Source organism: Mauremys reevesii, linkage group 1 (assembly GCF_016161935.1).
Source record: "Mauremys reevesii isolate NIE-2019 linkage group 1, ASM1616193v1, whole genome shotgun sequence".
NCBI lineage: Eukaryota > Metazoa > Chordata > Testudines > Geoemydidae > Mauremys > Mauremys reevesii.
In genome coordinates, this window is record NC_052623.1 from 189138332 (window position 1) to 189196389 (window position 58058).

The 58058-nt window shown below is 46.1% G+C and overlaps 2 protein-coding genes across 3 annotated transcripts; one reads left to right on the forward strand and one right to left on the reverse strand.

Moving 5' to 3' along the window:
- Positions 1-1167: 1167 nt before the first annotated feature.
- TIMMDC1 (translocase of inner mitochondrial membrane domain containing 1) lies at positions 1168-20635 on the forward strand. The gene is made up of 8 exons (XM_039544544.1): positions 1168-1223; positions 4250-4627; positions 6096-6261; positions 8257-8345; positions 10043-10110; positions 11180-11258; positions 12147-12257; positions 17420-20635. The coding sequence occupies exons 1-8, from the start codon at positions 1168-1170 to the stop codon at positions 17574-17576; spliced, it is 1104 nt and encodes a 367-aa protein (XP_039400478.1). The 3' UTR covers positions 17577-20635.
- An 872-nt stretch (positions 20636-21507) lies between these two features.
- Positions 21508-51941, reverse strand: CD80 (CD80 molecule). 2 transcript variants are annotated; one of them, XM_039520614.1, is made up of 7 exons: positions 51824-51941; positions 50519-50625; positions 36636-36983; positions 32694-32972; positions 30609-30734; positions 26479-26623; positions 21508-23946 (listed from the first exon to the last, which is right to left on the reverse strand). In XM_039520614.1, the coding sequence occupies exons 2-6, from the start codon at positions 50613-50615 to the stop codon at positions 26496-26498; spliced, it is 978 nt and encodes a 325-aa protein (XP_039376548.1). In that variant the 5' UTR covers positions 50616-50625; positions 51824-51941; the 3' UTR covers positions 21508-23946; positions 26479-26495. The 2 variants fall into 2 exon arrangements, with proteins under 2 accessions (XP_039376548.1, XP_039376549.1); XM_039520615.1 differs by having other exon boundaries at positions 50519-50628; positions 51824-51928.
- Positions 51942-58058: the final 6117 nt, after the last annotated feature.

A 58058-nucleotide genomic window follows, 5' to 3' on the forward strand; every position in this document is an offset into this window, starting at 1 on the left:
ATGTAGCAATATATACATTCCTTACCATTTGTTCTCTTTGGGGAGATGTTTTTTTGAGGAATTGGATAGCTCATGGGAATGGGATTGAGAAGTGGAGCCTTTTGCATCTAAAGCTATATCTGTACTTAAGGGAGCATGTAGAGTACAGGCGCTACACGTGTTGCTACATGCTACAGTGAAAGACAGGCTGTGTCCACCTTTGTCACTGTGGTGTGTAGCTACATGTGACTGGAAAAGGCTCAGAGAGCAGGAAGGCAGCAGGGCATTGCCCTTGTAAAAATAGTGTAGACGTGGAAGTCACTCTTTGGGTGTGTAGAGAACCATGTTGGGTATATCCCTGGGGGTTCAGGCATGGAGGGCATTCTGCTCACCTAAGCCATGTCTCCCCATCTGCACTGCTATTTATGCCCATGCTAGCTGGGCGTACAGTGTCAGTACTCTACACATCACCATAAGTGTCGATATACCTTAAAGTTACTAGTTCAAATCTTGTCCAAAATTGGTAGAGATTAAAAATTGTTACCACCTGAAAGCTATTCAGTGGCCCACGTGAAATAATTTAGGGAACTAAGTTCATTTCCTTGTAGGCAGGTGGTCACATCGCTAAACCAGGTGCAACTAATTGGCCCCCTTGCTGCCTGTCTCAGCAGAGAAGCCAAAGATTGCATTGGCAGGAGGCTGAAGTCCCATCTCCATCCTAGGGGTGGTTTCTCCCTCCAGAGTAACATTTGTAACACATTCTTGGGGCAGTGTGTTATACTCACAGAATAGGGCAGTTTTATCATTTGTAGTGCAGCTGTGGTTTAGGAGCCCTCATTAAGGACCGGGATCTTACTGTGATAGGCGGTGTACAAATGCAATACAAAGACAGTGCCTGCCCCAGAGAGTTTACAATCTAAGACAAGAGACAACAGGTGAATACAGACAGAGACTGGGGAGCCCAAGGAAACAGTGAGCCAGTACTGGTAAGTGTGCTAGGCAGAGGTCTCAGCACACCAGCTGGCTATCTCTTGTCAAGTTTGTTGTGGGCATCGTGGCAAAGGGGAGCTTTAAGGAGAGATTTGAAGGAGAACAAGGATATAGCCTGGCAGGTGTTTATGGGGAGCTCCTCCCAAGCTTGAGGGGCAGCCTGGGAGAGAATATGAAAGTGCTTTTAAAAAATGTAACATGGGTGATGAAGGCAATGCAGAGGCAGAGAGCCAACTCAACGGCATATATGATAGGTAAGGTGAGGATAGGCTAGGAAGGGCTCTGAAAGTGAAGGTATGTAGTTTGTGCTCGATGAGATGGAGAAGGATGAGCCAATGGAGCGATAGAAAGGGATGATGTAGTCAGAGCAATGAGCCAGGCAACTTATCATTTCCAGCAGCATTTTGAATGGGTATAAGCAGAAAGAGCTCAGCCTCAGAGCATCAGCACTAATTTTCCAGTCAGAATTTAAAAAGAAGAAAAAAGATATGAACACTAAAGTACACAAGGACCAGCTCGGGATTGTAGATTGTGAGGTCTGGGGGGAGGTACTACTCCCTCTTTTATTTCTTCAGTTCTGGGTACAGCATGGTTAAGGTTTCCCTGAACTATACTTTTGCATTTCAAAAAGGAATATAGCCTTGGTTTCATTTCTAGTACTTTTTTTTAAAAATATCCTTTTATCCTACTGAACGAGACAGAGAACTGTAATGTAAGGAACTGTAAGCAGAGGCACCGGCGTGAATGACCTAAGCATCAGGATTGAAACACAACTTCCTCCAACCATACATGCAAATAGGGTGAGCAGATGTCCCGATTTTATAGGGACTGTCCTGATTTTTGGGTCTTTTTCTTATATAGGCACCTATTACACACACACACCCACCTCCACCCAATTCCAAATTTTCAATTTGCTGTCAGATCACCCTACATTCAAATCACAATAGGGCTGAACCTGCCGTATCTCTTTTGGAAGTAGATAAATGGAGCTCTTTGCCCTTTACTGGGGAAGGGAGGACAGTGAAATCTTAGGCCTGGTCTACACTAGGGTGGGGGGTCGAACTAAGGTACGCGACTTCAGCTATGCGAATAGCGTAGCTGAAGTCGAACTACCTTAGTTCGAACTTCTTACCTGTCCAGACGCTGCGGGATCAAAGTCCGCGGCTCCCCCGTCGACTCCGCCACCGCTGTTCGCGGTGGTAGAGTTCCGGAGTCGACGGGAGCGCGTTCGGAGTTCAAACTAGACGCGATAGTTCGAACTCCAAGAAGTCGAATGCTACCCGTCGACCCGGCCGTAAGTATGGACGTACCCTTACAAACCAAGATCCTTTTTGTACTTTTGTGTGGACATGAAAGATTCCCTAGTAATTATTGATAAAGTGAGGGTTGAAATATCCCATTTCTGGGATGTTGTACTGTGTGCTGGCTGCCATGTTCCACTTTGGAGGTGCTTGTATTTCAGTGGTGCCTACATGTGTGATAGAAGTGGGCCAGTATTGCCAAACTTTCTTCATAAACATTACTTCAAATAAAAGCTACAACTTTGCTCCAATGTTCTTGGTGACCCTTTTTATTAGTTTTCCACAAATATTTGTACATGTAATTTTTTTTTCTTACATGAATGTTGACAAAGTTTAAGTCCTAGGAAAACTTGTGCATGTGTTTCCATGGTCGTCATGAAATATTTTTGTTTTTCTTCCTCACTTATAAAATGCTCAAGCAATCAAAAAGCAGAAACAAGACTGTACAAGTTAGGTGAGCAATCGGACACCATAAATTGCAGAAGTGAACAGTTCACAATTAGCCTATAGGCTGAAATACGGTTGCATAAAGTGTTAAATACTTTTTAATAATGAACAAATGAGTAGCAATCAGTCTGTTTTGGGATAATTTGAAAACAGGAAAAAAAAAGATTGCAATTCATCAAATTATTTCCTATGAGTAGATTGCCCCTCTACTGTATATTGCATGGTCTATTACTTTGGAAAGCACACTGAGAAACAAATTGGTGTTTATTTTTGTGGGTTCTATTAAGCTGGAATCTAGGTTTTCAGGATTTTGAGTTGGAACCCTTTGGGGCTTCTCGGATTTGAATAATCTAGTGCAGTTATCAGTCTTACCAACCACAATCATTCAGGTCCCTACACTTAATGTGATTGGCTTAAAAATAACAAATGGGTGGGGGTATTTTTATTTGCTTCTGGTTTCTGAGCCCACAGGATCCTCTTGGATCATGTTCAAGCTTTTCTCCACACCCATGAGGTCTACAAACGTACCTTTTTTTTTTTAAATGAAAGCTGTGCCTCACAAAAATCACCTGAGTCCAGGAACTAGGGTTTTGTGGGGGTGGGGTGGGGAACACAACTAAGAAGTTTGTGATAAAATGGTGAGTGTTGGTGACATTATTCCTGAGATGTGTACTCCAAAATATGTATGTTCAGTGGATCTTGGGCAGCTGGGCTGCCTTGTTTTCTACTTTCTCCTGGTTGAAAGCTGCTGCTTCTGCTTAGCACTAGGCATTCATCTTCCAAGCTGGAGAGAGAGAGAGAGAGAGTGAAAGTCTGCTGGGGGAAAGCATTTTCCTTGGTCAGCAGTAGGTATGCATCTTCCAAGCCATTGGCGGTTAGGGAGAGAGAGAAAGAGAGTCTTTGTGTGCGTGAAGCTCTTTCCTTGGTTAATGTGTTGGTGTTAGGCTGATGGCTCTTAGGCCATGTCTACACTACAGTCTATAGTGGATGCAAGTTATGTGGCTGTACAGCTGCTGCTGTTGGTATATTGCAGAGGTAGGCACACGAGCTGATTTTCAGTGGCACTCACACTGCCCGGGTTCTGGCCATCGGTCTGCAGGGCTCTGCATTTTAATTTAATTTTAAATGAAGCTTCTTAAACATTTTAAAAACCTTTTTCACTTTATATAAAACAATAGTTTAGTTCTATATTATAGACTTATAGAAAGAGACCTCCTAAAAAGGTTAAAATGTATTACTGGCACGCGAAACCTTAAATTAGAGTGACTAATTGAATACTCCTGAAAGATTGCCGACCCCTGGTATAGTGTTTGGGCGCCTGTACACCTGGCTGCTTGCGCGCTATGGGGCGGTGGCGCTGGAGCAGTTTGTAGAGGGGCGGCGCTGAGAGCCATTGAACCCAACTGTCAGCCCTGGTGTGTGAGGGGAACCACCTCCAGGCAGCCCCCCCCCGCAAGTTCCCGCGCCTGTGCCCAGGGGCCGGGATCCCCGCGTGCCCCGCTCTGGGCGCTGCCGCTGGGGCTCTGGCGCAGCGCACGCGACCGGGCAGACGCGGCCGGGGGGGGGGCAGCGCTGCCGCCCGGCCCTGGCGGGCGATGGGCGGGGCGGGGCGATGGGCGGGGCGGGGCCAGGCCGCCGCTTGCGCTGCGCCTCCCGGGCGGCAGGGGGCGGAGCGGGGCCGGGCCGAGGCCGCTCTTGCCGCCGGGGGTAACCAGGCGTCCGGGCCCGGGCCGCGCTCCCTGCTGCGGGGCCGGAGGCCGGAGGCTGGAGCCCGCCCGCGGTTCCGCGGCAGCAGCCGGGCATGGCGGCCCCGGGAGCGGCCCGGGGCTGGGCTCGGCGCCCCGGCACGTCGGCACCGCGGAGCCCCCGGACGCGGGCTGGGAGCGGCTGCGGGAGCTCTGGCACCGCGAGTGAGTAACGCCGGGCCGGGCCTGCAAGGGCCGGGGCCGGGGCCGGGGCCGGGGCAGCCCGTCCCCTCCGCCCGTGTGTGTGTGTGCGGCGCCCCCCCCCCCCCGCGCACATTGCTGTGGTTGTCTGTGTGTGTGTGTGTGTCTGTGTGTGTGTGTCCCTCCTCCACACCCACACACGCGCGCGCTCTGCTGTGGTTGTCTGTCCCCTCTCCCCCACCGTGGTTATCTGTGTCCCCCAACACACACACCTTGCTGTGATTGTGTCTGTCTGTCTATCCCCCCCCCCCCCACAGATGGACACTCTGCTGTGGTTATCTATCCAGTCTGCCATCCATTCCCTCTCACCCAGCCGTGTGTGTGTGTGTGTCTCTCTCTCACACACATACACACCCATCTATCTGCCCATCTCACACACACACATGCTGCTGTGGTTACCTGGCCTCCTCATCCCAGTGCTCATCCTGCACAGCCATTCACACCTTTGCCTGGTGCAACACCCGTTGGTGAATCATTCACAACCACATGGATGTGCACCCAGTCTGACCTGCTCACTCAGAAATTCATGCCTAGTACATAAAGTAACACACTTATAAGGGAAAATAGCACTGTTTTCATCAGGCGGGGAAACAACACGAGCAACCTGCTAATACTGATCATGTTCCTCTCTGGGGTGAGCATGGTCTATGCTAACCCCTAGCCCTGGAAAATCATGAGATTGATTTAAATATCATTTAATTTGCTGTCTGGATTCAGAGATTTTCGGGGTGCATTTGAATCATGTTTTTGATCTTTTCTCCACAACCTGGAGGGCTAGAAATTTACCTTTTAAAAACAAAAGCTGAGATTCTCCTGTGATCATCTGACTCCAGGAACTGGGGCTTTCAGAATAACACCCAATATCACAAAACTCACAATAAAATCATGATAACTGGCAACACTACCTTTGTGATATTCTGTATTGCCCTTTCATTCTAGGAGTGAGAAAGCACAGTCTCCAGAGTTCACTCAATCCGTAGCCTTTTTGCTGAGACTTCCCTTGAGTGACATTTGTTAGGGGTGTGGGTTTTTAAATACCCTGAGACCCACCAATTCATTTCACATAGATCTCCAAACAGCCATTAGATGCAATGGATTTTTGAACACTACTGATCTTGACTACAACAGAACCTGTGAATAAAAGGTGAAAGACTCTGTGTCCCATTCGCTTTAGCTGTCCAGTTCTGCCCAAGAAGGATTTAAAAAAAAATATAATGTTTATAATTTATAAATATTAAATTAAAATATAATTTATAATATAAATAAAATATAATATTGATGGCAGATTATGAGTTCAATCTGTAAATGCAATAATTTGAAGAGTAGTGTCTGAAATGATCCCATGCGTGATACGTTTTAGCTGGATTGACTCTTTTAGGTTAGCAGTGCTCCCAAATGCTAAATCTCCAGTAACATTGTTTCTTTGTGCCAGTGAACTACAGCAGTACCCAGAAGAAACTCTCAACATTATCAAAGCTACGTTTTCAGGGGCTGTCATTGGCTGGATGTATGGAGGTTTGCCAGCTTTTCAGCATGCGAAGACACAATATATTGAGCGGAGCCAAGCAGAGATTTTTCAGAACCGTCTGGATGCTGTGGTATGGACCAAAATCATGCATATTGGAACCAAAACTGCTCCTTTTTTGTAGAGCCTGTTTTCTGCAGCAAAGAGCCTGAAATAGAGGGGCTCGCTGCCTGTCCTGGCCCCACGCCGCTCCCGGAAGCGGCTGGCGGCCTCAGGAGGGTCAAAGGGCTCCATGCACTGCCCTGGCCTGCAGTCACCGCCCCCCCCCCCCCAAGTTTCCATTGACTGTGGTTCCCTGTTCCCGGCGAATGGGAGCTGCGGGGACGGTGTCTGCAGGTCAGAGCAGCACACAGAGCCCTCTGCCACCCCCTCCTCCCCTAGGGGCCGGATGGACGTGGTACCAGCTGCTTCCGGGAGTGGTGCAGGGCCAGGGCAGGCAGGGAGCCTGCCTCAGTCCTGCAGCGCCACGGAGGTGGCAATTCCATGGGACGAATCCAAAGCCCTGAGGGGCTGGATTTGGCCCGTGGGCCGTAGTTTGCCCAGCCCTGCTGTACATGTTGGCTGTTAGTCAGGCCAACTTTTTCAGGTGACAGATTGACTTGCTGTGCTAGACCAAAATGTTAAAACTTGAAAGAAAAACATCCTTACTTAAATATGAATTTTTAGATTGGCACGGCTTGTGGTTGCAAATTTAACAAATTGGGCTGCTGCGTCACTTACTGGGTGCTGACGTTGTAAAGTTATAGTATTGTACGGTACTTCTCATTTGGCGCTCTAGCGTACAACAGAGAATTCAGTTCCCATTGGCAAGATATTTTTAATACAGGTAAGTGTGCAAAATGTGAGTGTAATTACCTACGTAATTTTCATGCACAGTTACTGTGATTGTATTTGAAAACTACCAAACTCTTTGATTTATATTCATAAATATATAGTTTGTGTAACCATCTGTGGTAATGATGTACCTCAATTAAGTGCTGAATTATGCTCACATTCTGCGTGCTTATGTACTCAAAGTTATATTTGAGCTATTAAATTAGGCAAATTCTATTATTTCAAAAAATGGCTTACAAAAATGTTGTCTAATTTCCAGTGTGTTTTAATGGCAACCAGGTTCTCTCATAATCTGCATCATGAGGCTGTCAGATTGGTAACTTCTCCTTTGCTTGTCAGCATTTTTTGTTTTATTTAACACTTGAATAATTGTAATTGTATTCTGTCATTACATCCAGCTACAAAAAAGAATATTTTATATTTCACTGGATCATGCCTTTAAAGGGACTCTTTTATTTTTTTTTAAATCTTACCTATGTTAGTAATTTGGAAGTTAAAATAGAAATGACTTTAAACATACTTTTAATCATTTATAGTATTTGTTTAGTTCTGGCATTTTGCTCAGCTGCCACAAAAAAACTAGCGCACCCAGTTTCTCTCTGTGTTTCTAGTCTGTTACAGGCAATTATACGTTTGCACCCGTGCTACAGCATGTGGGTTGCAAGCGCTGCAAAAGAGGGTGTTGGATTTAAGCAATCTTAATTGGAATGTTTTAAAATTTCATGAGATTTCTATTAATATTACATCTTGTAAAACCTTGTTTATATACAAAGCTTAAATGTTAGGCCTAAACTACGCTGCTTGAAGGTCCTTCTTAATGTTTAAGCCAAATGGTTATCATTTAGTTATTTAATGCTATTAATCCATAGTTAAAATCAGTTAGAAACTAGTTTCAAGTTTCTGTCCCACTAGGTTTCTGCACTGCCAGTGTCATAAAAGACATTACTTTTCTGCAAGATGGCTGCCTTCAGCTCTAGGATTGGAAATACCAATTGGAATTAAACATTTAAATTAATTCTCAGGTTTCCTGTTGAATGGCTGAGAGAAATGGGGGCTGTTTCCCCTTAAGATGGAACCAGTGTATCAATTCCATCAGTTTGAGTTCTATCAAGACGGGTAATCCTAATAGAATAGCCAGTGTCTCAAGTATCATCGTCTGAAAGTACCGCAAGTCTGTGTGCAGTGAAATGACAGTGAGTTTAAGACCTGTAACAGTCTCTCATTCTCCCCATAGCAATCTGCACATCGTGCTGCACTCAGGGGATTCATCCGTTACGGCTGGCGCTGGAGCTGGAGAATTGCTACTTTTGTGGCAATATTTAAGTAAGTTTTCCATATCTGTGGTTGTGGGGAAATATCAGGATAAGAACCTGCAGAGATCTGTTTAGGTGAAAATAACAGCTATAAGTGTTAAAGGGACTCTGTCAGGTTGAAAATCATACTTTAAAAAAGCTTTTTAAAACAAATGTAATTTATTTTTCACCATTAACACTCTGCTTTCTTTTGACTTCTCACTGAGCGTGGAAGATGAAAACAGAATGGTTGGTTTCACTTTTGGGGCTAAATCCAGAAAGGGGAATGTGGGCTCAGGATTGCGATGCCTAAATTTAGATGTTCTGCCACCTATTAGAATCCACAACTTCAAGTAAGGCCCAATGCATGGGGAGAGATAGGTGCCTAAAAGGGATATCTACAAAAGCCAGCAAGCTTAGTGGATTGTTGCCTAAGTTAACCAATAGGAAATGCTGAGGAGAGAGGTGTGGCCCAAGTCCCACTCCTCTCCGACTTTGGACTGGAGGAAGAGGTTTTTCTCCACTCGGGGTTCACAGCTGTGGTGCTTCAGCCAGGTCAATGCTTTTTCCTCAAAAAATGGATGAGGAGGAGGAGGTGTCACCTCCTTTAGCCCTGAAGCCTCATGGTTAGAGCAGTCACCTGGGGAGGTGGGAGATCTGCAGTAGGTTCCTGCTCTTCTCAGGCAGAGGGGGGATTTGAACCTTGTTTCTGATGTAGCTGTTCCATTTTTCATGAAATACTGAAGTAGTCATTGGAGCAGGAACTTGAACTTGACTCTCCCCCATCCCAGGTGAGTGCCCTAATCACTGGCCCATAGAGTCATTCTTCAGTCCATTGAATATTGAATACAAAGTGGAACAGTTTCATCAGGAAAGATTGAAAGACCCACCTCACCGGTGTTTGCAGTTCCTCACAGTTTAGTACCATTTTCAGATTTAATTGATGTACTGTTTACTCCTTCTTCTGGAACTTTAATTGTGTTAACTATACTGGACCTAACACACATTCCTGTGGTTTCCCCACAGCTGTCTTCAGACATCTTCTGCACAGCTTGAGACATTGCCCTTTTTCATTACCCCCTTGGATTTTTATTCTATAGCCAGTTTTCAGACTACATGACAGTATCCATGTGCAAACCATTTTATAGTCATTTTGGGAGTAAGTTTTTGAGATAATCAAATGCCTTCCTAAAATCCAAATACAGAATTTCTGCTTCATTCCTCCTTCCCACTAACCTTAAGCTTGACCAGCAATTACCCTCCTCCCACTCTTTTCCCCCCCCCCCCCCAAAAAAAAGAAACCAACAACTCCCAGTTGATGGTTTTATCCTCACTCAGTAGTTAGAGACATAGGCTGCACTTTAGGAGTTGACCAGCCATGCTTGTGGCTCCCACAAAATGTTCACGGTACACTGTCATGATTGATAGGTTCACTTTTGGGTCTAACCTGCTTGCAGACTTCATATGGTTTTAAATTTATGCTTGGAAATGATGGTTTAAAAAAATTACATAAAAAACCTTGGCGTTCTAGTGCTCCCCCACATCCTGTAAGGGGATTGAGGTCAGTGCATTAGTGGCTACCATGTGTGTCCCAGACAGATCGGCTATAGGGAGGATGGGGTGGGCTGACCACTTAGCTCCCTGATTTGGGTTCCATAGGGCTGTATTGTCGAGTGTGCTTTTTGTTCAGGTCTGCCTTCTGACTCTTTCTGTGCCCCACGCTTGCAGCACAGTGAGCACTGGTCTGTCCGTGTACCGCAATAAAACCACCTTCAGTCACTTCGCTGCCGCAGGAGGTGAGATTACTTTATTTCTATATTCTGTTCTGTTTGAGTGAGGAGATACTGTCTTTGATTTGAGTCAGTGGGAGTCAGCGCTCCTGGCTTGGATTTCCTCTGCTGCCACTGACTAACTTTATTTATATAATTAACCACAGTGTGCCTGTTTCCCATTCCTAATACAGGGTTGATAAAACTTTCCTAACCCACCAGGGAGTTGCAAGGCTTAGTTAATGTTTGAAAGTTTGTTGCCCTTCTTGAGTGAAAGGTGCTTGGGTAGTATAAGTGTGGCAGAACAGTGTATAATATCTCATCTCAAAAATGAGAAATGAGCATTAGAAATCCATCAATGAGGGGGTATGCATATTCCTTCCTTCTCTTCATAACAGCTTAATGCTGCTGCTTACAAATGTTTCCAAGGGAAAGATCATTTTTAAGTTTGCTCTAGATACAAAACAGGGTCTCCTTCTGTATGTTATCTTTATATAAGCATATATTGTGGTTCCAGTTGGTTATATTTTTCCTCACTTCCTGTTTTAAATTGTTAAGTAGTATTACTGGTTGTTATTGAACAACTGCTGTGCTCTGTCAGAGGTAGCTCTGTTTCAGTAGTGGGTGGGCTCGTAGTCCTCCCCAAGCATTTAGTTCTTACAGCTCTTTTGGAAGAAATTTTGTGCTGTGTTTAGTGTTAGAGAAGTTACAGATTTAAAAAAAATACGTATTGGGTTGCCACTCTCATCTTCCCTTCCAAATTGAATTGGAAATATGGCAACCGAGGCCAAAACGTGACTGTTGGGAGTGAAGCAGCTTTACTGAGTCATGTGACACCATATTGTGACATTCCCCCCAAAGCGGTGAACTTAAGGTACAGACAATCACACATGTTCAGGCCCCTCAGAGATTGGCAGAGCCACTGCTGGCTCAGTATTTGGTTTCTGTTCTCTTGAGACTGGCTTTTGGCATTCAGGGGGTGGGAGGTAGAAGTGGCAGAGCAGTTCCCTCGGAGAGGGAGAGGGGGAGGGGGAGGGAGGGGCTGGGTGGTGCTAGGACTCCTTAGAGGTTCATGTCTGTGGCTTGTGTGTTTTAGCCGTTACAGGAGGCCTGTTCAGAATGCATTTGGGCCTGAGCAAAATGGCAGCTGGCAGTGTCCTTGGAGCAGCATTCGGGTAAGCTGCACACATACCAAATCAATAACCAGGGTCAGAATTATATTCTTTAGCTACTGTATGTTGGATAATAACCTCCCAAGTCAAGCCTTGAATCTTAGGAGGGGCTGCAGCAGACTTCCCAGACCCTCAGCAGCCAGCTGGATTTTCTGCATCCCTTTTTTGGACCATGATGATTTCTGTCTCCAAAAGTCCTCATCCAGTTTTTCCGTACTTTATATTTCATTGTTCTTCCAGTGATGGCTGGATACATGGAGATTTCCCTTTCTCCTTAGAGGTGATCAGTGCTTGCACCTTAAATGGCCATAGAAGATGCTGATTACCATTAAAACAGAAAAGTAACAATAGTGTTATGATCCTCTCTCCTCCTGCCCCTTCTCCCCATGTTTAATGTCTCTACTAACCAGCTATTCAGTTGGCTTCTCAGGACAATTTGCCAAAAGTAAAGAGGATGTAGCATTTTCTTGAGGAGCTGTGTTGTATACTGGTGACAGCAGGAGACTAGCAGCAAGAACTCCTGGATTTTCTTCCCAGCTTCACCACTGACTGCCCGTATGCCCTTGGGCAAATCACTTAGCTTCTCTGTGACTGTTTTCCCAGCGGTAAAATTTTAATAATACTGACCTACCTTGTCTGATAAGAAGCTTAATAAGTGCTTACGAAGCACATCAGACGGTTGTAGCAGGGGTATTATGTTTCCGGAATAGCTGTATGGGGAGTTGAGTTTCATGCAGTGATTGTCACACCTAGTGAAAAGGAGGGTCTGAATATTGGAGGTGGTTATGCATCACTGACCTCCCTCCCCCACACTCATTCCTTATTGCCAGTAAACTATCACTATTAATGTCTTCTGATGGCTTATCTGTAACTTCCTCCTCCACCTCTTAGCATCCCTGCAGGAGGGCTGTTGATGGCAGTGCAGAAGCTCGCTGGTGAGAGCATACAGGAGAAAAGACTACGTGAAAGAAGATTGCTGCATGAACAGAAGTTAGCAGAGTGGTAAGAAAAAATGTTGCGCTATCTAAATTAGTGAATCTGTATCACTGATCAGAGATGGCTGTAGTTCCGACTTTTTCATCTGGCAAACCAATTTGTAAGAGAGAGCATTGGATGGTACATTTCTGCTTCCAGCCCCAGTTCCTCACTATTTGATTCTCAGGTCGTTTCAGGGATCAATCTAAGAACCACTGATCTAGCCTCAGATTACACCGTTTATTGTCCAGTGAAAGTCAATGCTGCAATTTGCTTATTTTGTAGTACAATAATTTGAATTTATAGCTTGCCTCCCCTCAAAACTCTCCCAACATCTTCACTTCTCGTGTGGCTGGGAAAGTAAACAGCAGATTTTAATATATTTTAAAGAATGTTTGGACTTTACTGAGTCTTTTATTACAATATGCAGGCTGGGGTCGGGGGGAGTCAAACACGGTCACAATTCTTCTCGTGTAGCTTTACATTTCCCTTTATTGGAAAAGGGATGCCTGAAGTCTTTGGGAAGGAAGACCTCCCCTAAAACTATTATCTTTTGAAAACTGAACAGTGTATATATTTATTATATTTTAAAAAAATCTCTAAAGATGGAAGAGAGCTATTAGTTCTTTGAGTGATTGCTCATGTATATTCCACAATAGATGTGTGTGCTCACCATGTGCACTGGTGTCAGAAGTTTTTCCCCTAGCAGTGCCCGTAGGGGAGCACCACAAGCAACCCCTGGAGTGGTGCCTCCGTAGTGCAGTATAAGGGGTGCTGCACGCTCCCCCCACCCTCAGTTCCTTCTTGCCAGACAACTCCGACAGAGGGGAAGGAGGGATGTGGAATAGACATGAGCAACACATCTCGAAGAACACCAGTTACGGAAAAGGTAACTGTCTTTTCTTCTTCGAGTGATTGCTCATGTGTATTCCACAATAGGTGATTCCAAGCTATATCTATTGGAGGTGGGTAGGAGTTCACAAATTCTCGGGACGGAGCACAGCCCTGCTGAACCCGGCATCATCTCTGGTTTAGGAGACGATTGCATAATGCGAGGTGAATGTGTGAACTGAAGACCATGTGGCAGCCCTGCAAATGTCCTGAATGGGGACATGGGCTAAAAAGTCAGCCGGCGAGGCTTGATCCCTAGTCAAGTGCACCTTCACAATTGGTGGTAGAGAGATTCCCGCCAAGTCATAACAGGTACAGATGCACGAGATGATCCAGTTGGAGAGCTGCTGAGTGGAGATCGGCCAACCTTTCATGCATTCGGCTGAGGCGATGAACAGCTGCAAAGATTTCATGAACAGCTTAGTCCACTCCAGGTAAAAAGCCAGAGCCCGTCTCACATCAGCGTGTGGAGGCAACGCTCCTCGCTGGATGCATGGGGCTTGGGGCAGAGGACCGGCAGGAAAATGTCCAGACCCATGTGGTAGGCATTCCTCCTGAAGGTGGTCTCTGAAGGACGTGGGAGGAGCTGGACCTTATCCTTATGGAACACCGTGTATGGGGGCTCAGAGGTCAGGGCCCTGAGTTCTGAGACCTGCCTAGCCGACATGATCGCCACCAGGAAGGCCACCTTCCACGAGAGATGTGACCAGGAGCACTTAGCTAGCGGCTCAAACCAGGGACCCATCAGCCAGGCCAGCACCAAGTTCAGGTCCCACTGCAGGACCGGGGGCCTAACGTACAGGAAGAGACGATCCAATCCCTTAAGGAATCAGCCAGGCATGGCATGGGAGAATACCATGTGCCCCTGCACTGGCAGGTGGAAAGCCGATATGGGCCGCCAAGTGCACTCTGACAGATGAAGGCGCCGGGCCCTGGGCTCTAAGGTGAAGGAGGTAGTCCAAAATGAACTGGATCAGGGAAGCCATGGAGGAGACGCCTAGTTCAGCCACCCATCGGGAAAACTGAGGCCACTTTGCCAAGTAGGCTCGGTGTGTGGAGGGCTGCCTGCTTTCCAAGAGGACATGCTGAACCCCTTCCGAGCATGTCCTTTCCTCCTGGCCTAAAATTGTGATCATCTGGTCAGACCTCCTGTATAGCCCAGGCTTCCCCAAAATAATTCCTAGAGCTTTTAGAAAAATATCCAATCTTGATTTAAAAACAATCAGTGATGAAGAGTCCATCACAACCCTTGGTAAATTGTTCCAATTTTTAATTACTCTAATCATTAAAAATTTACACCTTATTTCTAGTCTGAATTTGTCTAGCTTCAACTTCCAGCCATTGGATCATGTTATATCTTTCTCTGCTAGATTGAAGAGCCCATCATTAAATATTTGTTTGCCATGTAGGTACTTATAGACTGTAATCAAGTCACCTCTCAACCTTTTCTTTGTTAGACTCCAGCAGCTCAATCTTCTTATTTTATCACTAAAACATCAGTTTGTAGAATAAGCAGATTACAAGCCCCAATGATAAATCCTTCATATGCAGTTTTTCACATGGATAGAGTAATTGAGACCACATCCATCTTTTATTGCAGAAGTACTATCAGATTTTCATATCTATCAATTCATTCACTTACCATTTTTTTCCAAAACCTCACTCTTCACCTGCTGAATCTAAATTACATCCTTTAGATGTGAGAATATTGCTGTTACATTACATATAAAGAACTAACTCGTCATAACACTTCAAGACTTGTTATTGCTTACGGTAACAAACCAAAAGGGATGGCTATTTTTTTTTTCAAAATGTGTAGAGGATTGTATTAGAACTGTTCATGATATTAAGAAGAGGAGCCCTCTATCAAAATCAGAACTCACTCCACCAGACCACAAGTTCATGATTTCAAGATCAAGATGGATCAGACATGATCATCTAGTCTGACCTCCTCACCGCAAGATGCAGGCCACACCACCACCCCTCCTGAAAACCCCTGCCCCCATGAGGCCCCAACCCTCCAGGGGCAGGAAAAAACCTTCCTTCTGGAGGAAAGCTCCCAGGCCCAAAAGCGGTCAGCCCCCCCCTGGCATGGCTCTGAACCTCTCAGCCAAACCCCAAAGAAGGTTTATAACCTACATTAAACCATTTACTATATTTTTGACCTATTTACCACCTATTTCAGTGTGACTTCCTATATTATATCATCCCATAAATCCATCTTAATCTATCATAACATTCATCCTTAAACTTCTCTAGCACTTCCTCCTAAGTCTTTTTCGGTAGGTTCTGTTTTCCTCGAAAGGCTGTTCCAGTATTGAAACTTCCGTCTTATTTCAAGCCTGAATTTCCTGACTGACAGTTTATATCCGATTGTTCTCGTTGTCACATTAGCACTGAGCTGAAATAATTCTTCTCCTCCCTAGTATTTTCTCCTCTGATATATTTATATCTCTCTATATCCCTCTTATTCTTAATCTCTCTTTTCTTTAAAACAAGGTTCTCTCCTTTCAGTCTCCCTTCCTTCTCTCCTCCTTCCATTCTTGGCGGATCCTTCTAGTGGCCCTTTCAGTTCCCCTTCTTTCATCCTTCTCTATTTCTATTCTTCAAAAGAACATGGTGAAAAAACAAAACTACAACAATACTCAAATGGATATCTCCTAGCCTTACCCTATATAAATACTCCCAGAAATACCACCCTAAATGCAACCCAAGCCTAATTTAGCTTTTATGCAACACATTTTATTTCTCACATCAGTCATCCCTCATCATCAATCCCTCCTCCTACCTCCTCCTCCTCCTCCTCCTCCCTCTCCCTACATCCCAACTGGCGTCCCCAGCTTATAACTAAAGTTCTTGTTAGACATCCCTAAAACTTCTCACTATTCTTCTCACCTGTGAATACCATCCTTTTTTACAAGGTCATCTAAAAGAGGTCAGAGAATATCCCTGATCCTCTTCGATCCTCCCAACCCCCCCCCCAACTTAAACTTTATCAGCTATCTCAGCCCACTTACTCTCTCTTGGTTCCCAGGTCAGCATAAAATATAATAAAAAAATCGGACCCAAAACCGACTAACTCACTCCCCTCTCCACCCCCTCCCCCCCCAACCTGGACAGTTCCTACAATACTACCCTCTTCAGTCTCTCCTTTCCTCTCCCTATCTTTTTCTTTTTTTTCATTTTCATTTCCCTTTTTTTTTTTTATAATTCTTCATTCATGCATTCATCAACGCCTTACTGATATCAGAGATAATATTAGATTTCCTTTTCCACCTTTAAAAAAAATCTCTACTTTCTCAAAAGAGAGAATCAAGTTGGTTTTGTACGATCTACTTTATAAAAATCCATGCTGTAATCTATCCCAGTTGCCATCGGCCTCATGCTCCGGAACCACTCTCTCTTTTAAGATTTTTTCCATGACTTTGCATACTACAGATGTTAGACTAAGTTGCATCAATAGCATGCCCAAGTCAAGTTCCAGCACTGGAAGTATGTAGAGCTCCTACTCTGTTTTCAGCTCATACACTTACAAAACATTATTCTTTACTCACTACTTCAAGATCTGATGCCAACTTTGGAAGAGCAGTTTTGCAATCTCTTTTCAGATAACTCCTAGAGCTCACCATCTAGAAAGATGACTGCTAGCTAATCACCACAAGTGGGATCAACTGAAAGAAGAAAGATGGTTACTTACCTTATAAGAAACTATTGTTGAGATGTTCTGCACATCTGGACCCCATGACCTGTCCTCTGTTCCTGCAGCTCAGAAGCTTATAAATAAGGATTCTAGGCAGCAAAGGAAGTTAGTGGTAGTTGATGTCACTCTGCCCTTTATCTGCTTTGGGGAGGATGGGGGATTGAGGGCGTGCATGGCGCAGGTGTGACCCTGGTAGGGAAAATATTCCACACGCCTGTGCTGGGGCCCAGTGGACGTCATCAGTGGGATTCATGTGTGTGGAACATCTTGAAGAATGACGGTTACTGTCATTATTGTAAGGTAAGTAACCATTCCTTGTTCTTTTTTAATTCGAGCATTCATTTGACTGGCAGCTTGGGGAAGGAGTGTGTTCAAAGGGATAAGCCTGGTTCTTGTCAATGACACTGTTTGTGTGACTCATAAAAACTTACAAATAGTGACAAAACTAGACAGAGACTAAAGATTTGGGCTTTCAGGTTACTGGTGTTTGTTTTACCAATGAGCAGGAGGAGATAACTAGACACTAGGGCTGCAAATTATATGCTTAGAGGGAGAGTACAGAAACTGAAATTATTTTATCTTCCCTCTCCCCTTTTAGGAAAGCTAGGCTTAATGTTACTGAAGCTGACTTGAAAGAAATTGTCGGTAACACTCAGGAAGGAACCATGGAGAGAGATATCGAGAAGATCCAAGAGTTGTTAAATCTTCCCAAGAACCCTCTGCCATCGGAAGATGAGAACTCGTCTGAGCTCTGACTTCAGTCAAGGCATCTTGGAACACTGGCCTGAATCTATTTCTGTATCCATTGTTTTCGGCAGCAACAGTTTGACAACAATGTTGTGGATATGTATCATGGCGGAGGGAGGGTTCAGGATCTTCAACTGGAGTAATGACCAGTGAGCTGTGTTTTGTGTGGGGGCAGCAACAGAACTCTTAGTGACTACTTCACACTTGAATGCCCTGGGCCACATCTTAATGCAATATACACAGAGAAAGGGGGGTTCATTAGTGCTGCAAGAGTGCATATCCTTATGCCACTGTAGTGAGTGGCATGATGGCAGAGTCTAGGAGCTGCCACTCTCCCAAAGAAGCCTGTAATGACATTTTTATCCTTATTTGAAAACAGAATTCAGTTTTGGTGAAACTGGCTGCACTGATAGCGCTGGAGTCCTGCTTATCCATTGGCCAGGTGCAGTATGGGCAATGTCCATGCTAGTTCCCGCCACTCTATTTCTTCAGCGTACCTCAACCCAGCTCCACTAGGAACAGTGCTACAGGTTGGAAGAGTTTGGTAACTGTGGCCTACTCAGGCTTTAGGCGTTTTGCAGAAATAAATGGTTCTCAGTTTTCCAAATGAGGCTTGTGACAGTGTCAGGATCACAAAGAAAGTGCCTGACAAGGACATACCTTGGGTTCCTCTAAAGTAGGGTGTCCTTCCTTGAGGGGGAGGGGGGGCTACAACAAGGATGACTGAATGTTGGCAGGAGAGCTTAGCGTTACAAACACGTTTTAACCAAAAATTGTGATTGTCGTAAATTACAAATTACAGGATCCTCTTGGAGGAAGACTATTGGAAACGCTATTTAATAGACATGACCGCTCACATTGTCTAGACTGTTTTGTCTGCTAGAATCTCTCCTTATTCTGGTCATACAGTATTGTAATTGAGCACACCAGCAAGCCTGCTCCCAGGGGCGAGGAAAGTTAAGTCTCATGGCCCCATTCGGGCCCTTGAGGCTGACAACCCTTATTCTCATAGCAAGAGCAAACAACTTTGTCATGAAAATTTAGGGCTGGCTTTGAATTATAACAGTCTGTGGTTGAAATGGCTCTGTATCCCTTCACCACTTCATGCTGGGCTGAAGCCAGTTTTTAGCAATGCTTGTAGTTTACTCCCTGTAACAGTGAGGTCATAGATGCACGACCCTGCTCCATGTTTTGGAAGAAAGCTCCCAACAAGGTAAATACAGGAACCTGTTGACAAGCCATAACAGGAGCAGGGGCTAAGTATATAGCTTCCCTCCCCAAGGTTCAGCCAGGTACATGTCATTACATTCTGCCTAAATGTGTTGTTCCTCCACTTCCAGGTTGCTGCTAACATCTGCACAGCTCAGTCAGCAGAGCATGTCCCACCCACCCAAACCCGGTTCCTCACACACTTGTTTAAATAAGGCACTGGTTTTCAGAAATGAGCATATTCTCTATTAACTATACTCTCATTTTTCCATAGAAGGAAAAAAAATGCATTGTTGGGGTGGACTTGTCTTGTTCCTTCACATACTACAAGGGGAGGAATGTGTACAGCCATGGCTATTCTTCATTGCTGGCCTCACTCTTCCTCCACACCTATGTACAGGTCATCAACAATGCTGCCGTGACCCCCTCTGCCCCCAACAAATGTGTGTGTTCGCCACTCTAGTTATGCTGAGTTGTTTTTCAGCCTTGCCCAGTTGTCAAATTCTTTCATGCTCACGTACTTTCTTGCTTCCCCATTCCTTGTAAGCACCTCACACTCTCAACTTTAATTATGAGCTATATGCTGATGTGGCTCATTGCTCCCTCTTCCTCTTTTAATGACTGTTCTGGGAGTGATGATTAATGAGACAACTTCTTGTGCACGGTGGAATGCGTGTTAGAAAAACCATCAGAGCAATGCTAGTTTTATAGAGCTTTTTTGCAAAGTGAGGGTCAAATTCTGTGGTTTAGCATTAGAAGTTGATTCACTTGCTCTTTCAGACACCCTCCTTGATGCATTTCCTGCCCAGTCTGTTTTTCCCTGTACTTCCTCATTTTGTATAATCCCAGCCACCACTTCAGTCATGGCTCAGAATGGGGAGTTTAAAAAGCATTTTTACTAGTGATAAGAACTGGCATGTCGCACAAAGACTGCAGGCCTTTAGTTCTGAGATAGGTTCGAGGTAGAGGTGTGGGGGATGTGTGTGTGCTTAGCATACCTGTGCTGTGGCAATGCTATCGTGGAGGGTCCATGGGCTCAGAGTTGAAGGGGGATTAGGGAAGAGCCCTTCAGGCAGCTGCTGAGACTGTGCAAAGAGGCATCAGTTACCGCTGATGGAGTCTGTGCCTACCAGCATGACCGACCTACTCTTTTACTGCCTTTAATGCTGGCTCTTGCCTGGTGAGAGTGGGTGCTGACCTGGCACTGACCAAGTATTCTGGACTCCCGCTGGCATTAGCATTGCGCACACCTTGCAGGACTGGGCTTTAAGGTGCAGGCCCCCTTTCCAGCTCAAGCCCCTTTGGTTGAGGCTTGTATTGGTGTAACTCGCCAACATTGCACATACTCTGTACCGTGGCAGCCAGCTGGCTAGAGCCTGACCTGACATAGGGCTAGAGCCACAAAAGGCTACAGCACCGAACTTCCACTTTAAATCAAGTCCAGCTGTTAGCACTTCACAGCACTCAGCTGCAACCTCACGTGGTGCCTAAATCCCATGGGCACCAAAGCTTCTGCCAGTAACATCCTAATGCCACCACATGGTTTGGTGCCTAAGCCCTGGCAAGCTCCTCTCACTAGCTCTGACCACTGGGCTAGTGGGAATAACAGGGAGGAGGGCAGGGGCAATGGCACCACTGCAACCATGTTTTGCAGGAAAGGTTTGGCCTGGTACAAGTGCCTAGGGCTAGGAGACTGTTCACAGCTGTGTGTAAGGCAGCACCTCCCTCTCACCCAGGTGGCTCAGGCCTCACCGCTCGCAACTATTTCCTATTTACTAGCATAAATAGCTTCCTCTGCTCAGCAGGCTAGATTTTGTGGAGCCCATTCTTTGGTGCCTAACTCTGAGCCTGAATCCCTGTTGTAGATCTAGACTGGGGCGGGCAAACGTTTTGGCCTGAGGGCTGCATCGAGTTTCCAAAATTGTATAGAGGGCCAGTTAGCGGAGGCTGTGCCTCCCCAAACAGCCAGACGTGGCCCAGCCCCACCCCCTATCTGCCCCCCTCTTGCTTCTCACTCCCTGACAGCCCCCAGAACTCCCACCCCTGACTGCCCCCTGCCACCCCATCCAATCCCTCCTCTCATTCCTGACTATGCCCCCCTGGGACTCCTGCCCCAATTCAACCCCCTGTTCCATGCCCTCTGACTGCCCTGCCCCCTATCCACACACCCCGCCCCCTGACCACCATCCTGAATTCCCCTGCTTTCTATCCAACCCACCCCCATCCCCCGCTCCCTGCCCCCTTACTGTGCTGCCTGGAGCACCGGTGGCTGGCAGCGCTACAGCTGTGCTGCCCAGAGCACCAGGACAGGCAGCCGCGCCGCCTGGCTGGAGCCACCCACACCACCACGCAGCACAAAGCAGCAGGTCAGGCTGGGCTCTGCAGCTGCGCTGCCCCAGGAGCTCACAGCCCCACCACCCAGAGCACTGCACCGGCAGAGTGAGCTGAGGCAGCAGGGGAGGGGCCAGGGCCGGCCTCCTAGGGCAGGGGCTTAGGGGCCGAGCAGGAGGGTCCCGTGGGCCAGATGTGGCCCGTGGGCTGTAGTTTGCCCACCTCTGACCTAGACCCTGGTGCTTACTCTGTGACTATGTAGCGTTTAGCTAGCGAAGAAGCTAATGAGCTCCTGTAGTGTCCCAGCACATAGAGCAGATATGTTTATTATTAAGAAAAGGAAACCAAATGCAGAGTTTACCCTTTAATACAATTAAGGGGGGAAAAAAACCCCATAGAATATCTTAGCCAAAATGAAGATGTTAAACTGAAAGCAGTTCACCTGTTACATTGAGTCAGGCGTTAAATAAGCTGAAAGGTCTCATGGAAACCATGTGCATTTCACTGAAAACACCGTGAGACAGTAGAAAACATAAAACATGTTTTAGAGGGGGGAAAATCAAACCCTAAATGTCCTGCATGTCTGTCAGTGTGAAATCCCTTCGCTCAGCTAGAAGGAATAATTTACAGTGTCATAAGGGTATCTGGCGATTTACAAAAGCAGGTGCTCAACAGAAAAACCCTGCCCCAGATTGCTTACAGGCTTCAGTCAGGAGTGCACATTAAGTATAGAACAGCTGGAGGAAGAAGGTTGGAAGTAAGTACGGCACATTTTGGTTTTGGTTTTATTTTAAACAGGAAAAAGTGGTACAAACACATTTCTAGGAGGCTTCGGAGGAGAGGGGGAAGTTACAGCGCAGTATGAAAGGAGAGAGAAAGCTGAGAGGGGGCAAGTAAGTACAGAGTAGCATAGCAGCCAGTGGACCAGTAGGCAAATGCACTAGTTAAAGCTGGCAGTAGCAAGAGTACAGACTAGTTGCTGGGTAGTAGGAATGGGAAGAAAAGAAAAATGTGACACACCATTCCCACCATCCTAACTTACACTGGCTTCTCACCCAGAGCCTGAGCCGCCCTAAACTGCCTTTATTGGCTTGGTTTCCCTCCAGTAATTTCTCTCATACACACCTATTTACCAGAAAGAGGAGTGTAGGCTTGGGGTGTCCCAGTGCTGCTTCCCAGCTGTGCACTCACTGGTGGGGGTCAGAGCATGGTTGCAGTAACGCCAAGAAAGTGACCAATGAGAACGCTGCAATGCACAACCAGTCTCCACAGTTAGTATCCATTCTGCACTGCTGCCGTGCGATTACTGGTTCCACTCCCCGAACAACGGCTGCAAAACAGGCTGGATGAAGCTGTAACTCTCAGAGCCTATAACCAATTAGCTTTAAAGACAAAGCAGAAGGGATTGAGTAAGCAAGCAGGGGCGGAGTTATGTTAGTAAATCCCATTATGCAAGCAGCCTATTGGGTTTTGGTTTTCCCCTCAAAATGAGAAATCACACTTTCCTACACAGTAGGCACTAAAACCATTCAGGCCAGATCTGGATAGGTCCTATCCAATGCTAGAGGCCAAGCCGGGCTCTTCCACGCTTCAGCTTCTGAATGGATACAGGGTACAGACTGAGAACAGCAGCCATAGACTGATCAACAGCATCCCAGGCCAAGGTAGTCCCATGCCGCCAAATTTCCTGCAAGAAACTAAAGACTCAGCCCACCCCAAGCCTTGTGGAGAAGCAATAGTAACAAGGGTGTTGTAGTCACACATCCCCACACACCGTTAAGGGGAGCAGACCTGTGTTTTTGGAGCTAGACATGATGAATTTTCTATTTCTTCATGTAACATGCATGTAAGTTAGCTGCTGAGCAATCTGACCGCATATGAGTGTTGACTAGGGGAAATACATATAAAAAGTACCGGTTGGGTGTGTCTGCATGCTGTCAGTTGGCTGGAATGTGCAGATAAGTGAGCTTTGGCATATCATCTTCCTCTTTGGGGGGAACTAGCACAGCTGTATCGTTGATTCATTGGCTGGAGAGGTTTTTGGGACAAACAGGTCATGAGTACTAGCATTAGTGCTGCAAATGAGGCAGATAGCTGTACGCACATTAGTTAGCAAAGGGCCAGGGTGTCAGTATATTGATGTCACTCCAGACTACACTAAATGTTATGGCTGCTGAAATAAGCATACAATGTATTTCCCCATCGCTGTTCAGTTCTTCCTTAAGGAGTGGCTGAACTTTGCGTCCTTACTGGAAAAGCGACTTGAGACAGGAGACATCTGTGATTGTCAGGTCCTCAAATACATTCTTAATCCAAACTCTACTCCAAGAACTGTACTGGCAACATGCCCAAGCCCAAGGACCATGCATAGAATGGAACAGACTGCAGCTGCCCTCCGCTGTAACAAAGAGGTGCAGCCTGTGCTTGGATCAAGATTGCACATTGGGACCAGTCATCTCCCAAGGGCCAGCCCCTCCTTACTAAAGATGGGCTACCTGGTAAAGCACCACAGGCCACCCTTGCCTTAGAGGCAATGTCAAAGCCAAACATCCCAAACTCTGAGGAGGCAGGTGGTGTACTGGAGCAACAGTTCTTCTTGCAGCTCATCAGGAAAATGGAGCTTCCTTTGGGGTGGCATTGCAGACACAGGGCTCTGGTGCATTACTGTCCTAAAGCTTCGGTGGTGGTTATTCACAAAACACCATCTTCCCAGTCCACTTGAGCAGATTTCTTGCCTGATCCGTCATCCTCTTCTGGAAGAGCCAAACAGTCTATGGAATAAGCCTTGGCCACGGAGGACAATGGGGACTGGAGTGCAGGACATACAGGATACGAGATCTGAGGGGACACAAAGTTTAGATTTTTAACTTCTAAAACATCCATGAAAATGACTGTCAGAGACAACAGAAGCCATCTGCAGACCTCATGACGGCATCTAATCTAACAAGCAATAGCAGAGGGGTGCTTTGCCTGGGTGAGGGCAGGCATTGCAAGCCACGCACCACTAGGGCACCACACTTGGGGTTGGAATCTGGGCCAGTCTTTGGTCCTTGTGAAAGCCTGCAGGTTGTCTGGAGAGAGGGTTTACTTTGTGCAGTAAGGATGAATCAACAGCAAACCAGACTATCTGACTTACAACAGGCTGTGGTTGGTACTACTTAGATAAACTCTGCATGTTAGTGTAAGAGACTGTCCCAAGATCAGCAACAGATCTCAGCAGTTCTGACACCTGATTCCAAGTCTGCCCACTAGACAGTAGCTATTTCAAGCAACAGGAGTGGGAACAAACAGGCATTTACAAAAAAGCCAGGAGGATTTTGAGAAAGAGGAATGCAGTGGAATGAATTTATTCAGTAGGGAAACTCCTACTATAGAATCTGTGCTGATAAACCCCCTCGGACTACTTGCTAACCAAGATTTAGTATCTGTTCCAGATGGGGCCTTCCCCGTAGGACAGTGAGAGTGGGTGGCTGGGTTTGGACATGAGAGAAACTAACTATGATGATTTCCCCTTCCTTCATTCTCACAGCATGTCAAGTTGTGAGTCCATCCATTCTCAGAACAGAAAAACAAACAAACGTGACCCCTAGGACTTCGCAACTGTCACTATGCTGCACACACTGGCCACTGGGACAGCAGAGAGAGAACCCAGATCATTCCCCCAAAAATAATTATTCATTAATAATAATTAACTCTTATTGCACAGATCCTCTCTCCCCCTGTTCCTTCCCCTGACCTAAAGGAAAACCTTTGTTAGGAGAACAGAGTTTAAGACACAATTGCGCAGTTCCAATTCCATCCCCAACCCCCAGGCATTTGGAAGCAGCATCTCAGCATCTCTTTTCCTCTGCTTTGATTCCTGTTTATCAGCCTGGGTCCTCCAGAGGCAGAGTCAGCTGTAAATCAAGTCAGGTATCAGGAGAAAGGAGAGGGACTCCCCAGTGCCCAAAGTCATTGTAGAAGTGTAACCACAGTTTTTCCTCGCTCTGTAATTACAGGGCAGTGACCCACTTGTGCTTCCATTTTCTAACACCCCATTTCCATGCTGACCTTTCCCAGAAACCGCCCCAGCATCCTTCATTTGATCTATCAAAAATAAACAGCATTTTCAAGTCATCTACTCCTCCCTGGGCTCCCAATGAAGCTATTTGATATCTCACACCCTGCCACTCACCTCACTGCTCACATTGGAAATCCTCAGAGGGATAAAATTCTCCTCAAGCTGCTGAAGAGGAGGGTTTGGAGGGAAGCCCTGGCTGGGATGATTTAGTTGGGGTTGGTCCTGCTCTGAGCAGGGGGTTGGACTAGATACCTCCTGAGGTCCCTTCCAACCCTGATATGATTCTATGATTCTAGAAGTGTCTCAAAGATGGACAAGCATTTAGGGTATGTCGATGCAGCCCGCCGTGGTGAGCCTCCCAGCCCAGGTTGACAGACTCAGGCTTGCAGGATTCATGTTACCACGCTAAAAATAGCCAGCTAGATGCTGCAGCTCGGGGTCTGAAGTCTGGGGGGGAGGGTGGGCAGTCTGCACAGCTAGTTCTAGTGTGGTTGTGTGAGCCCCATGAGCCTGAGTCTGTCAACCTGGGCTGGGAAGCTCGCTGCTGGCAGCCGCGTAGATAGACCGTAGGAGCCGATTATGAAAAATGGAGTTACTCACTCACTCACAGTTGTGCCCTCCCTCAACACCTCTGGCCACTGCTCCTTCAGCCCTCCTCTCATCGTCCTTGTGGCCATTATACGTAACAGGAGAGGCACATGGTCTATGTGCAGTTCACCGGAAATAGTTTCCAGGGGGCCAGGGTAGCACATGGGACTGGTGAGAGGTTGATTGCTGGTGAACAGGTCAAATCGGATTCAGTTTAGTAGAGACTGAAAGACATTGCCCATGAGAGCTATTTGTTGGCCTGTTTGTGAAATGAACAAACCCACCTCTAAGGCAATAACCAGCCTCTTGGTCTCCGGAGCAGAACCAAGAACTGTATTTATCAAAGAACTTCTCTTTCGGCCCTGCTGGTGTGAGCTCTGGAGGTGGGGCAAATTGGAGGAGTGGCAGGAGGGGAACTTACACTAATGCAGTACCCATTATATTGCAAGAGGGACCAAGAGCCCTGAAGAAACTGAAGACCACTGGCCTCTTTCACCATTACTACATTCACTTTAAATGTAAACCAAAAAAAAATAATCTCTGCAATTATCTGGCTGGGAGACACCCTCACTCCAGAAGACCATGTCATCTATCCAAATGTGAGAGGCCACAAAGCCCTACAGCATTGACCCCAGAAAACAACAGAACACTTTGTGTGCTAACGTTACCAGTGCATAGCATATGAGCATCTATTTTGCCATCAACAAACGGGAGAAAGTTACCTGCAAATATGGTGTAATCACAAAGATGCTGCTTCTGATATTACTTCAGAGAGGTCAATGACACCTCTTACACCCTCTTTCATTTCAGTTCCCACTGCTGGATCTTGAGGGACAGGGTAGTGAGAGCACCGCAGTTGTTCGCAGCCTAAGGAAAGAAGACAATCTCTCTTAAGTGCTCAGAATTCCAGTGCAGTCAACAGTACTGGATCCAAATGCTTCCTTCAGCCACATTTTGATCCCTTCAGATATGGTTACGGATGGGGGTGGAATATCAGAGTATAAGCAAGGAAATCAGATGGAGAAGAGCTCTTACCTCTAGTGCCATCACTCACTTGGCAGGATTGTTCCCTTCAGCATGTTAGAGTGATTGTCTATAACCATATTCTCATTGGCTGATTTGGGCCTTTTAGGTGATGTCACAGATAAAGTAACTTACAGGACTTACCGGTACGCTTGAGTCCTGAGCGGGGGCATGGCCACAACCGGAAGAGGCGGGGCCTTTCAAGATTTAAAGGCCCTGGGGCTCCAGCTGTGGCTGGGAGCCCCAGGGCCTTTAAATCACCCCAGAGCTACCAGCTGCAGAGGCAACTGGGAGCCCCAGGGCTCAGGGGCAAATTAAAGGGCCCAGGGCTCCAGCCGCCATGGAGCTCCGGGCCCTTTAAATCACTGCAGGAACCCTGCTGCTGCCACCCCAGGGCAGCAGGGCTCCGGCGGTGATTTAAAGGGCCCGGGGCTCTGAGGAGAGCCCCAAGCCCTTTAAAACGCCGCTGGAGCCCTGCCATCACTGGGGCTCCGTCAGCCAGGCTCAGGTGGCGATTTAAAGGGCCCAATGTTCCTGCCACTGTGGGGAGCTCTGGGCCCTTTAAAGCACCGCCGGAGCCCTGCTGCCACTGGGGCTCTGGCAGCTGGGCTTGGGTGGGGATTTTAAGGGCCTGGTGCTCCCCACAGTGGCTGGAGCCCTGGGCCCTTTAAATCACTGCCGGGGAAGCTGGTCCAGTCCAGCACAGCATACTGGCTCTTGCCAGTACACCATACTGGACCATACCAGCTTACTTTCACCTCTGGATAAACACCAAATCCCATTGGTGCAGAACTAGAACGTCAGGACATGCAAAAAATTAACCCTAAATATGCTGAAAAAATTCAGAGTACATACACTATTTATTGTAAGTTACAGGCCAATAAATGAGCCTAAGTTACACACCAAGCAGGCAGAAAGGTGGGGTCTTAGTAACACAGTTTCTTTTAAGGGTGTAGTAGGGTGTAAAACTATGGGGAACCTTGCTCCTATTAGTTGGTTTTCCTCCTATAGTCCAATCAGTGTCCCCTTGGCATGCTACACTAAATCAGGCTTACACAAACGTCTCAGCATAAATCTGATGCTGCCATTTAAGTGACCTCTGAATTTGGCCCATTCTGTTAAGTGGATTAACGAAAGCGGAGGAAAAATGTTTTGCTATCTTTCCCCACATCCTTTTTTTCTTAAACCAATTTTCCAGAACAGAGTTAGAGATTGTGCACTGTTATATAGCTAGGTGCAAAGATTGCCCAGGCAGGCCTAGGATCGTGAGCTCCTCAGGGCAGGGAGGCCCTGTCTCAAATGTCTGGAGAGTGTCTGGCAAATTGCAAACACCACCACAAACGCAACTAAAATCCTCAACCACCCACTCCAGCCGAACCCTCCCCTCTCCTCCCTTTTGCTGCTTGTTTCCACCCTGCTTCACCTTAAAGCAAAGCTTTTAAGCTAAGAAACTGGACTCTAAGGCTGGACCAGCTCCCAATCCAGGTTTCCACCATAACATTGCACTTCTGAAGCATTTGCTGAGCTCTGAGGGGGAAGCAGCAATTTCCCTGTAGGAGCCCTGGCCTGAAGCACTTCACATTTCCCTTCTCACTGAGGTGTAACTCAACCTTAAACACTCGAAAGCTGGTTTGAGACTCCAGCTTCAGCTTCTGAAAGTGAACTTCTAGTCTGAAAAGTGACTGTAAAATAGCACCATCTTATTCAGCAGCTCTGGTTCCTGGGGGGATTCAGAGACACGTCTACTGACCTCAGGCTCAAAGCTAAGTTTTTACCCTTATTAGAATGACAGAGCTAAGAGTGTGAGCTGGACTCTGTTCCTTTGGGTGCAGCAACAGGATTGTTTACTACTGTACATTCCAAACAGCTGTGCACCCCCATTAAGCACTAGGGAGCTGAGCAGGTGCCACTGAGGTCATAAATTGAAGATAATAGCGGCTGTAGAGCTGAGAGCATAAGTTACCTCACAGAACCTCTCTCACTGGTGATGGTGCACAGTGGTGGATTAGCCACTGGGCCCATGGGGCCTGTGCCCAGCAGCCCCACCAACTGGGGAGCCACTGGAAAAATTCTGCCACCAAAGCCACAGGATGGGGAAGCCCCCTCAGCAGCCCCTGACCCTGTCCCAAGCCCTCCCTCCCCCGCAGCGGCCCCCAACCCTGTCCCCTGGCAAAGCCCCCCCGAAGCGACCCTGGGACTGGAACAGCTCTCACTTCCTGCTGTGCCCCAGGGCTGTGGCATGGGGACAGAGCTTCTCCGGTCTTGGGGCTGTAGGGGGTGGGGGAGAAAGGAGAAAAAGAGGTTGCAGGGCTTCAATGAGGGGACAGAATGAGGAGTACCCTGGGTGGAACAGGGGTGGGCCCCTGGACCCCACCTCTGGGAAAGGGGCAGAAAGGGGTGGGGCTGTGGGTGGGGTCACAGGCGGAAGGGGTGGGAAGGGACCCCCACACTTGCGCTGGCCCAGGACCCCAGGAAACCTTAAGCTGCCTCTGATGGTGCACCAGGAGGAAATAGCCTTGCTTGACTCTCAGAGCCTAGGCTGATTTTGCAGGGCAGGCGGATAGAAAACAAAACCCCAACTCCTCACTTGTAGACAGCACATTTGAAATTAGCTGAAGAAGCAGTGGCACGCGCCCAAGCAAAATAAAGTTACAAATGCCCAACTATGCTAGAAATAACCTCTCCCGCTGAGGGACAGCACTGCAACTCTGATCAGCTCAAAGATGCAGGCCAACAGCGCTTGCTTTAAATAGGAGGGTGGCTACTGACAGCGCATGTTCAAGGCGGGGTGATTCTGGACTCAAGCTCACTTCCCTTGTGACCAAACCAGGGCCGTGTCCAGGGTTTTTGCTGCGCCAAGCAGTGGGAAAAAAAATGCCACGATCGGCGGCCGCCACTTCATTCTTCGGTGGCAATTCAGCGGCAGGCCTTTCCCTCCAAGTGGGACTGAGGGACCCGCCGCCAAATTGCGGCCGAAGAGCCAGATGTGCCTCCCCTTTCCCTTGGCTGCCCCAAGCACCTGCTTGCTGCACTGGTGCCTGGAGCCGGCCCTGGACCAAACCCTAGATTGTGTGACCCTTAGGACACACTGTAAGGCTCATGTATTTTTCTTGGGCCTGATTTACAAAGGTATTTAGATACCTAGAGATGAAGAGAGGCTTCTAGGTGGATTTTCATAAGTCCCCAAGACAGGTGCTTAACTCCTATTGACTTTCAGTGGGAGTTAGATGCCTACTCTGCTTTTGTAAATCCCACTAGGTGCCTCTCTGCATCTTTAGGTGCCTAAATAGCTGTGTAAGTCTGGCCCCAAGTTATTCTGGGGGAAGCAAGGGAATGGTGAAAATAGGAGCTTGCTGGTGGAGGGCTTGAGGATAAGCCTCATTTTGGGAGGTGGCAAAGTCTTTTTAAATGGTAAAAACTTCATTGTATTTTGATGATTATACAGCAGTGACAGCCCTGGCAAAGGGCTCCTTTATACGCTTCAGTACATAAAAACAGGTCTGAACTAAACCAGCCCAGATCTAAAAATCATTCAATTTTGCAGAATTTTTGATCCTGACCCAAATGGCTCAGTTGCTCCCTGCCTATAATGGACCAAACCAAAACCCTGGACCCACATAGCTGCCAACCTTTAGGAAGGTCCTGATATGAATCTATACTTTGTGACATTGGCTGTTACAATTAGTACAACTAGAGCATTGGATATTCTGCACTTCCCTCCACAATCTAGCAACAGAAGAGTTTCCAAATAGTACATTTTACCAAGTTTCCTGTGAGGCATCAAAAAGCAGCCCATGAATGTGACTCTCATTAAAGGAACTGTACTTACCATGACACCAGAAATATTTGAAAAGCAAGGCAATGGCCACAAGGAAGATGCAGATGAGAACCAAACTCGAGGCAATAATGGCCCCCTGGGGCGAAGGTGTTGGAGAAGGACATTCCTTTGGTTTGTCTGAGAAGAAAGGATTGACAAATATAACTGAAGGGCCCTTCACCATAGTGCCACTTTCACACAAGAGTGGGTGTGTTTTGTCCAAATTCTAATGCCAAGTAATGCCTTTTTTACCAGTAACATGCTTATTTGCAATATATTATCCAGCCACTCCTTATAGTTACTGAACTATATGGAGTTCCAGGCAGGGTATGTTCCCTGGTACACAAAAGTGACAATGCTGCAACTCAAGCTCTGAGGAAGCCTCCCATTCCCCAAGAGTATTTTTTTGGGTTTAAGATTTTTATGACATCTGTGTAGTTTTAAGTGCTGGATTTCCTTCCAGAACCGGGCATGGATGAACTGTGTTTCACATGAGTTCTGCAAGGCTGTGAACATCTAAAAGCAGCTAGGCAAATTTGACATAAAGAGGTAATACACAGTAGCAACTAAGTATCATAAGCTATCTGATTAACAGAGCAGGCACTGCCTGCCCTGAGGAGCCTCTGTTGGCCGTGGGTGTTTATGTGGGGAAGTAACAAAGCTCTTTCCCTTTAAGGAACAGTGGCGGTTGGGTGGGTAATTACGAGTCTGCATTTAGAGAAACTTCCAGTCATACTTGGGTTCTCTTGTTTCAGGCACATTTACACCTAAGCCAGGGCAGTATGTATGCCTCCAAGTTTATACATAAAAGAGACCTCTGAATGCAAAAGGCATATTTGATCTATCATTCTCTGAGTAGGGGGCAAAGAGAGTGAGGGTCTGGAATTTTATTTCAGTGGAGTCAGATGCTCTTGCCATTCTCATCAGGTGGTGGAAGTCCTGTCAGAACATTGAAAAGACTAGACATGTACTACCACTTCTGCAGTAAGGAGCTCTCCTGTGTTGGCAGGAAGATGGCCTAAATGTATGCTTCATCTCGTAGGGCTTTACCCTCGCTAATGGCTAGGAGTCTAAGATTGGGCTAAATTAAGCAGCATTCAGCTTCCTGAACATTGGCTTTATTCTCCCCCATAATCTTGCCAGCTGCACGTGTGAGCCCCGCTAGCCTGGAGCTGGGACTCCCAAGCATTTGTTGCTTGAAGGACTGTTCCCAACAAACTGAAGTGAAAGTGGCCACCCACTTTAAAAATCAAAAGGTGTTTTTTGTTCTTGTCACTGTTTTTCCCCTCCTGTCTTCAAAGAATCAGTCATTACCTCAAGCTATTGTTTTATTATGATTATTTTGCTGGGATTTTTTTCTCCTCTTCTATTCCACGCAATATACTGTTGAGCCCTTTTCTTCATACCTGTTTCCTCCTGGGAATTTAGACATTCCAGCTATTAGCAATATTCTCTAAGGGCCAGGTTCTGAGCTCCTTTCTCAAGCTGAATGGTACCTTCACAAGTCCCACAGAGTTCAGCAGGGCTATGATGAATAAGGCACTATTCACCTTGGATAAGGGTGGCCGTATCTCTCCTTAGCTTCCCTAGGAAATGCCTGGATCCATACAGTCAGAACATTGGGCATAGAAACATGTTTTAAATGTTGTTTTTAATAAAAAATGTTTTTTTTAACTCTCTGGCTTTAAGCGTCTTCGCAAGCTCCTTTGTACTGTGAAGCATTTAGACTGTAACAGCTACTTCATATTCAGTATACTGCCTTTCATCACCCTCCCTGTCTGTTTTCACTTGTCCCTTTCCAGGCACAGGACCATTTATTGTATGATCCTCTATTTTGCACTGCACTGTATACAATCATGGTACATTACTACATACATACGGTAGGAATACTACTGAGTTTGGGAAGCTGGAATTTCTTCCTGATTATTGCAGCCAGTAAAAGACCTTGAGGCAGGAATGAGAGGGCTTGCAAATTTTATGTTTGTGTAACTGTGGACACTATTCTGAGACAAGTAAATGCACCCTTCTTTCTGAGCTATGTACCTCAGCAAGTTCCACAAATTCATTGCACACTGCATATGATTGGTAGAAACTTACTCAGAGTGTAGGTAGAGGACACTTTGTAGCCATCATACTCAATGGTACACGTGAGGAAAATTTCTTCAGTCAGATTGAGCTGCAATTTGGCAGTGACATTATAGAGGCTGTCTTTTGAGTCAGATAAATTGATTTGCCAGTCCACAGACATATTATTGAGGATCCCGGAGACTCTGGGCTCTGCAAAGCCACCATGAGAAGAACAGCTCACCGTCACCTCAGTTGAGCCACAAGCATCTTTGGGTACATCCGCTGATATGACCGGCTTGCTGAAGTCAGCTGGAGCAAAGGTAGTGAGAGAGATTTAATTACCATTCTGTCAGATGAGGCACATAATTGCAGTCTTCCTGACCCCTTGTCATTAAAAAGCCCACAGCACTTGGCATTCTAGTGCCTCCAAATTCCTTCTGAAGTTACAGGTGGATAGGGAATTCTAGTATTCACCTTCACTTCCTGTCTTAAACTATTGTCCAGTATTGCAGTGCACTGTTTCATCAGCTGCCACATTCAGTGGTGGTGCGCTGTCTCTCTAGATATACGGTCATTTGTAAGGTGGCCTTCTTAATGGAAAGTGCTATAGAAATATAGGGTTTGTGGTTATTAATAGTCTATTGCATAAATGTGTAGAAAAGATAACATTGGCCTCTCTTCTGAGCCATCCAGCAAGGGAACCAATTAATTAATGATTTGTATTACGGTCATGTCTAGGGACCCACCTCCCCAAACAACTGCAGTTGGGATCCCATGATGCTGGGCACTGTTCATATGCATAGTTAGTGACAGTCCCTGCCCCAAAGAGCTTGCAATCTAAGTAGACAAGAATCAAAGCATGGGAGAGGAAACTGAGGCATGGAGGGATGACGTGACTTGCCAAAGGTCACACAGCAGATCAGTGGCAGAAAGAGAAAGATCCCAGGCCACCTCAGTTCTATTCCAGCACCCTATCCACTGGGCCCCACTGCCTTAGTTAGCACAAAGGATTGTTTTGGAGACAGTCACGTCTAAACCAGAAACTGGACTGAAACCACTAGCTCATTTCACACAGGAGCACTGAGCAGTCATCACATGGTAACAACTTTCAGTCACTGTTTTCCTAGTCAACTAGCAGCCTAGAAGTGAAAGTCTCCATATCCCATTACCAATCTTTCTATCCAAAAGGCCTGAAGGCACCCACCCCCCCTCCGAGCTGTTACAAAGGCCTATTAGAATGCAAGGGGATGGGAGATGGCAGAATAGAAGAGAGCTGGGCTTTTTTAGTGCCATGCCACATTTCCCATTAAGTTGATTTGTCAGCCCTAGGACTATTCCTCTCCATAGGTGATGCACCCCACAAGAGCGGGAGTGGAGTGTTCTGGGAATACAGGAGGCAAGAAACTGGACAAGTCTCTTTTTGCACTTCAGTTCTCACTCGCTGATAGGGAGACAGTTCCTTCAGGGGTCCCTGCACACCAGGGGGTGTTATATACATGCTGCTGTAAGGCAGGCTGAGGACTAGTGATGGGAAAACCTCAGGAGAGATGCACATTCAAGATGTAGAAGATTCCAGTGCTTATTCATGGGCCTAGATAGAGGCTTCCCTGCAAGATCTCTGGGACTTTCGGCTGTCATACGGGTCAAACAGAAATCAATGTCTCTGCTCTCAGTTGAAACCAACTATCAGAGAGGCAGCCGTGCAAATGGAAAATGATGATGCGAATAGAATTTCTTCTAACTTCCACCAAAGGTTCAGATTCGTTTTGAGCAACAGCACTCCTGTTCCTCCACTAAACCATTTCCCTGGGGCAGTGCTTACAGTGCTCTGAAAAAGTGTGTGTGTGTGTGTGTGGAGGGGGAACGAGCATTTTCTACAGAAATGAAAGTGACATCATCAGTCTGTCTTTCCTCCCCCCCCCCCCATCAGTTCTGTTCCCACAGCTGTTCTGCCCCCTGGCTCCCCATCAATTTTGCCCTTTTCCAGCTTCATTTCTGTTCTTCCTGCAGCTCCTGGGGTTCTTCACTCCCCTCTCCCAGACCAAGAGTGGCTGCAGTGACGTCCCCTCTCCCCTTTCCCATGCTGGTGTTGCAGGCAAAGGAGAGACCAGAGGCACCAGCCTGTCACTATTGTTCACAGGAGGGGCTGTGGGAGAAGGGGAGGGGAAGAGAAGGAGCAGGGCCATCCTGAGCTGCTGGGCTCTTAGAATCATAGATTATTAGGGATGGAAGGGACCTCAGGAGATCACCTAGTAAACCCCCCTGCTCAAAGCAGGACCAATCCCCAAATGGCCCCCTCAAGGATTGAACTCACAACCCTGGGTTTAGCAGGCCAATGCTCAAACCACTGAGCTATCCCTCCCCTTCTCCTGTTCCCCACTCCCCTCCTGGAAGAATAGGCTCATGGGGGGGGGAGGGAGTGGCAGAGGAAGAGCTCTGCCCATTCCCTGCATTAGCTCTGATTGGCTGCTTACACCCCAGCAGGTGGAAAAGTAGCCAATCAGAAGGGGTTTCCCCCCATGCAGGGCTGACATGTGCACTCCTCAATGCCAGCTCGAATTATAGAATGTTTATTGGGTGGGTCTGGAACCCGTTTCAACCAGGTGCCATTTAAGCACAGGTCTGAGGTGAGGTTCATTTAACCCTTAGGGCATGGAGGTGTCTGATCCCTAGAGCACTAGCCAGGCCCCTAGAATGTTGTGGGGCTCTCCAAGGGTGATGGGGCAAAACCAGGAAGGGTCTATGGCTGCTGAGAGGTGGGGCCTGGGCAGAAAGCAGTCTTCCCACCATACCGTGCCTGCCCTTGCAGGGACCACTTCCTCCTGCCCTACGAGAGAGACCTGACTTCTCTGTGCCTTAGTCTGGAAAGCAGCATGGGGACAAATAGCTCAGAGCACAGACCAGTGATGGCACTTTCTGGAGCGGCTCCTGGAATAAACTCCATGCCAAAAAGACAACTAGCAGGCAAGGGGGAGGGAGGGGAGACCCTCTTTCAATGCTTGAAGTAGTGTGGACAGAGCCAGATTTCCAATTAAGCACAGTTGGCACGTGCCTAGGCACACCGGCGTTCTAGGGGTGCCTAAAAGTTAAAAATGAGTTCAAAGTTAAAACATACACCAATGATTTTGAACCTGCGGCCCATGGGCTGCATCCAGCCCAATTAGCACATAGCTGCGGGTGGCCCAGCTGTGTGCTAAAAACAATTCAGTTTGCCACTCCAGTCCTGGCAAGGGCGGGGCTGGCGGAGGGGGAGACGGCACCACGCAGCCATGCTGGAGCGCTCCTGCCAGCAAGAAAGGCAAAGCAGCCCCTGGTGGCAGGGGAAGGCTTCAGCAATGCAATGCTGGGGGCCCTGCTGGGCAAGTGGGTCCTGAGGGAGCCCGGCCTGGGCAGGTCTCACTCCTACTCCAGCCTGGCTGATCGCGCCTCTCCTGAGGGGCCAGCGCAATCCCCGACTGGCCCTGGCTGTGCTGCCCACTCAGCCTGGTGGACACAGTCACCTCCCAGCAGGGCTGGTGAGTGTGGCCAGGGTGCAGGAGGTTTGTGGGGGGGGATCTGGGCGGTGAGAAGTGTTAGGCCATGGCGGGTGCAGGAGGTCTGTGTGTGTTGGGGCGCTAGGCAGTGGGGTCTATGTGGGGCACTGGGCAGTTGTGGAGGATTTGTGGAGGCAATGGGGGATCCGTAGGTTGGGACGGGTGCTGAAGATGCTGTGCCTAGGGGTGCGTAAGGTGTAAATCTGGCCCTAAGTGTGGACTGCCATGTAGGAGGACAGAGCTAATGAAGGGGGATGGCAGGTAATCCTATTGGAATTAGAATCCTAACGGTGAGTCTCGCCATGCTTACGCTTCTCAAGGATGCTATGGCCTGCCTGTTCTGTGGCCACAGTGAATGGTACGTCTAGTCGTCCATCTTAACCCCTTAGTCTTTGCATATTAATTAAAGGCTTCTGATGATTTGGGTCACACCACTTACCTACAACCACCAAAACCACACGCTCGGCACATTTATACTGGTAAACTCCGTTCTTTAGCTCCTGAACTATGCATTCATATGTGTTGTTGTCTGATAGTTCCACTGGGGAGATCAACAGTGTGAGGTTCTGTAGGTCCATCTCTGTCCGGTTCACATACTTTGAATTGTCTCGGTCCGAGCTCGGGACTGGCTTCCCTGCTGAGTAAGCCTGTATCACTTCTGTTTGTATTGTTTGCCAGTAGACGCGGTAGTTATTCAGGGACTCTGGGCTGGGTAGTTCATAGCAGCAGGGCAGGAGGGCGCGTTCTCCCAGTTTGGCTTTGAACTCCTTTTTTTCCTTTGCAAAGACTGCAGGGAAGCAAAAAGGAAACAACAACATATGTCATGAGACAGTCAGAGATCCGTAAAGCCCATTCTGCCTACAACTCCATCACCCTTGATCACAACTCTGTGTACTCCCACTGACATGCCCCAGCTTTCCATTGTCCAGTTTGCACTGAAAAATCCTCCTGGAAGGGACCTGTCTCCGTGATGTGTTCTTGTGATGCTCCAATCTCATGTATGGGTCTAAGTAACAGAAAATGGTTGCTAAGCGTGTGGATTAATGAAAATGACCAGATGTATGGCAAGCAGGATAGGTCACAGTTTTCAAAACTCAGAGTAACTAATCATCACTATTGTCATTGAAGGGGCGAGGTACGTTGTCATACCCGTCAGGGACCAAAACATCTCCTCTTCTCTCTCTTCTTAGAGCTGTTTGTTTGCAAAATCCCTATAATTTTCCTGTGTGTTTCCCCAACCTCAAGCAAATGCAGCAATGCATCTTTTTTTGTAAAGGGAAGGGCGGGAGAACCAACCCAACACCCCCGCAATCATAAGCAACCATACAACAACAAGCCAGCATCATAGCCCAACATTCACAAGCCTCTCTACAATAACAAACCAAGACACACAGCCTATAATTCATGAGCATCCCTGCAACAAATCTGGATACATACCCTGGTGCTCATGAGGAATTAAATCACCAAACCAAAACTGCTCATGAGTATCCCTATGATAACAAACCAGTGTCACAGCTTGGTGCTCATGAGCATCCCTGTGACAATAAGCCAGCACACTTATGGAATTAAAAAAAAAAGAAAAGAAAAGAAAAGATCAGTATGGAAACAACCCAGCCCTGTCCTGCAGTGGTTCCCCTGCTTTGCAGTATCCCCCTTTGCACTCTGCTCCTGTGCTCAGTCCTGCAATGCAGCACCACAGTAGCTCTGCTGCCCCGCCTCCATCTGGTCACACTGTGGAGGTAGGACATCACAGGCGATAGCAAGCTGGAAGGCTTGAGAGGACCCGTGACAACAGAGCAGAGGCTAGCTGAGGACTGATTGGCCCAGAGTGATGACAGAGCAGTGTCTGGAGAGAAAGAATGATCTTGTGGTTAAAGCAAAATGTGGGCAGGTCTATTCACATCTCTGCCATGAGTTGCTGAGTAGCTTTGAGCAAGTCACTTAACCTCTCTGTGGCCTAGTGGGATAATGATACTTACCAACCCGAAAGGGTCTCCTAAGGTTTAATTCATTGCTTGTAAAGCTCTCTGAGATCCCCCCTGGAAGGTGCTAGAGAAGGAAAACAATCTTAGCCTGCCCTAGTGCTCCCTGATTTGCAGGAGGCATGCCTGCCATTAACCAGAGTTCACAATTCAGACACCAAACCAAACCAAAAGCATGAGATTTTATGATTCAAGTCTGAAATGCACAGGGAATCCATTGCCAGCACACATGCCCCTGCTCCACCCACCTGACTTATGGCAAATCAGTAGGAAACATATAGAAAAATGCCAGGGTCAGCAAATACAAAATTATGTTTTCCATTTAATTGGGGAGCTCTTCTTTGACTCAGGCACTTCATTGCCCCCTCACTAGAGAGGGATCCCAAGGAGAGCACTTTTTTTATCAATCAGGTGTGCTTCTCTGTGTAACGCAGCCCACCTTAAGCTGCATGTCTTGCTGCTCCTCCTCTTTGTGTGTGTCTGTCTTCTTCCTGCTTGTGTCTTCTTCCAGCTCAGTTACTATCATTGCTAGACTTCCGATAACAGCAACTGAAACTTTGGGATTCTGGCCTGATATCACCACCCAATGCAGCTGGGTTGTTTTTTTTATTATAGAGAAGAGTGGGCGTAGCTGTAAATGTCAACGAGACATCGCATCATGAGTTGCATGAGGTTCTCCACACTTTGCCACCAAGAGTCTCCTCTGCAACCAAAAGGAGAACAAAAACCTCCTGGGCAGTACATATGCAGAGGCTGGAAACTCCTGCTGATGTCATACTTGCCCTTAAAAGGCACTGCACCCATGAAACTGCAACCCGAACACTTTAAGCCTGAAGCAGCCACAGACCAGGGAGAGTCATGCAGCTCCACAAAAGTCCCCAGTTCATATGAGTTTACGTTAAAGGTGAATTGCAAAGCAAAAATGAAAACTGAATCCAATCCAGATTTATGTACCTAATGTTCTGTAGAAGGCATCCACTATGGAAAAAAGTTGTAATGGATCATCTAGACAAAAATTCCTTCCTCTTCCCAACCTGCCAGTGGAAATCCTCTTGGTTCTTGCTCTCTGTACCCAGAGTGAATACTTCATTTGACCCCATGGATGAAGGAGTCAGGAATAGAGGAAGGAATTTCAGTTCTCTCACTCCTCCCACAGAAAAGAGCGGGACACAGGGGTTTCTTTATTTGCTTCCTACAAAGGACACAGGAACTCCAACTCCATTTGCTTGGTGATTCCCACTCTACTACCTATTTGATCAGAGACACTGCTATGGTTAGATCTCTGCAGGAGTCAGGCAGAAGGAGTAGAGTGCTGATCAGGCAATGAGGAAGCATTAGCAGTCAGCTTGGCAGAATTCAATTTATATATATATATAAAATTTCAGTGGATAATATCAATGGTTATTTTTAAGCATTTTTTTTAATTTAAAGTTTCTCAATTTTGCAAAATTACGGGTTTTAAGCATTTATTTTTTCTTTTTATCTTTTTTTTAACAGTTGCAGGGTCAGGAAATTGTTTAATGACAGCAGACCCTGAGGTTCAAAAAATTAAAGCTTTATAACCATTAAAACACAAACTGTCAACATCAGATATCAAAATATACAATACATATATCCTTAAATCAACAAATCCTATCTATTTTTTTACTATTCATTTGCTAGTCCATTTGTAATGCATCTAACTCTAAATTCTAAATCACTGGATTTCTCAAGTACCACTTTTCTTACTTTTGCCTATCTGTAAATTTCAGTTATCATCTATGGAAATATTTTTTCAGCGGTTTAAGTGTGTATGGCGAAATAGCTGTTTACCGACATATACAAATCAAAATCTAATCCTTCCAAACCTAGTTATCAGGGATCAGATTGGGCTAGCTAAAGATGTCTCAATGAACCATTGCTTTCCCCTGGTTTCTGCATCTTGATTCCAGAATTTCAATTTGCATTGTGCATCTGCTGGTTGCTACTCCACTGTTAAGGTTAAGTTTTGTTTTTAACTTAAAGCAGGGATTTGACCTCTTCACTTTATAGGAAAACTATGGCACATTCTCCCCAAAATTCTAATACTTACTCCTTAAATACAAAGTGATTTTTCCAAGAATTTACGAATAAATTCAATAATTAGGTTATGAATTAAAATTAGCTAAGTAGGTCTTTAAAGAAATTTGCACCTGCTTCATTATTTTCCTGTCCCAAATAATGTTAGCAATGGGATACAGATATTTTAAAATGTCCATATAGTTCATATTGGGCATAGGCTATATTTCAGGAAATATGGTTGTATTTAAGAGGAATTACTGCTGTCCCTAATGGTTATGAGTATATTTGCTACGGAGACGCTCCTGTCAACAGCTCAGGTAACTCTTAAGTGGGGTTGGTGTGACATAGGAGGTAACTCAACAAATCATCACCCTTCCTCTGCAGCTAATTTGCATGCAACAATTCTATTGGTTGTAATGCCTCAGTGATATGAGGAAGACAGGGCACATGTGCTGAGCGTGGTCTGTATCAGATTTGGCCCAACCGGTAGTACGCTTTAAAGATTATGTAGCTGTATAGTAGGTGGCTGGCTGCACATTAGCTTGGGTATGAGTACTTGATGGGATTCCTATGGCACTTCTATTTCGGTTCCACTGTGCACAGAGGCAGCACTGTACTGGGAAAATGAGGCAGGAGCACAGAGATACTGGACTCAGCAATGGGCTCTCCCTGAACCCCTTCACAAGTGTTGGAATCAGTAACAGAGCCCTGCACACCAATAAGTCAATTGCAAATTAAGGGTCAGGTTTGTGCTGCTGCTCTGACAGTGCAAAGCAGCTGTAAATCCAGCTCTTCGTGACCAGGTACTCCTTGGTGGGCCAGGATCTCTTCTTACCACAAGATGTGGTGGGGAGAAGGAAGATAGAAATAGAGCATCTCTTTAAAAAATAGATAGGTATTTATTTCACCAGCACTTGTATTCAGTCCCATTTCCTTATAGGTTTTCAGTGTGTGTCAACTGTGCCCAAAGCAACCTTAATTCTACTCTGTACTGATTCTATGAGGAAGAGGGAAAGGTATGAAAGAAATCTAATTTGATTTAAAAACTCAGTTTCCTCTAGTCTGAGACCGTACATGCAGATTCATAGATTCTAAGGCCAGAAGGGACCAGGATCATCTAGTCTGACCTCCTGTATAGCACAGGCCACAGAACTTCCCTAATTTAATTCCTGTTTCAATGAAAGCACATCTTTTAGAAAAATATCCAATCTTGATTTAAAAATTGCCGATTGTGGAGAATCCACCTTGACCCTTGGTAAATTGTTCTAATGGTTAATTACTCTCACTGTTAAAAAAAATGCACACTTTGTTTCTAGTCTGAATTTGTCTACTTCCAACCACTGAATCTTGTTATAACTTTTGTCTACTAGAAGTGTCCTTTATTATCAAATTTCCATACCGCACACAGATGTTTATAGACTGTGATCAAGTAATCCTTAACTGTCTCTTTGTTAAGATAAAAAGATTGAGGTAGCTGTGTAGGACATGTATCGCGGTAGGACATATTTTCCAATCTAATCATTCTCAGGGCTTCTACAATTGATCATCAACATCCTTCCTGAATTACAGGCACCAGAACTGGATGCAGTATTCGAGTAGCAGTCTCACCAGTCTCTATTACCAAATACAGAGGTAAAATAACCCCTCTACTCCTTCTCAGTATTCCCCTGGAATTCCAAGGATTTCATTAGCCCTTTTGGCCACACCATTGCCCTGGTAGCTCAGCTGATTATCCACCATAACCCCGAAGTCCTTTTCAGAGTCACTGCTTCCCAGAATAGAGGGGCCCAGCCTGTAAGTATGGCCTACATTCTTTGTTTGTAGATGTTTAACTGTACACTTGACTGTATTAAAACACATAGTTTACTTGCGCCCAGTTTACCAAGTACCCAGATCAATCTGTATCAGTAACCTGTCCTCTTCATTATTTACCACTCCCACAATCCTTGTGTCATCAGCAAATTTTATCATTGATGTTTTATGTTTTCTTCCAGGTCATTGATCAAAACGTTAAATAGTACAGGGACAAGAACAGATCCCTATGGAACCCCACTAAAAACTCACCCACTTGATGATGATTCCCTACGTACAGTTAGCAGTTTTAATCCATTTAAAGCATGCCAATGTTGATTTTGTTTCGTTCTAGTTTCTTAATGCCATGTGGTACCAAGACAAATGCCTTACAGAGATGGAAGTATAGTACATCAACACTATTACCTTTATCAACCAAACCTCTAGTTTCATTAAAAAACTTATCCATTTAGTTTGACAAGATCTATTTTCCAAAAAAACCTGTGTTGATTGGCATTAATTATATTACCCTACCCTAATTCTTTATTAATCATGTCACATATCAGACATTCCACTACTTTGCCCAGGATTGATGTCAGGCTGACAGGCCTGTGATTACCCAGATCATCCCATTTATTCTTTTTAAATAGTGGCACTAATTAGCTTTCTTTAAATCCTCTAGAATTTCACCACTGTTCCAAGACTTATTGACAATCAACAGTAATGGTCTAGATCAGAGGTGCGCAAACTATGGCCCACGGGCCACATCCAGCCCACGCCCCCAAGCTCCTGGCCCTGAAGGCTGTCCCCCGGCCCCTCCCCTACTGTCCCCCCTCCCCCACAGCCTCAGCTCGCTCGCTCCACTGCCGGCGCAGTGCTCTGGGCTGTGGGGCTGTGAGCTCCTGGGGCAGTGCAGCTGCAGAACCCAGCCTGACCCAGTCTCTGTGCTGCGCAGTGGTGGCGGTGGCATGAGCCGGGTGGCACGGCTGTAGCACCGCCAGCCACTGGTGCTCCAGGCAGCGCAGTAACGGGGCAGGGAGCAGGAGGGGTTGGATAGATAGCAGGGGAGTTCAGGGTGGTGGTTGGGGGGGCAGCTGGGGGTTGAATAGGGGCAGGGATCTGGGGAGGGCAGTCAGGAAGGACGGAGGGTTGGATAGGGTGGCAAGGATCAGTAAGGGACAGGGGTTCCGGGGGCAGTCAGGGGACAGGGAGAAGGAGTGGTTGGATGGGGCAGGGGTCCTGAGGATCAGGAATGAGAGGAGAGGTTGGATGGGGTGGCAGAGGTCTGGGGGCAGTCAGTGGACAGGGAGCGGGGTGTGTGTGGATGAGGTAGGGGTCCCAGAGGGACCGAAAGGAAGCAGGGGGGTTGGATGGGGCCGGAGTCCCAGGGGGGCAGATAGGAGGTGGGGGATGGGCCACAGCCCCTCCCCTAACCAGCCCTCCATACACTTTACGAAACCCAATGCGGCCCTTTGGCCAAAAAGTTTCCCCGCCCCGGTCTAGATTGCTCCTCTGCAACTCTTTTAAAACTCTTGAATGAAAGTATTTGGACCTGCTGATTTTAAACTGTCTAACTTTAGTAGCTCATGTTTAACATCTCCAGCGATACTAGTGGAATGGAAAATATTTCATCATCAACACCACCACCACATCGTATGACCACCATCTAGCTTTTTCATTGAACACTTCTGCCGTTTCTGAATTGTAACTGACAATTCTACCACTTCCATCTAGTAAAGGACCGTATCATTGCTAGGATTCTTTTTGTCCCTAAAATACTTGAACAGCTCCTTAATGCCTTTCACATAATCACATGGCTGTGTCATGTCATCTCTATAAGGCAGAGTTAAGGTGGGTTGGAAGGTGCAAACTGTGCATTATTGCCTTACGTTTGTATTTCTTTTAAGCATAACTTTAACCCTCAATTGCTTGGATTTAAAAGGCTTGGTTTGAAGACAATTACAACATCTTTACAATTTCTTTTATCTTTAAGTTACTCATATATACTCTCAATCTTAACACCATTTAAACTTTTTTTTTTTGGTTTAAAATTTTTTTTCATCTCTAGCCCTTATGATTATGAAGAAAGCCTGGAAAACATGAACCATGTGTAAGCGATGCACCGATGCTGAGCCTAAAAAACAGCATGAAGTCATAGACCTGGGAAGTGTGTATTACCTCTATTCATCTCAGTGGCATGTTAGCTCTGAAGCCTAATGATGGTAATTTAAATATCAACATTGTTAACTATGTTACTGATGATCAAAGCATGTCCAGCAGCATGACTTCCCTCCCACCCAATTTAACCGAAGCCTGTCACAGGCAGTTCAAAGCAGAGCACATGGGGTGCCAATCAGCATGCTGTCCATTGTTGTAATTCTTACTCATCAAAAATTGGACTACAGTCATCCCGCTTTGCCTAAACCTGTTTGTGTCACTACAGTGAGCAGACATAGCCCAAAGACTTGCAGCCAGGGAGCAGATACACTGAGTAAGAAGGGGGCATTTTTACTGAGTTACTCATGTGACAATAACTTCGCTTATAAGAAAAACAGTTCAGCATTAGAAGTGCCTTGTTCTTTAATTAGTAACTCCTAAGATGTGCCAGGGAAGCTTTAATAACCACGTAGTCCAGAGGGTGTCACCTTTGCAGCATCTCTAGCAACACAGTGACATCCCCCACATCAGCACCACCATATTGGGGGCACTCGAACCCTGCCTTCTGAACTCCACTTCCCTGTGCAAGCCACCCATTGGGGTCCTTCAAGTCCCAACTCTGCCTAGTTTACAAGCTAAGAATGATCGCAACTCACAACCCACTAGCCAATAGGTTACATCCAAACAAGGAGTTGTGGGGGACAAAACCCTGATGGTTTCTGCTTTCTTGGCTGCTGGGATCCAAGTGAAGACATTCAGACTGGATGAATTATTTTGTAAAGGTCTATTTGCCTTAAATTTTATTGTGCCCCTCCCCCTCAGGTTATTCTGAGACAAATGGAATATGTGTGCTGGGCAGGGGGCAGATTTAATGCATATCAGCAAAGCTGGGGTATAGGATAGAAGGGGAGGGTTTTTTGTGGGGGGAGGCGAGGGAAGAGGGAGTGAGAGACCCACTGAAACCCTCTTCCAGCACTAGGAGCAGACAAACCGGGTTAGGATAAGAAAGGACAGAGTTGAACATTCACTCAGAATTCAAATCCAGACCTGGATATTTTCTGAGGTTAGAGAAATGGTGGCTCCTTTAAAACAAAACAAAACCAACCTTCCACCCACCTCCAGACATTTCCTCAGCATTCTTCCACTTGCTGGTTTGGGGCAGGACCAGAAGTAGGAGTTGTGCAAGACCATTCAAGGGGGATGTGTGGAGCACAGAGATTTGGATGAATTTGTTAAGCTTTTTCAAGATTCATCTATCCCTGGTTTGAACCCAGTCCCGAATAGCACTTTCTAGTAGAATACTTTGCCCTTCTGTAGCACCTTCCAACTGAGGAGGTTCTCAAAGCATGTCCGTCACAAAACCCCCGCCTGAGTATTATCCCCACTTTATAACTAGAGAAACTGAGGCACAAAGGTTAAGGCCCAAATTTTCAAGAGTGTCTACTAATTTTGGGTGCCTCAAGTTTTCAGATACCCATCCCACTTCTGATGTGAATAGATGCTGTAAGTGCCCAGCACCTGTGAAAATCAAGCACTACATGCCTCAGATTGCGTACCCCAAATTAGTGAACACTTTTGGTTTAAATTACTTCCCTAAAAATGCACAAATTAGTGATAGGGCAGGGACTAGAAACCCAGAGTCCTTACTCCAAGCCCTCGGCTCTAATGGGCACGTATTCACTACAGCACTGAGGTGGGAATCTTGCCAAAATGTGAGGGATTGGTTGAGGAAATATTTTTATATAGATAGATAGATTTAACCTAACAGGCTAAGTGATAAATAAAGAACACAATAGCATTCTATAAGTATCTGAAAGGTATAAAGACCAAGGATGGAGAGAACTTGTAGAGGGCAGTCCTGAGGGGAAAAAAGCTAAGAGTATGAGTCGCTGAGAGGAACAAGTATGTTGAATCGCAAGCACTTTCTAACAGCGAGATCTCTTTAGACTGAAATAATTTCCCAAAGGAAGTGATGAACACCTCTTAGAACAGTCAAAGGTAGACAGGAGATCACACACACTTCATAGAACAAGCTTGCAAGTTGCAGTGACAGGGTTTGACTAGATTATCTTTCCCACCTTTAATTTCTATTATCCAATGTTATAATACTGCAGAATCAGAGGAAATGTACTGTGTTCTGCATGTAGGAAACATCATCATTACTCACTGCCCAGCCAGCAGTCAGCACTTTCATTTTCAGTCAGGGAGTCCCCTGGGACCAATGAACTGAAGTGGTATTTGAAAAGGTAAGAGAGAAAAGCAGAAGCACAATCCGTGGTGGGTTCTGCATTTGGAACCATTTGCATATTCTCAAATGACCTTCTGAATCTCCCAGTGATGTTCCTCGGAGGGAATTGAGTTGTTACAACTAGATTTCTGCATCTTTGGGTTCTGAGGAGGCAGCAGCTCATCCAAAAAGGCAAAAGAGATAGGGGCGGCAGCAGCAAAAAGACAGAAACTGAATTTGCATGGCTTGGCCGCTTGGGCTGTGGCTGCTTCAGTGAAACATTTGCAATTTCCTCATTGCAGTCTGCCGCTGGTACAGCCCCTAGGCCTATTGGGAATGGCACAGAAACTGGCCACAAATGGACAGAGAGTCATTAGTAGCTGATGAAAACGTTGCCAATGCCCACGGAGCATGCTACCCTTTTTTATTTTTAATCTCTCCCGCCCCCCTCAACAGAAATCTAATAAAGGGCCATCTCCTCCCTGAGCTGGCTATTGTCACATGCGTTAGAGAGGGGATTCCCAGCTCTTTTGAGTTGTTGGTGAGCAAACATTTTCTTTCATTGTTGAAGGAAGTGTATTTCCCCACCCTCCAATAACTCAAAAACGTTGCAGGGATTTTCCTCAAAACTTTCCAAAAAAATTCACCTCTGGCCAGAGCCCAGGAACCAGATCCTGAGCCTTGGCACCACTCCGGGCAGGCAAAGACGCTGCATAACCATATTAAAGGGGTAGTAGGAGCTTCTCCCAGCAAGTGAGAATAGCCGCCTGGCCTAAGGCTGGCTCCATTGGCTCTACATCACCTCCTCCTCATCTTCACCAGCACCTGGGGTAGGCCAGGAGCACACTGAGATCTGGCAACCATTGGCTGGTATAAGAGCTGCTAAGGGTATGTCTACACTGAAGCACAGAGTGAGCCTCCCAGCCTGAACCAACAGACTCAGGCTGCCTTGGCTCGAGTTTGTGTGCTAAAACTAGCAGTGTGGATGTTGCTGCACCAGTGGAGGCTTGGGTGACTAATGCCCAGCTGCAGTGTGGACACACCCTAAGGGGCTGTTACCAGCCAGCGTAACTTAGAATAGCTCTAAGGCTACTCTAAGTTATGCTAGGACTTGAAGTGGTCCCAGGAAGCCCTGGGGAATTGAGGAAGCACAAAGATGGCTTGAAGCCACCTTTGCATCCCTTCCCTGCCCTATCCCAGGTCCTGTGCTGAGTGCAGCATGTTGGAACCTGAGAACTGGGACCCACGCATGAAAAATGTCAGCCACAAGGGAGAAATGTTCAGAAAGTTATGAGCATTTGGAAAGACAGCTAGAACGAAAGCCCTGAGGTTATGCTATCTATAGCAGTCACTAACGGTGACTATGTATGTCTATATACTGTATCCACAAAAATAGCTTCAGGAATTATTTCCCACTGGAGGTCATTTTATTCACCTCCCGGGGCAATAAACATACTTATTCAGATGGGTGATGCCGGTTTAAGTTTTATTATACAATGTTCTGTTTCCTAAACATGGCGCAGCCTCTGCAAAGGGTCCTTAATTTTACATCACAAGCTCAGAACAATTTTGTTCCATGTCATAGTAAAACAATGACTGCCATAGGTTCTTCTAGACTGCCCATCATCATGGTATCTACCTGCTGTCAGTTAGCCCTTAATCCATACATCACAAAGTAGGAAAAGGAGTTTAAAGCTCAAAAATAGTCACTGATTTTGGATGCCCAACTTGAGACACTTCAAGGTGCCTTGATTTGGGCATCCAAATTGAAGCATCTAAAAATCAGGCCACCTTTGAAAGTGTTGGCTTCAATGATTTGCTTAAAATCACCCAGCAGGTCAGTGGCAGTGCTGTTAAGAGAACCCTGGTCTCCCAGCCCTGTGCTGTAGCCGCACTGCCTACCGTACAGAAGAAGGTCATGAATTTGGGATGCCCACCTTCCTAATGCGCGAGTTATCAGGTCATCTGCTACGAGCCCCAAGGAAACCTTTCAAACCATGCCATGGTGTACTCTGTATAGCCTATTTGTGGTACTGTAGCACCGAGGAACCCCAGTGACAAACCAAGACCCCACTGTGCTAGGCACTGCACCCACACACAGAACAAAAAGTATATATTGTACAGAAGAGTTAACAGAGGAATGTTCTAGAGAGATTTAAAAATGCAGATCAGTATTGTTTTCCATATTACTCTGCCTATAAATAATGTAGGCTCCCTGATGCTATCTGAGTCCCACGGCTCAGAGAGGAGAAAAAATTATAACCAGTACATTTTAGAAATCTCCAAAGCTTTTCTCTGCTTGTTAATGTCATAGTGTTCAAATGAGCATCTTGCAGTCTACCAGGATTAGAAACAAAAGCACTGTTCCTTTGGAAAGGACAGTTCCTGGCTTTCTAATGGGATAAAGCTCCTGTTTCTATTGCTCAGACCTTAAACCTGTCACTGGTGAAGGCCTGCATATTGTCTATCTTGGGCCTAATATAATTTTGGGGAGTAATATGGCCTTCTCGTACACACACACATTTATACACATACACGTGATGGTTTAGTGTGGCATAGCATTACAGCATGAGTGTGGATGGATGCATTACTCACAAATACATGTATTATGTTTATGACACATATTTAAATGTGTGGGTAGGAGGTTGGGAGAGGGAAAAGAGCCTTGAAAACATGGTGGTTTGCTTTACAGGGGTCTGTGTGTTTAATTCCGTGTGAAATTCCCCAAGTTTTGCTTTGAGTTTCTGGTTTGAACAAACTCAGACTCTTAAAGTGAAACTCAGTGGAAATGACAACGGTTTCCCCCATTTCATAATACTACCATGAAAAACTCAGAATTTTGAACAACTTATATGCAAAGCCACAATTCAGCATAGTTTGCTCTAAAGTGTCATTCACTACACGGAAACTGTCAACAAGCCTGATGCTTCGAATCCGTAAGGGATCCAAGCTCAGAAGAACTGTATGTGCTTTGAAGTTTTGGTGTTAACATTTCACACAGCTGTGACAACTGATCTCAAAAGCCTATTGAATTCAATGGGCTTTACAGCAGACTCTTGGGAGAGAGCGAGGGGACGGGATATATGACTCACTCCCAAGACCAGTAATTTAAGCCTGCATTAGGGGAATTGTTGATTGTGTGATTTTGCAATGACCAGTTTAATGTACATTTCCCAGAGGAGAAATTACCTCTTTCCATTTCTGCATCTCCTGAGAGCTTAGAAGCGTTTCTGTCACAGAAGCTCTGAATCAGCCTCTATCCTTGCAGTCAAGGGAAGACAGGGCAGGGCAGGGCAGGGCTCCCTTTAGGGCCTGTCAATGCTGGTGCTTCAATGACTGGAAAGAGCACTGCTGAGCAATGGGAGAACACCCACCCCTGCCTATCCTTGGGAGCACAGCTGGTTCTCAGCTTTGTGTGGCCCTATGAAAAGTAGCACTTGCATGGACACCTCTCACCCCCACAGCCTTGGACCAGGCACTTTCCCACAAGTGTGTGTGTGTACTCACATCCCTTCCTGCCTGCCTCTGGTGCTTACTCCGGCTGTGGGGAGCCCTCACCCCTCACACTTTTCAGACTCAGCAGTCTTTAGTGACCCACTTGGCCTAGGAAGCCAAGAATGGAGCAGAAGTGCCCCTTTTCAAACAGAGAGCAGACAAGGGTGTCTTGGGAATTCTCTCTCTGTGGTGGCCTGCACACACCGCTCTGTTGGGGCCACAGCTATGGAATCGAAGATGCCCTTCTAGACAGCACCTCATGGGTGTGGGGAGTGGAGGGCCCAACACAAGCATACAGGTCACACAAGCTTATGGTTGGCTCTGTCCAGAGGAGTGGGACCAGGATCAGAAATCCAGTTCTTGCGTGGAGTATTAATCACCCCCACACACACACACACTCACCCCCGGCCACCAGGGCTCTTCCCAGCACTCTGATATTTCTACTAAATTTTAGCGACAGTGAAAAGCACCACCCTGGAGGCTGCAGTCCTCTCTCTGTCCCCATAACATGCAGCAGCAGTAGCTCCAGCACCCCAAGCTTCTGCCCCAGTGCTCCTCACCAGTCTAGTGTGGGGAAAGAGAGAGTCAAAGCTCCTGAGATACAAAATGGAATGGAATTTGTCCACTTACCTAGACTAGTGAAGTGAAGCACAAAGAGCCCCCGCCAGAACCAATTCTTTAATGCCAGGCCAGACCACATCAGTTCAGCCCTGGCCGCACACACCATTTTCTTAGAACTTCTCGGATAAAAAAAGACAGAGAAAAGAAAAGGAGTGAAACAAGAAGGAATTGATGAGTTAATAAATGAAGCCTTGAATTGACCAGAAATCTTAACTCTTTGGACAAGTGATACACCATGTAGCACTTCTATAGTGTTGAGCATCCAGCAGGATCCCATAGCACAGTGATTCTCAAACTGGGGGTTGGGATCCCTCAGGGGGTCTCGAGGTTATTACATGGGGGGTCACGAGCTGTCAGCCTCCACCTCAAGCCCCGCTTTCCATCCAGCATTTATAATGGTGCTAAATATATAAAATAGTGTTTTTAATTTATAAGGGAGTTGCAGTCAGAAGCTTGCTATGTGAAAGGGGTCACCAGTACAAAAGTTTGAGAACCACTGCCATAGCACTTTACAAATGCTGGTTAATTAAGCCTCAGTGTCAGCGCACTGTCCAGTCTCCAGGAATTTCATTCTGGACTGAGTGATCTGCTGTGCTTGGGAAATTCTAATGGCCTTTTCAAGGGTTAATTCTGGGTGCTATGGACGTTATTCTGAGGGAGCAGTTAAGTGACTTTCCCAAGGTCCTGGCCACTCATCAGTGGCAGAGTTGGCAATACAGCCCAGGAGTCCCAATTGCTAAAGCCTCTGCTCTATACACAAAACACATTGCTCCCCATTCTCAGTGCACCAAGGCTCTGGCTGGTATAAAATCAGGAGGCTGGCTTTACACTACCTTATTGCCTCCCCCTATTCTTCTGGAGTTGGCCAGGAGCCTAGAATAGCCTCCGGACTTCCCCAAACTGCACCCAGTGGCCTTGGCCATTCAGCATTTGGGAAGTGAATTCAGTGCTGAAGAGCTGCTGGATTTACAGCTCAAGAAAAAGCTGTTTATTACAGAGGCACAGCACCAGCAACAGGGGGTCAGTGCCCTCCAAGCCCGCCTCCTCCCATCCTGCCTCAACTCATAACAGACGCCTCTTTGAAAGCATCAGCTCAGGATGTTCAGAGGTTTGCTCTCCAGCCCGGCAGGTTTCTGGCCAATTTTAAGATGATACATTCTTGATCTCCAGCACACCACACAGCCCAACATTACCAGGCACATGCCATGCAGCCAGACAGTAGTGAACTGCTAGCAGAGGAAAGCAAAGGGCCAAACCACTCCAACGGAGGCCCCCAGAGTCACCTGCTGCAAGGCAAAAACTGAGAGCACTCACTTGTGTTCCAGTGGCTCCTTCTCCCTCTTGCCGTAGGGTCTGGGTAGTCCTTAGCTGGCCACGTCCCCTGCGTTACGGAGCTCAAAGCAGCTCATTCTCAGTCAGCCGTGCACAACAAAAGAACAGAGCGTGTGCGTGTGGAGCTTAACTTTATAAGGCAAAAAGGATTGCCACCCCCACAACTTCCTCTTTTGCACTGATTAAGAATCAAACCCTTTTTGACCTTGCTGTCCCCACGCTGCTTGGAAACAGTTGTTATGAAGGCTCTGGGACCAACTCGCCAGGCTGTGTTGAGGGTTCCAACAGAGCGGCAGTCCCATACAGATACATGGGGCAGTTTCTCTGCGGCCACAAAGGAGAGGAAACATTGTTTCATAATGGTCTAAAATTGGACCAAAACATTGTTAATGCTCACGCTCCCCTGTAATCACTGGCCTTGCTTAATCTCATCCCACCACTTCCAGGACTGTAACAGAGTTTTTTAGGACTATCACAGCGTTTAAAAGGGAACTGGATAAATTCATGGTGGCTAAGTCCATAAATGGTTATTAGCCAGGATGGGTAAGGAATGGTGTCCCTAGCCTCTGTTTGTCAGAGGGTGGAGATGGATGGCAAGAGAGTGATCACTTGATCATTGCCTGTTAGGTTCACTCCCTCTGGGGCATCTGGCATTGGCCACTGTCGGTAGACAGATACTGGGCTAGATGGACCTTTGGTCTGACCCGGTACGGCCGTTCTTATGGTCTTATGTTCCAATCCCAACCCCTCTTCCCGCTCCCACACACTGGCACCACCCAGACCTCTCACCCTATTGGTCCCTCTCACCCTATCTGCCCCTCAGCTTTGCACCAGCCATTTTGCTTCCCCCTACATTTGGAACATTCTCTCACGGCCTCTCCCAACACCCTTCCATGAATGCTTGGTACACTGGTCTAACATCATTGAGGCGTCTGTGCCCTCCTGTGCCTGAAACATTGCCCTGCATTTTGCCTGTTTTAGAGGCTCATCCTGCGAAGTGCTGAGCACTTTCTGGGAGGGTCTGAGCACACAACTCTAGGGCTGGACAATTTTTTGTATGAACCTTTTTTCAGCAAAGAAAGCTCAAATTCAGTCACATCGAACTGTTTAGCAAATGCCTGTTGATTTTGCCAAATTGTTTCAACCGGGCCGGGGGGGGGGGGGAGTCAGAAAAAAGTTTTGTTTTGACTTTTTTTTTCGAATTAACTGTTTTAATTTTTTTGTCTGAAAATGAGTTTTCATTTCAAAATTTCCTTTCCATTTCTTTAAAAAAATGTAATGGTCAAAATTGAAACAAAACATTCTGATTTGGTCAAAATGAAACATTCAACCCCAAATTATTATTTTTTTTAACTTTTCAATGTGCCGAAATATTTGAAAAATATTGTTTTTGTTTTGACTTGAAATTGTTTTGTTTTTTTTTCATTTTGCAGAATTCCCAGCAAACCACATTATTTTTTTACCCAGCTCTAGACAACTGCCATTAGCTCCAGTGACAGCTCAGGGCACCAGGCAGAGATGCTCAGTGCCTCACAGGATCAGATCTTCTTCAAGGCACAGATCTTCCCTCCTTATTTGTTTTGTTAAGTGGCCTGTGTCTTTATAGCCCAGTGGAAATAATGCCCTATCCATTAACCCACAATAACAACCGTTATAACACAAATGAATTAAGTATGAACATCACGCCTGATTCATGACTGTGTTGCTCCAGTTTTAACTCTGTGTAACCCTTTGATTTCAGTGGGCTTACAGCAGCATAGAACTGGAGTAAAATGAGGTGAATTGGATACACTGTACTGCAAACAAATCAAAGTTCTATTTTGCTAGCTCCTAGCTGGCCATATGCTAGCTCAGAAGGACGTCAGATATTCAACTGGGCACAATATACAACTATTCAGTTAAGGATTCAAGTAGCTGAAATGGTATGGAGGAGCTTGGGGTCAAAGCAAACAACCACAAACTAAGAATGAATTAGGACTATTTATTTGGCTGTTGGTGGATTTCTAGCACGTGTGTTTCATCGATTAGTTTTCTTTTCTTTTCCCCCCCTGTAAATTTGCATTCTACCTATGGATCATCAGCATGGTACATAAATACAGAGACTATTAGTAACAATAGATTTAAAGAACAGAAATTGGTTCATGGCACTTCAGAGAAAAAAAATTAAAATAAAATAGAATCACCAAAAACTTGGCTATCCTGAGTCCCAGTCTATTGCCCTAACCACAAAACTACTCTATTTCCCTTTGTGTACCTAGTGTAATCATACATGTCTATTAACATTGTCTATTGTATAATAGTGTCTATTATAGCCCTCCAGTATAATCACACACCATTTCATGTTTTATTGCCCTTAAGGCTTGAAGGCATCTTGGGTACAGTTTTCAGAAGTGCCTAAGCAGCTTAGGAGACAGTATCATTTTGAAAAGTGACTTAGTATTATGGTCACAGCACACACAGAGAAGAGTCAGTTGTAGGGTTACCAACCCTCCAGTATTGTCCTGGTGTCTCCAGGAATTAAAGATTAATCTTTAATTAAAGATTATGTCGTGATAAAACCTCCAGGAATACGTCCAACCAAAATTAGCAGCCCTAGTCAGGTAGGAACATAAAATACTCTTGCTGGAAGGTTGCAACATAACTCTACTTTACTACTTAGAATTCAGAATGATAACACACAAGAACCCCAAACCAGAGAGCAATAAAGCAGGCTGCTCCCTGAAACAGAGTCACACATATTATCTCACTTTACTCTAAGTGTCTGTCTGCAGACTGACTGCTGATAGAGTGCTAAGCCAGATCACTTCCTTTCCTAGGGAGCTCCCTAGCCTGCAAACAGGGCCAGGAAAAAAAACGCTGACCATTTAAAGCGATAGTTTAGAATTTTAATACAGTTTGCAATACACCACAGATAAGAGCCTAAATCTCATTGATTTTCAGGGAGACTTAAGTTCCTAAGTCACTTAGGCACTTGAAACTTTGATTCTGAGACTAAGCACACACCCTGTATGGTAATATGGTACTGGCAAACCTTTTTGAGTTGTAAAGAATATTTTCTCACTTTCATTTTAAATTTAAATGATTAAAAAACAGTTCTGCTTTTACTATATTAAAGCGAAGAAGAAATTCCAGTCAATGAATGCAGATGCTGCGGTAGTTATTTAGGGCTCAAGGGTGCCCTGAGAAATGCAGGGTCGGTCTCCACCAGTCCCCAGAGAGGCTGACTTGTACTTGTGAAGCCATGGTCCTCTTGTCATAGTCTGCAGGTATGCTGGAGGTCAGGATTGTTAGGTGCATAGGAGATGTAGTCACATTAAAATTGCAGCCCTGACAGTTTCATCTGGTGAACAGGTGTGGTATTAGGGGCTATACCTTTAAGGGCTGAGCTTCCCAAACAGAAAGTCTGGGTGGAGCACTGAGAAGCCAGCTGGAACCAGACACTTGCATCTTCCTTGAGCACTGAGTGATCACAGAACACTGCATGATCCCGGGAGTAGAGAGAACTAAGAAAAGATCCTGAGTGGAAGAATGAAGCAGTTAAAAGCCCCATCCATCAGAGATGAAACTCTAGAAATGTGGAAGACAACTGAAAAAGGTTTAAACAGTGCTTCTCCCTGTATCTATAAGCAATGAGTGCTAGAAAATATAGACACAGGTGGAGGGTAGCCTTATTTCTGACAATAGCAGGTTCTGAAGCACTTGATGTGTTTAGAAGTTTTTAGTTAACTCAGGCAGAGGAGGCTAACTATAAAACTATTCCAGATACTTGAGGATTAACTGCACTCCACCTAAAAATGTTTAAAAACATCTCTCAGCTGTTTCAGAGAACAACAAGAAGGTGAAACCATAGCAGAGATTTTAGAGCTGAGTCCCTCATAAGAGACCAACTTGCAATTGGAATCTGGAACAAAAATGTCAGAGAGACACTATTGGGAGAGCCAGAATTAACCCTCACTAAGGCCTGGTCTACACTAGGTGGTGGGGTCGATGTAAGATATGCAACTTCAGCTACGTGAATAGCGTAGCTGAAGTCGACGTATCTTATTTCGACTTACCTCACGGCGCGGGATCGACAGCCGCGGCTCCCCCTGTCGCCTCCGCTACCGCCGCTCCCTCTGATGGAGTTCTGCAGTCGACAGGAGCACGTTCGGGGATCGATATACCGCGTCTAGATGAGACATGATATATCAGTCCCCGATAAATTGATCGCTACCCACCGATCCGGCGGGTAGTGTAGACATATCCTAAGGCAATTAGAATCTAGCAAGCACAGGAGGTGACCCACTCCAGACTGAAGCTCATGGAGGGTGGGCAGTGCTCTGACACTGTAAACCAGATTGAGAATCCAAACTATCATAAGAAAATGAGATGAGAGGCAGAGAGGCATATGGAACTCAAACTCGGAGTCCACCAAAAGCAGCACATAGAGCTGCACATACTGTGGCAACCAACACAAGCCAGGACAAGGCCCAACCATCATAGGGGAAAAGATGCAAGAGCTTAATGGATAACATCGCTTTGGAAGAGTATGCAAACAGCAGCGGAGGGGGACAGTTTGGACAAAGAGCATGACAACTGCACTGCTGGCTCAGATGAATTCTTCCTGGGAACAGTTGACAACATTGCAGTAGAAGATGATTGAACTATCAGCCTGAAAGCATTAATTTTCATTAATTTTAAGGTGCACAAGCAAACAATGTTATTAATACTAAAAGAAAAGCCACAGGCACTGGCTATAAATGGGTAAAACTCAGGCTTACAGTTGTGCGCTTATCCCTACTAAAGGTGTATGTGAACTAAACGTATGGGTAAATAAACTGGAAAAGACACAATTTGTACTAGTGCCAGGGAGAAGTGCACCCATTATTGGGTTAAAAACGTATCATGCCCTGGTCTCATCAAGGGAGTGCATTCTTTGGAGGGGTAAGGGACCCAAACAATTAAGGAACAATCTGAGGCCATCTTCCACAGGATAGGGAAGCTCACAACAGCACACAGAATAGAGCTGAAAGAGCCCAACTGTCCCACAATTTATGCCCCAAGGAAAGTTTCCCTAGTCCTAAGCCAGAAGCTAAAAGAGGAGCTGGATGGGCTCATTGCTTTGGGAATCACCCAGCTAGTAGAAGAACCAACCAAGTGAGTAACACTTGTTGGTCATTATGGAAAAGCAGACAGAACCCTTCACTTGTGCATAGACCCAAAGAATTCAGTATGTCAAAAGGGAACATTTTCCATTATCTACACATGGAGTAATTACTCAGGAGGAGGCCTGATGCATCAGCAGGGTTCTGGCAGGTGCCCTTAGAAAAACAGAGCACCTGTTTGTGCCTATTCAACACCCTCTTTGGGAGCCCTTGATTTTGCAGACAGCCATTTGGGTTTTGGTTTGGTCCCCCAGGTGTTTCACCAGAAAATACCACAAAATGTGGTTGATATAGAGGGTACTAACTTACGGTTTGCATAAATTACAGTATGATGTGGGGAAAAACAGTAGAGAAGCAACACCAGAGGCTCTGAGCTGCTTTGGAAAGAACCCCAGCTGCTGGGCTACAGCTAAACATACCAATGTAAATTCCATGTAACAGAAATAACATAGCTGGGGAGCAGTTAACACAGCAAGATGTACAGGTAGATTACAGTAAGGCTGAGACCATCACCAACATGCCTGCCCCACCAGACAAGGAAGGGTTACAAAGTTTCCTTAAAATGGTGAGCTATATAGGGAAATTTGTGACTCAGCTAGCTGCCTGAACCAGCCACCTGCAAGTGCTACTGTGCAAAAACATCCAGTGACATGCGATGCACATCTTAATGGAGAGTTTGGGGAACAGGAGGAGATAGTTAAAGAGGCCCCAGTCCAGAGGTACTGTGACAGTAAGTGCAAAACTAGGTTGTCCATAGATTCCTCTGATGAGGGGATTGACTCAGTCCTCTTACAAAACTGGAGACCAGTGGCGTATTCATCATGAATACTGAGTGCCAATATGCTCAAATGGAGAAGGAGGCTTTGGCATTAGTCCATAGTGTAAAAAGTTTCAGGTCTTTATTGGGGGGTGGGGGAAAGGGGTGGCTGTGTCAACTGAAACTGACCAGAAGCTATTTATTGCCATCGCTGAAAGGGACCTGGCAGCCCCGCCCTGCAAGAATACAGAGATTATTTTTTCAGCTACTACTATATGATTTGCAAATTGAATACAAACTTGGGAGATACTTGGTG

Excerpts from the sequence above, each read along its gene's own strand:
- CD80 (XM_039520614.1), bottom strand. The coding sequence starts at position 50,615 with ATGGTGTGTGCGGCCAGGGCTGAACTGATGTGGTCTGGCCTGGCATTA. Across the intron at positions 36,984-50,518 it reads GCTTCACTTCACTAGTCTAG|TCTTTGCAAAGGAAAAAAAG; the intron begins GTAAGTGGACAA and ends GCTTCCCTGCAG. Across the intron at positions 32,973-36,635 it reads TGTGGTTTTGGTGGTTGTAG|CTGACTTCAGCAAGCCGGTC; the intron begins GTAAGTGGTGTG and ends CCTTTGCTCCAG.
- TIMMDC1 (XM_039544544.1), top strand. The coding sequence starts at position 1,168 with ATGGGTGATGAAGGCAATGCAGAGGCAGAGAGCCAACTCAACGGCATA. Across the intron at positions 6,262-8,256 it reads AGAACCGTCTGGATGCTGTG|CAATCTGCACATCGTGCTGC; the intron begins GTATGGACCAAA and ends TTCTCCCCATAG. Across the intron at positions 10,111-11,179 it reads TCACTTCGCTGCCGCAGGAG|CCGTTACAGGAGGCCTGTTC; the intron begins GTGAGATTACTT and ends TGTGTGTTTTAG.